This window comes from Daucus carota, chromosome 8 (assembly GCF_001625215.2).
Source record: "Daucus carota subsp. sativus chromosome 8, DH1 v3.0, whole genome shotgun sequence".
Classification (NCBI taxonomy): Eukaryota; Viridiplantae; Streptophyta; class Magnoliopsida; order Apiales; family Apiaceae; genus Daucus; species Daucus carota.
Window position 1 is genome coordinate 18,835,999 of NC_030388.2, and position 71,063 is coordinate 18,907,061.

Genomic DNA, 71,063 nt, shown 5'->3' on the forward strand with positions numbered 1-71,063 from the left:
GTGTAATTTATTTTAAAAATTTTCTTTTTCTGAATTAAAGTTTGGATGTTATATTTTTATTCAGAAAAAGAAAACCTCAAAAATAAGTTACGGAACTATATTTTATAAGAGCATTGAAATGCGTGTCGAGGAGTTAAAAATAAACGTATACAATTAAATGGGACAGAGGGAGTATTATTTTTCGGATATATTTAATCAATATAGAGAGTACCATCGAAGTAAAATGTCTTACAAGAAAACTTTACGCAAAGGCTCAATAAGCTTTATATAATGTGTCACGAATTTAATTTAGTAACCATTATAACTAAACTCATTAAAATGCTCAATGATTAGGATAAATTCATATGAATTTCAGTTTGGAGAGTTTAAAGTTTTCTATCTTTTGATACTTTGTAAAAGTTCACGGGCAACTTATAAGTAATTTTACATCATAAATTAGTTTCCTTTCGAATGAATTTTTATTAACTATAAACATCTTGAGTTTTATATATTGATATAGGTGCAAAAATTAATTAAATCTTAAATATAAATAGTGTGATTCAATTTAAATTTCAGGTTGAACAAAGTTTGACGTACAACTCAATTTTTATAATAATATTAAGATATGATAATAACAAATATTGTTATCGCCATCACTTAAAATTAAATTATTATAGCACACAACTGGGATGTGGTGTAGACAGCTACTGAAAGGATTGCTTAAATTTATTTATAAGATAAGAAACGTATTTGACGACGATTGCATTTTTTATTAGGGGGCAATGATTGTGGGATAATCAGGGCTTAAATTTTATTGTAAAAAAAATAATATGACGAAGATAAACTAAAAATACGTGGCATTTACCTAATGAGTATGATTGGTCACTAATGATTGACATACAGGAATTTGCCAGGTCGATTATTGATTAATATCTAAATGGTCATTAAGAAAATCTCCAAAGAAAAGCGCACTAGAACAATTTAATGCTGGGAAATTCATTGGAAAATTTTATGAAAAATTATGGTCAAATTAGTGCCCCTGTCCCCATTTTATATGTTATGTTTATAAACATTACATATTTTAAAAATAATTTTGTTGAGTTAATTATTTATTTCTCCCTGACAAATGCATTCAATTAAATCAAATTATTATTTTCTAATATTTGTACTGAAAACGGACAATTATAAGTATTTAAAAATAACTGTTTTTAGGAAGCTGTTAAGAGGATAATGAAGAGAGCAAGTCCAATAGGTGTGCTAAATCAAGTCTTAAATTCAAAAATAGGGAATATGGGATAAAATTGCACTCCAACACTATGCTAGTGATGTGCTAAATCACTAGCACAAGCTTCCCCTTCCCTATTTTTAGAATATGCTAGCCACTCCTAAACTATTTTTATCATTAAAATATTCATTTCTCTCTCTTCTCCACATCATTTCCCTCTCTCCTCCACACCAAAGTTGTTTAAATTTAATATTATTATAATAATAGGGAATGAATATAGGGAGTACTATTGGAGCTCATGTGCTAAATCACTAAGACATATTATTTTATAATATTTTTAGGGAACCCTTTAGCATAGTGTTGGACTTGCTCTTAAGAGGTACTCCCTCCGTCCCTAAATACTTTTCCTGTTTGCCTTGGACACGTTTGCCAACACACATTTTTGATTAATAATATCTTTAATTCCGTATTAGTATTAAATATAAAAACTTCACCGTATTAAAGTACCCGCAAATACGAATCCAACAAAATCACTCATGACTATATTTACTTTTATACATTAGACGTAAATAAGTAATTTGTCTCGTGTCATGAACAGTGCCGACATATGAAATGAGCAAAGTATAAAGACCAAGAGGGAGTATATTACATTGCAAGTTAGTTTATAGAGCGGGGACACGTTTGATATAATTAGTTATTCCTGAGATAAAGAGGATGTAAAGTCACCTTCAGGCCACCTATTTATTTTTGATGGAGCTGTTGTATGTTGGGACGATAAGAAATAAAGGTACTCTCACCGTCCCATTTTAACTGCTTTTGACTTTTTTACACGTATTTTAAGGTGTTAAAAAAATCACATCTAAACATAATTATTTTTTGTAAAATTTATATCAAATAAAAGTTTGGAATCTAAACTTTTATTTGAGATAAGAATTGAAATTTTTTATTGAGTGTAGATGTTATTTTTTTACACCTCAATATACGTGTTAAAAAGTCAAACATCAGTTAAAATGGGACAGATGGAGTATGTGAGAAGATACACACAAGAAACCGAGTACATAGATTGTAGTATGGCTGCTAATTATGTTGGCTGGATAAGACATTTTTTGTTAGATTTAAATCTCAATTCCATGAATAAGTCTATCGAGATTTATTATGATAATACATTAACAATCGATCTGATTTACAGTGATACAAACAGTTCAAATAGACAACACAGAGAAATATAATATGATTATATTCATGCTATAGCACTGGAAAAGGAAGAGGTAATAGTGGAAAAGGAAGAAGTAATAGTTAAAAATTTAAGAGCTCATCATCTCTTTTCTCTTTTAAAGAGCATCTAGTAGCTATTAATTTTTTATTTATGAATGTAATATTAGTTTCCCTCCAATATTTTTATCATTTTACTTTTTACTCTCATTTATATGAATAAAATATGAACAGTGAGCAAGTATAAAGAAGAGTATTGGAGTTGTGATATTTTTCAATGTCTCAACTCATTAGAGCCACGTACTACTCCTTCCGTCCCATTTTAGTTGTCACATTTAGTCTTGTGCCGGTCAAATTGACTAAAGTTTGACTGGAATTTATTAATTTTTTATCAATTGACAAAATAAAAAAAATATATCAACAGAAATAACTTTTAATTTAAGATATAATTTTCAGTTTTTTAAAATAATGAATGAGTGACTTATAATTTTTGATCAAAACTTAGTCAATTTGACCAACAAAAATGGAAATGTGACAACTAAAATGGGATGGAGGGAGTATATTTTATTTTATAATATGATTTAAGAGTCTCATTGAAGATGCTCTAAACTTTTAAAGAGTCACTAGGAATCTCTTGTGCTCAATTTTTTATGATCCTCTTTATATCTTGAATTAGAACCTATTTAACTATCTCCTAGTTATGTTTTAATTTATGTATGATTCTTTATTTCTTTCATTTAAAAATTTGAATAGAAAGTCACTCGAAGATGCTCTAACAACGGCCTAATGTCCGGTCACGATCACGACAACCCATTTCTAGAAAGTAGTTTGGTAAAATTTGAAATGAGAAGAACCCATTTGTGTCGGAAAGCCACTCAACAAAGATTTGAGCATGTGAGTCTGCTAAAGTGCCTTTGTCTTCATATACTGTAACTCACCTGTCATAGATTCATAGTATTGGTTATGTTCTCATCATTCTTCTCGTTTATGTCCTTTTTATTGTACTGCCTTTTTCTTTTTTAATTTCAAAGGACCAGGTAAAGGCTGGTTCATGTTTTTTAACTGTGGAGTACAAAAGTGATGACATTTCCATTCTTGGCAATGATTTGAATAAACTGGGCTCAGTTGTCTGAGTACGAGATCTGAGTTAAGATAAGGTGAATTCGGTTTATAGAGATCTGCAGAAGAATTTGAGTTCGTTGTTGAATAAATTTTGGAGAAATTATCAAATATACATGTTTTTAACAAATTAATTGCAAAATTACTGTCTTCTGGTTTTTGTTGCAAGTTTACGTTCTTTGAGGAAAAAAAATTAAAAAGTTTGCAAATATACGATTAACAAGCCCAGCCCATGACATCTCATCTCATTCTCTCTTCGACAAGAGCAACTCACTCTATCCCTCTGCTTCTCTTCGGCCCTGATCTATCTCCCTCTCTCCTTGCTCTCTCGCTTCCCCATCTCATTATTTCTCTCCCTTAGCTTTGCTCTCTCATTGTCTCTCTCCTCATTCTCTCCCCCTTTCTCTCATCAAAATTTCAGTTGAGAAATCAATTACTCCCTCCGTCCCTTTTTATCTATCCATTTTGGAAAAAAAAACACATACCAAGAAATAATTGATTGTATAAATTTTTTCATTAAATACCTCTAATTAATATCTTGAAAATGGTGGAATACCCCTCCTGTATGTCTTGAAAACAAGAATTCAACCAAGTTTTAAATAAGTCAAGCCTTGAAAATTGAAATTATGGAGATATATTTGAAAAACTATCATTAAATTAGTTTTGAAAGTATAAATGGACAGATAAATAGGGACAAATTTTTACTTCCAAATTGGACAGATAAATAGGGACGGAGGGAGTATTAATTAGGGTTGAAAATTCTGGAAAGATCAGAAATTGAATTAGGCTCGATTAAAGCTATTGTATAGGCGTATGCATATAATTGTGTGTATATGACTATATATGCGATTGCGTTGTTGGTTGATTAGGAATAGATTTTAGTTGATTTTGTGGTTTCTAATTTGTTGTTTTAGTTGCTTTTTAGGTTGCAATGTTTGGTCCCGCAGGAGCACTCATTTTTCGACTTTTACAACCACGTGCAACTTATTATACAACAAAATGTAATTTTCAACCGGTTTCTTATAGTTGCATTTCTGATTGCATATATGGTTGCTAGCAGTTGCATATGCAACCATCGTATTTTTGCAAATTTTTTTTGAAAGATAATATTTTTGCAATTTATTTTAAAAAATGATAGTATTTTTGCAAAAATTCTTTTAGACTTAGGTATTTATGAGAAAAGCCCTAAATTTTGATTCATAAACATCCCCACGATTATATAATTATATTCTAAAAAAATGTCAAAATAATATTATTTCAATTAGTTTCGTATCACAAAATAATATTTATTCTACAAATAACATAAAATAAACTGATTATAAGTTATAAGACAACTTCAACTGATCAAACAGACACTATGGGCATGTTTGGGATGAAGAAGCAGAAGCTTCTTCTGGATTCTGCTTTTTTTACCTGTCTGTGTAAAAAAATAAAAATATTTTCATGAAGCTGAGAATGCTAGATTATGTCTCACAGCTTCTGCTTCTTTTCCAAACACTTTATTAACTTATTTACTTCTCACTTGTACTCCACTTCTTTAATTTAAGTAAGAAATCACTTCTTTTAACCTAACCCAAACGGCCCCTATATATTGAAAAAGACACCATATATTTTTTAATTGGAAACACATATAACCAGTTTGATATTGGATATAAATCACACTTTTGCTAATTTTGACCTTTCGTGATCTCACTTTGACCTTTCGTGATCTCGTCTTTTGCTAATTTTAATTTAGAAAGTTGAAAAATATTCAAGCACAATTTAAAATCTTGATGATATGTTACTAAATTTTGTGAAAATATTGAATTTGAATAGAATTTACCCCGCCCCGTAGACCCAATGAAATTGAACTTGAGATGTATTATCCTGAATATCACACGTTTTATCCTATTTAACCATAGAAATAGAAAATAGGATGAATCTGCATAAATCCACATAAAAATTCATCATTAAAAAAATTCGGTAAAGGTTAAAGTCCATTAACCCGTTTATTTTTGACTTCCAACAAATTTGTTATAATTCAATTCAACAAAAGAGGCTTTGAACTTTGTTGGACCAGATAGACTGTGGGCCTGTGGTGTCGGAGCCTCGTCTTTGAATAATTTTTAGAGCCCAAATCCAGTTTTACCATTGAATACCACAAAATCTTTTGATGTCGCAAGAAGTAAAGGAGGGTCTTGGTCAATGCACCCCTGCAAATCTTTGACCCATCTGCAAGCAAATCAACTAAATACACGCTTCCTTTAAGAATAATTAAAGTTATTTATTATGTTTAATATTCTCTTTCTAACACATTATTCTGAGACTTTTCTCTCATAAAAAACTCCCACAATTGACATTTGTCAACCTCTTCAATACAAATATATTTAAAAAGACTGATATTTTCTTTATAATTGGCATCACTAAAAGAATTGACATGCTATGCGCCATAACATTAAGCTACTCAAGGTTATTTATCAACTTAACATAGTAAGTTAGAAAAACTTTAGAAATGGGAGCTGCTTTAATAAAAGATGACATGTATAAGATTACTTTCTTATGTCACAAACATAGATACATGAAACCAACAATTTTTATACAAAGCATCCAAGTGAAATTTGATTCAGAACTGCCCATTTGTAATCTAGAACTGACAGTTTTGCACCAAATGTTACCAAGGATTTTTACATAATACCGGAATAGATCTGCCTGGTGAAAACATCAAAATAGTAGGCAACCCAACCCATTCTTGTAGCACTAATCCCTTGAACAAAAAAGTCGATTAACTAGATCAGATGCAGATTTTACTGCAAGAACAAGAAGTTGAATCCAAGACAGGGTAGCACTTCTAGTTCTGATTGACAGATAAAGGACGGCCACGGCCCATGGTAAATCCTTTAGTCCCATCAGGCATTCTAGGGCCAGGGGGCGGTTTCGAAGTTTCACCAACATGGTTCAGGTGGACACTGCCGTGGCCTACAAGTGTACAAAGCGAATGAATGAATCAGGCATGACAAATAAGTGAGAGCTAGAGGGAATATACATCCACACACATACCTAGTCCATTTGTGCTACGATATTTCTGATTCCTAGTCCGTCCTCTGTTTCGTGCTCTGTTCCCATTCTTTTCTTTAGTCTGATGCTCTCCATCCTGCCATCAGAAATCAAGCAACAAAGAATACACAACACATTAGTATGTTTCCTATACATTTGGAGTATATTAATAGGGTTTGTCTAGTGTGTGCCCATGGGCACATGCTAAGCACTAAAATACATAAATTTGGAGAGTTTTGATTGGTGTGGTTGTTATAAATGCAGGGGGGTCCACCATTATTAGAAAGGGTAAGCCAATCGAAATCCTCCAATTTCATGGATTTTAGTGCCTAGTGTGTGCCCATGGGCACACACTAGAAAAACCGATATTAATATTATCTTTCCATCTGTATATCAAGAACATGTATCATCTTCATTTGGCCTACCAACATTGCACTAAATAGTATAAACTTCACAAGGAAACGAATAATTGAATGCAATATATAAAATCCCACTAATTATGCAATGGTGATGCTAACATTTCTTCAATTACTGATTCCCATACAAAGAGATTAACACGCAAGTGAATACTTTTAGATTCCAATAAATGTCAGAAATTTATGGTTAATATTTCTAGCCTCTACCAAGGTTTGTATGTCATTAGGCTTACTGACGTGCAGATAGACTATAAACTCTAAATGAAAATTTGAATACAAAACAAGGAATCCCCCAAATTACACGAATAATACCCAACATTACTTCCATATAGTATTTAATAGTGAAGAATTTCTCTCTTTAAAGCTTACAGGACAAATGTGTATGTGAAACTCGAACAGAATTCACTTAAATAGAGTTTTCAACTAAGTTAAGGTGCAAGTGTGCAACCACTAAAACTGTGGAGAGGCACATATACTCTCCGAAAAGGATCTATAAGATCAGAATAATCTTAACAATTATTTAGTACTTGGATTTCTAAAAGTGGGGCTCTATTTTATTCTAGATTTCATTATTTCAAAATTGCTATCATAAAAGTACTACCTGCTGCATGAGCCTCTCATTGTTTACACACTTCAAGCGCATAAAAGAGGTGCCTAAGCATGATATATTACAGTATTTGTTTGTTTAATAAGAACTTAAATTATAAAGTTCTACACAAAATAAAATATACAGGATAGGAACAAATATATTTTCTTAGACACCTTTAAGCAAGTACATAAACCGGGTAAGGTATTTACTAATACAGGCATGGTTAGAATAAGTGTAACTTCAAACGGAACATGTACAACGATATTGTTATATCTGCTAGTCGTAAGAACAAAAAAAGAGATGAATAAACAATAGGTGTGATGTACTAAGTCGTAAGACCAAACAGAGAGATGAGTAGACAATAGGTGTGATCGGTTTTGTTAGTCCTTTTTCTAAATGTTCATTCCAAACAAATAGGAGTGATGGACAACAAGTTTTCACTTTTCCACATATGCACAAAGAACGTAAAAAATTACCTCTTCATCGTCGGGTGTATCATTGTGTTGCTCACTTGAGACATGGTTCTCCTTCTCTCCAGCTGAATCAGTTGTGTGGGCACTACTATGCTTCTCAGACCCTGCTTCCCTCCAACCTGGTTTTTTTTGTCCTTGTTTGACCTGAGCAGAGAAACAAAGTAGCATAAGCAACTGTATAGACAAGAGTGCTGCAGAAGGATATCAACTTGATTACCTGTTTCTTCAGGAGTTTCACTCGCATACCATATCTCCAGTCTCGTTCATCATTCAAAGTATTCACCTGAAAACCAAGTACTTTTAAAGGAATGTCCAAACCCGCCACATCATTTAAATACTAATATGTTATAAAAATAAGGACGGATAACTTTGCACTTACAGCTTTCTCAGCCGACTCAACAGTTTCATACTCCACCAGAGCATGCAACTAGTAGAAAATTAAAAAGCTCATTAGATACTATAAAATTGTAATATGGAAGCCAAACCAGTATCCGCATACATTAATTGAAAAGGTAGGAAACAACTAGAAAATTATAGAACAGATGAAAAAGAGACCAGCTGGAAATAAATCTGACATGCATTGATAACTTCAGCATCATTTATATTTGAGTTAATTGCAATTGGCACCCCTTTGGTTTCACCTTATTGCACATTGCACCTAATAGTTTTGGAAAATACACTTTGCAGCCCCAGACTTTTAACCGCGCTACATTTAACACCCTTTCCGTTAATTTCTGCCGTTACCGTTAACTTTTGCAGGGGCACTTTGGGAAATTTTATTATATTTAATTAAAATCAGACCTTTATTTAAATTTTCTGACCATCTAAACGATATTTTTCGGAAAAACTTAACGAACAAAAGTTGTAGAGAATAAAAAGATCTTTTTAGAACAATAAGGTTCAAAATTTAAATAATTATTTAAAAACGATTGTTCATTTTTACAAGATTGCTAATTTTTGAATTTTTTTAAAATAATTATAAAAAGAATTACGAAAATTTTGAACCTTATAATTCTAAGAAGATCTTTTTATTCTCTACAACTTCCGTTCTTTAAGTTTTTCTGAAAAATATCGTTTAGATGGTCAGAAAATTTAAATAAAGGTCTGATTTTAATTAAATATAATAAAATTTCCCAAAATGCCCCTGCGAAAGTTAACGGTAACGGTAGAAATTAACAGAAAGGGTGTTAAATGTAGCGCGGTTAAAAGTCTGGGGCTGCAAAATGTATTTTCCAAAACTATTAGGTGCAATGTGCAATAAGCTGAAACCAAAAGGGTGCCAATTGCAATTAACTCTTTATATTTTATAGAACTCCCAACTCTTTATTACCAATTATAGCTAATTGTCTCTGAGTCTCTGACCTCATAATCTTATAGTGTCCAGATGCAGCCTCCCTTAGCTAGGAACAAATACTGTATAATGTATGTGAAAGGCTACAAAAAGCTAACCAACAAGAATTGTACACCTTTTAAGTAAATTGTGGATCATATCCTGTAATCGGGATTCATTAGGGTTCAAAATATAACAATGCTGCAATATATACTTCTACCATTGCACCCTTTTGAAAGCAGAATTCAATATTAATAAGAATGTCAGATCACATAATCAAAACTAGCATGTTACATTCGAGGTTATGACTAATAAGTTGATAAATCTTGATTATGCAATTAATGCTAAAGATTACATGCATTTTCACTATAATTATTATAGAAACATTGTACTGACATAAATATATAGGTATTTACAAATTGAAAACAATACTACAAAGAATAACATGTTCTCTTTATTTTACCAACATAGTTGCTAAGACCCTGTGTTTTCCCATACTTGGCTGACTCAGTGTTTACTGTTTAGCTGCATGTCATTTTCCACTAATCAAGTAGTTAGAACTGTACTCTCAAAATATATTTAGTTATATATATGAAACAAAATATTGAACATATCTGGCCATGTTACCTGGAATAGAGGGAGTAATAGTTTCACTCAAGAGAATATTATAAATCAGAAATTATGCTTTCACATTGAAGCTTAATAACATTTGTTCGAATAAATGTTCAAAGGATGCAGTTTGATACGATACCATCTACCTGCCTGTGTGCAACATAGACGATACATGGTACAAAATCAGATTTCCAGATCATTACTTTAAGTGACCCCGTCACAACAGAATGTGTGGGTACGCTGTAACGTATGGGAACGATCACTTTTTTATTTTATTTATTGTTATAATACACACACACACACATTTATTCAATTATTTCATAATTAATAGTATACATTTCTTTTGATGTTATGATAATCTATGCCTACATTATAATCTATTTTTTTGTGACTTATAAGTTGTTCAAACCTGAAGCTAATATAATTATATGTGCTGCATGTTAGAGCGTACACAAAAAAAATATATTTCCTAGGCCCATGATACACAATAATATATTACCTCTAATATTTATGGCAATTGAACCTATGTAGTCCATAAAGCATCAAAACACAATCAATCTCTTTTATTGTTAAGACAGTAAAGTGCCATTCGTACCTTGCCACACAGTAGCTTTTCTGCAACAGAGCAGCTTTTAGTCTCTCTTGAAACATTTGGGTCTCGGATGGAAATATTCTTGATACTGGAATTTAATATAAATCCATCATTTCAATACAGAAATACGGAGTATATCATGATTGTACAAAGGAGATGAGTAACATACTTTCCAGCTTCGCAGAATATCTTACGAATGTTTTCTGGTGAATGATCTTCAGGCAGATTCTCCACTAAAACAGTACATAACTAAATTCCAGAAGTTAAGACTCCATAAAACAACATAGTACACAGGCACTAAAACCTAACTACAAAAAGATACCTGCGGATCCTTGACTTCGTTAAAAGGGAGAGGATTAAGTCGCCTAACATTCTTTTTTGATGAACTCAGCACCTGCAGGTTTCATGTCAACGGCGACTTTGTAACATGGAGCGATATATAAGAGCTAAACTACTGAATAAAAGGTAAAATAAGAAATTACTACTTGTATAGCCCACAATAACCTTTTAGTAGGATTAGGGACCACTTACAAGTTGGGAAGAATCCTTTAGCGCAGCAACGATTAAGGATCTGTCTGGTGCAAGCTTCTTCAGTTTTCTAAAAGAAGCGATTACAGAAATAGGAACTGCAGGGAACAGACAGCCCAAATTAATTGATTTAAAACATATATGGAAAAGCTTTAAGAATCAGAGAAAAAACACTTCAAGACACCAGCCCTGTATCACAAATATAAAATTCACAACTACAATTAAGCATCTACATAGTTTTAGGTATCTTTTACAAACCACATAAACCTCAAATCAGCCTCTTCTAAGAAGAGGACTAGTGCTCTATGCACCCGGGTCAATCAACAGCAACAAGGTTCACTTTTGACTTTGGATGTCAAACAACTTAAAGAGTTCAGGCATAGTAGCTTGCGGACATTTTTACTGATCAATTATATTTCTAGAAGTGAGAGTGCTTTACTTTATATTTAAACCTTCTTGTAGAAAATTTTCAATTGACATACAACAGTCACCTCAGTTTTTCCATTGCTAGACCAGCTTTCCAACCTTTTTGTAGATTTTTTGATTAACATACAAAAATCAATCACACCTCAGTTTTTTCAATATTATGCTAGACCAGGCTTCAGTCCGGAACTGTAGACATGAAGAGTCATTGGCCTCAGCATGATAAGCATAACTTCTCTATTAAGCAATTTTGTGAGACGGCCAACACTTTGGCAACAGAAAAACCAAGAGGAAAGGTTGCACGAAGCCTAGTGACCAATAAACACTTAAAACTAAAACAGCACAAAACATAGCTCATCAGGTAAAGCATTTACCGTATCCATCCTTGTCCTTGGTCACATAATTCATCAAATAATTATCCGTCTTGAGATTTTCATCGCTGAAGTAATACTCCACCTGGATTATTATCAAGAAGATTTCAGATAATTGGAATTTGGGTGGTAAATAAAGTTGATCATTAAGTGACCTCATACTGAAACATGATTCAGATTCATCATCAGCATAATATTGAACACCTAGAGGGTTATGCAACTAAACTGTATAAGCACAAGAGGTCACGGGCAACATCATAAGAGCAGTTTGCTGCTAAACACTGCCCATAACTATTAAGCCTTAATCTCGTAACAACTTTTGCACGGAGTATTCCAAATTTGCAAACACAATAAATGGTTATCATTTTTTCTATAAACAAGTGCTATTACATCTTCGCAGAATTGCTAATACCAAAAACTTCAGCCTTTCTGAAAAACACATGTGACTGTACATATGAAATCTAATAAGTACGTTTTCAAAAAAGATGTACCCGTATATCCTTTAATAGAGAGAATACATAATGAGGAATCTGGCCTCTTACTGAGACCGCTGCCATGCATATTTTTTATAAACACTACCGACAAAGAAAGATAATTATATATCTATAACTTTGGACTAGCATGTAAGAGTGGGATGCGTATCCTGCATTGCCGGATATGTCCACCAAATTTGCTACGTGGCTAAGAATTAAGGATAAATAAGAAGAATAGTACAAAACATGCATATACTAATATCCCTGTAGGCGCATATTTGACTGGAGGATATTCCCATGAATCTTGCACAAAGCGCCGTTTTTTAATTATATGTCAGCCACAGGGTAAGAAGAACAAAATGCTGAAAATTATAATTATCTCCTTACACATGAACAGAACTTAACTAGGTAAGTGCTACATCTACCATTGAAATTCCTCTATTTTCTAACTACAACACTGCTGCAATGGCCCGAAATTCTCACATTTACCGTTGAGGCATAACATTACACGAGAGTTAAATCATTATAATCAGCTAATGCAACCAAAATTACGCAATCCAAAACCGAAATGTAATCTGCCTAGCATAACTGCATAAGAAGCATACATACATGCTTAAAATTAACCGTATATGATAAACTTAAACCCTTCCTACCTAAACATCCTTTATATAAAAAGTCAAAGCCAGGTCAACAGTAATTACATAATCCAGGTGTGCAATTAAAAAATTCTTTAAAAACACGAAAACCGCGAGAATAATTATTCTGCACTCTTTTAATTAATTACGATAAAAACTGTTCTCCACTGAGCGCGAACCCGATTACCTGTTTGATAATCTTGTGACGGAGATCATCGGTAAGCGCGACACTTTTAGACGCCGAGTGAGGCTTCTTGTCGACTCCAGGCTTGGGGACTTCATCGAAGTTGGTGTCGGCGGGAGATCCGACCGGCGGCGAATCTGGACCGGCGACGACCACGACTTCTTCGCCTTCACCTTCTTCCATGAGGGAGGAGACGGAGATGAAGACCGGAGTTTCGGTCCCGGTTCTTTATGTTTTGATCTCGCACCGGTCTTTTTTCTCCGCCGACCTGTGAATATTTATATGACTCTTGCGTTGAAGATGGGTCAAATGGGCTTAATTTTGTGATTTTACTTGTTTGCCCCGGTCTGCTTTATCCAGTTTTCGGTAATGGGCCTGCTTAATACGTCGTTAGTTTGAAATTTGTGTGCGAGCAAGATGGCCTTATCATTTTTATTTTTTTTGCTAACTAAATTGGAATTAAAAAACGAAAAGGATTACAGATCAGGATACCCCGAGAGTCAGAGAGGTAAGAATCTCATCAAGAGCAAGCCCATCAATATCCTAAACTAAGTGAGAAGCCGCGCGTTGCGGAGGCTTATGAAAATAATATTAATGATTTAATATTAATATTTGTAGAATGTAATAGTTTTGTGGCTGTCTATAAAAAATATATTAATAATTAAAAATTAATATTCGTAGGATAAAATAAATTTTATATAATAAATATCATGATGTAATACCAGTACTACTCATTATAAAAATCATGATGTAATACCAGTACTAATATATAAAATTGCAAAATTGGATTAAAATTCATGTCGTTAAAAATAAATTTCTACACGTAATTAATAATTTGAAGCACGACGAATCTTAATTTTATTTGTTTTTTTTTTTTGAAAAGTAATCATGTTGTTACATTGTCACCTTCTTCCAATTTTTTTGGATTGCTTGCGCACAAAAACATCTAACTTAAATCCGTGAGATAGCGATCTATAACTACCTTTCCTTGTAACAATCTTTAGTTTTAAATACTCTATGAACAGTCTTCACTTAAAAGTTGCTTCAACGGAGCAAACAGATAATGCATGAATAATTTTTTTCTGTGTACAAAGTAAATCATATAAAAATTAACTGATGAACAAAACAAATATTATAAAAGAATAACCACCAAACATACATCACTAATAGTTAATTTATTGATATCATCCATCAATATATTCTTCTCCCGTGTTTAGATTTGTCGACTCCTGTTTATAACTATCTTTGCTTGCAATAACCTTTATTTTTTTTTAATACCGTATAAACAGCCTTCACTTATCGTTGCATAAGAACGGCACCATCAGTTAGAAATCGAGCAAGATAACTATCACCGGAGAGAGGTAGGGTAATGGTATTGAGAGAGAGTTTGTGTTTAGATGATTCAAAACCCTACAACCTATATGGGTATTTATAGGTGGAGAGAGACTTGTGTGCTACTCTTTCCCATAATTAAATAATCTGAAACAAAATCAGATTAAAACTTTCAAGCTGCCATATTCCATAAATAATCTGAAACAAAATTAGATTCTGAAACTTGCTTCTAATATATCCGAAACTAAAAAAGGTAATTCTAGTTTTGGATATTTTTTCATCCGAAAATTTCTGAAAATTAGAAAAATAAAACAGAGCGATGTGAGAGGCGTCACCTACACGCCCCTCACTTCTCCTTTATGTAAGTATATTGATGATTGATGTTCTCAGTTAAAATTTAAGGTATTTAGATTAAATTGTGCTTCAACAACGTTCTAGTAATGGCAACATGTGACTATTTTTTAGGCACTACTAAGGACCTGAGAGCCACTCTTTTCTTTTCTCTTTTTTTTTTTTTTTTTTTTACAATTTTGACTTATACACCTTACAAGTGGTATTTTGTGATCATTCTATCAAATAATAATCAAAATAATTTTTTTAAAAATCACACGAGACATGCAATTTAAAATTATTTAATACAAATTAAAATTAATTAATACTAAATCATGTGAGGAAGAAGTTAGAAAATATATACAATATTAATGTCCTTATATATGTTTTACAAAAGCACGATTCTTAAAACCAAGAAATTACATACTTTTTCTGTCATAAGAAATGACATTTCTTTCATATGTAAAAATATAAATTAATAAATTTAGGCTTGACTAATAAATCATTTTGAAAGTAAGTTCGCTAATTGAAAAAATAAATAATCAATAATCCCCGATAATGCTCAATTGTCCCTAACTTATTAAATGAAAATTTCACTTAGCCTTCATCAGTTTCATTATACAGAGTCATTGCACTAATTTCATCACACAATCCCTGACATTAGGTGGCATCGTCAATTTCTTTTGATTTGTCATGATGGGATGAATACAATCTAAAAAAACTATAAATTGCATAAAAAATTTAAAGATAAAAGTTTTCAGAATTGTAATATCTAATCAATAGCTCTCTGTCAACAGTTGTTGGCAATATCAGAGAGGATGACTTCATGATTCCAACTTACAAATTTGAATTTATTATTCTTGCTGATTTATTTGGTATTGCAAATTCTTATTCGAATCATGAATTTCCTGATTTTTCAATAGATATATTAATCTTTCAAAACTCTCTGTAATATATATATTAGGGGTGATTATCAAACCGCATAAATCGCAGAAACCGCCCGCACCGCACCAAACAGCATCGCGATACGTGGTTTATAATGTTTGTGGTGCGGTTTGAAATTTTGTCAAACCGCAAGGTGCGGTGCGGGTTGCGGTTTTAATTTTACAAAACGCGGTTAAAACCGCACCGCACCGCATTTAATATATTATATAAAAAATATATTTTATATATATGTCTATTATATTATTATAACTTTATTATGTATCAATCTGGACAATTTTTTTTTTTTATCAAGCCTATCAAATCTAGGCCGCTTTATAAAACATAAGAGCAACATCTCATATATATGCAGGAAGGAGTCTAGTCTGTTCTTGTAATCTATGTTTTTGCAAATTTGCTAAAATGTTGCACAGTTCAATGTATGTCACATAGGCTCACATATAATCGTGATTTAAGTTTAACTTTTATCATATTATATTCCTTCAAAAAATAATTGATTATGGACAAATTTTATAATTTTATTTTAAAAATTATTTAAATATATGTATAAACCACACAAACTGCACCGCAACCGCACCGCCTTTTCGTGGTGCGGTTTATGTGGTTTTAACACTTCGTGGTGCGGTTGCGCTTTGAGAATTTGGCAAAACCACATATGCGGTTTGATTTGCTGTTTTAGCCAAAAACCGCACCGCCCGCACCGCGATCACCCCTAATATCTATATCTTGTAATAATCGTGAATTTATTATAATCGTGCTTCAATATCTTTATCAGATATTCATGATTTCATAATCATACTTCAATATCTTTATCAGGTTATAGCCTCTATTTCCATTTTACATCTAACTTACAAACCGCGTCTTCTTAACTTTATTTATTGTAAATATTGCAAAAATAATAGGAGTGATCAAAGAGTTTAAAGGTGTTTTTGATATTAACACAATTTATGGAGACATTAATATTGCGTCGTTCTGTCTCACATATGGAAGGTATGTTATGACATAATTATGTTCACATATTCTTAAATTTTGTGTTATATCTAAACATCAGTGCCTTGCCTGTACAAGATCAACATGCATGGTAGTAATCGCATCATATTCTTTTGATTCTAACTAGAAAAATTTACAGGATTCGCTTATTGTTAGTGTCGGTATCAACATGCATTCACTTTTAATGCGAAATTCAAAAGATTAAGGAAACACCGGTGATTGCAATTCTTGCAAGTACAAAGATCAAGACAGTTAGTCTTAATATTAGTATTCAATTCTGGATTAATGTTAGATTTAGTTATATTGAATGGAGCTAACAAATTTTCTACATTAGAGTCTGCACAATTAATTATATTCCTCCAACGAGGATTTATCTTAATTTGGATTATGATGATGTCTATGCAAGAAGACAAAGGTAAACAATGTATTCAACTGCTTTTATTAGGCCTGTCAAACGGATAATCCGGATATGGATTTGCCTATATCCGAATCCGTATCCGGGAATGTCAAATCATATCTGAATCCGTATCCGTATCCGCACTTTTAGAGAAATGATATCCGTATCCGAGATCCGCCGGATAATATCCGTATACGGATATTATCCGGATCTGTTTTCTAAACAAAAAAAAATCTAGACCAAGTAGAAACAAATGAAATGAAAGCCGGATGGTTGTTGTTCACCTGTACCTAAATCAAAACCTCAAAACTTATCAGGCTAAGCAAAGCCTACAAATGAAGCAATTACAGAACAGAGTTTGGCATCGTAGTTTCAAAACAAACATCAACATCATTCACTATTACCCCATAAACTAATCAGAGTCAGATCTGCAACCCAAACCAAATTCGTGTTAGATTGAGCGGCAAGAACGAAACATCTTTGTGTGAATGATTTAGTCACGTACCTTGCAGGAACTAATTGGATGTAAAAAGTTAAGAATCAGCTTGTTAGATTTGAGTTTTAGGTTAAAATAAAGTATAGCCGAGGGTAGATGTGAAGAGGGAAGACGGTAGTCTTAGTCTGTAGATTTGAAAAGCCATTTAAGAATTAGGTCAACAGGCGATTAAATTAACAGGGTAAATCGTATACTAATGATTAACAATAAAAAAATAAATATATTATAATCTATCTGGTTAATAATTTATTTAAAATAATTATATAACATAAATATATATAAATATACATAATATAATAATTAATTGCGGATCCGGATATTTTCGGATACAGATATGCCTATATCCATATTCGTATCCGCATAGGCCGGATTCGAATACGGATAATATCCGCTTTCTTTCAGATACGGATATTATCCGCTTTCTTCCGAATACGGTTGCGGATATTTTGGACGGATATCGGATTTTTCAGATATTTTTGACAGCCCTAGCTTTTATGCCCGTGTAAACTTTTATTCTTTTTGTCATGTAATCCAATTAACTTGTTTTTGTTATGTAGATTCGAGGAAAAAAGTGACATATATTTCGAGAAAATTGTAGAATTCCCAGCTAAAATCATTTCTGTTTCTTCGAATTATTTTGTTGAGTTCGTTGGGAAATTAACACTGAAACACTTTAGCGGAAAGACGAGCACTGAATTTTTGAAAGTGTGTAACATTCTTTATGATTGTTATCTAATTTTTCCCATGGTTTTTATTAATGTCAGTTAATATCTTTTGTCAAACCATCTTACTAGATATTCGCTTCCGTTTATTATTATTTTTCTTTTCATTTATAATGCATGTATGAAATCATTAAAAAACAGAAATACTATATTAAATATTAAAGAAATTAATAAGTTGTAATAAATCTGGAAAATTAATAGTATATATATATTACAAAAATTAATAAAATTTAAAATAAAAAATATATTAATTTTTAAAAATATATATAAATTATTTTATTTATAAACATAATATATTTTTAAAAGGGCTTTTTTCATAAATACCCAAGTCAAAAAGATTTTTTGCAAAAATACTGTCATTTTTTAAAACAAATTGCAAAAATACTGTCATTCAATTTTTTTTTTTTGCAAAAATACGATTTTGCATACGCAACCAAATCTGCAACTACGAGCAACCATACTTGCAACTACATATGCAACTTTTTAAAAAAATTGCTAAAATTATATTAAGTTGCATAATAAGTCGCATCTAGTTGCAAATGCAGGAAAATAAGTGCCCCCTGCGGGGTCAATACTAATATCACGAAACAACCATAAAATCAACTAAAAGCAACCATTAAATCAACTTAAAGCAACCATTACGATGAAGAAGATGGATAGATGAAGATGTTGATGAATGCCGTAGTGTTGTGAAGATGCGGAAACAATATGTACGCACTGTGAACAACAATCTCTCCTTGCTCGAGTGTTTGTAACTCAGTCCCAACTGGAATCTTCTCGAGATCGAGAATCAGAAGAAACCGATTTGGAACTATATGAAACCTGATGCTACTGATGTACGAACGTGAACCGAAGAAAGTTGATTGATCGTCAATTGCAAAAAGGGTCGTACTATTGAGATGAAGTAGTGTGTGGCTGAAGGAAGGCAGTGGTGTGTGGTGATAGGTTTTGCTGCACGCCCCAGGTTAATAAAGTGGCTAAATGGGGGTGGGTGGTTAAAGTAGTATTTTTGCAATTTAATTGATTGTATGTTATAAAAGATAGTATATTTGCAAGATTTTAGAGAAGGTAGTATATTTGTAAATAAATAACTAAAAGTTAGTATATTTGGTAAATTCCGTTTTTAAAATGATATAATATCATAACAATCAAATATAAAATTTGTCGTCTAATATTTCAAATGTATCAAAACTTTCCTTTTGAAATCCACCCCGTTTCAAGCCAAACGGACCCTTATTTTTACCCTAAATACTTGCAGAAAAAGAATCAGCCCCACCGGCTAATTCATCTTAAACCACCGGTCGACTAATTCTTCCTCTGTAACCACGAAAAACCGCGGACTGATCTTTGCTGCTTGCTCTACTTTCTGAATCGAATTTGCTCACCATAGAGGTACTGTTCTAACTCCTCTGTTCTTAGCCTGTATACATAGGTGTGTCTGTGTATATTGAAAGGGTTTCTACTGTGATTAATTTAATTGTGATTAATTGTTCTGATTAGCTTGTCTTCAACTGTTTGGTTTTTTGGTCTAGGGTTTTGATTTAGGTGATTAATTTGATTTGTAATTAATAGTTTTTAGGTGTATATTCAGGGGGTTTCTATGGGTTTAATTTATGTGTATTTATATAGGTCTGTTATGTTTGGTTGGTATATAGATACCCAGACTTCAGTAGTTAGCCCAGAGGAGAGGGATACGATATGTATAATGTTAGAATGCTAGAAAGATTAGACCTGCAAAGTTAGGAACATGTCAGTAATATCAAGATGGTGCTAGTAGTCAACTCTGATTGATTAATTACATCTCCGTAAAACCAAGGGAAAACTAACATAACCGAAATGCTCCTGAACATGTGGGCGGAAGTGTTAATAAATCATAGTGGCTTGCAAGGCAAACTTTTACCTTCAGAATTCAGGAATTATGAGTTATTCTTGCAGATAATAATAGCGCTAATAATTTTCCGTTTCTTTTGTTTACTACTCTTCACCTTGTCCTCAGTCGATTTAGTGGTTGTTAAGTCTGAGTTCAGTCTTATTCTCTGCTCTGTGAAAAGAACTGTTCCATCTTTCTGTTGTCTTCCTTTTGTCAAGTGAACCAGATCCGTGACATCATGATGGTTATATCTGGTTTTGATTTCATGTACTGCAACTCATTTAAGTGATGAATCTGTATTCAGTTAAATCTATTCTCTCACTGTTTAGTTAGTCGTACAAAGAGTTTCCCCTGAAGTGATTTGGCTCTAAAGTGCAATGGTACCAACTAGCAAGCAGTTCTATATGTATATTCACTTTTCTGTGCAGCTCACTTGTTTAGTGAGATCTTGCTGCAATTATACATCATCAGATTTGTGTCAGTCTTTTCGTGCTGTCGGGGTTATCCTGGGAAGTCTAAGTACTTCGGCCATTGATTCCATGTATTATGCCCCTATCGTATCAGTAATATTCACCTAGTGAATAATGGACTTAAGCTCTATATTTTCGCTTTGTATCTGCATTAAAACTAGATCTGATTTTTATAGATATTTGATTAGACAACCTTTTATAGGAGCAAGTACTGTTTTTCGCTTTCGGACAAAATACATCACAAATTCAATGTTTAACCCTGCCCCCACTAAGATTATAAACATATTTTGCCAAAACTAATCAAAATGAATATATAAAGAATCAATAAAATACATAAACATGAACCAGGCTAATATATTTCAAAATCCAAGTACATTTGATAAGCATTTCTGTCCGAAGAGTAGTACCCTTCCACAAGACTATTAACTTGGAAACCAAACTTCTTGTAAAGATTCAAGGCCGCAGTTCTTGACGGGTCCACATGAGGTGATATTTGGTGGACCTTTCTAGCTCTGCATTTCTCTATTGCTGCACTTAGCAGTGCCTCTACATGGCCTTGTCTCCTGTACTAAAATACTTAACTATTTATAAAGTAAACATAACTACATAAGCTATAATAAATCATCTAATGTACTTACAGGAATATATGAAGATAGTATATTACATAAAATAATTTGTAACCTAGACTTTTACACTTGAAATCATATTTCATGAGTATCTTATAGTATTTGGTTATTCGAAACTATGATATTTGGTCCGCTGTGCCAGACCCATAGGTTAGGAGTTGGGTGGGAGAGAGTGTCATATTGTTATTTTTATGTTATATATGGTTGAATGTAGATCTTGATCAAATTAGTTATTTGTGCTGAACTCAGAGTTATGCTTTTGGCTTTTGATTCTATTGTGTTATTCAGTTGTAGGACACAATGTTTTAAAAAAAAAAAATTAGTATTACTTTTTAGTGTTCTTTATTACTCCCTCCGTCCCAGTCATTTGTATACAAATGGCTGGGACAGAGACCAATAAATTGTGTAAGAAATAAGTAAAGTTAGATGAAAAGTGGGTAGAGTGGTGGGACCCATTAATATTTAATAATAGATTTGAGATAGGGGAGGAAAGTAGTGGGTGTAATAGTGTTTATATTATTATTGAATAGAGATAGTGGAGGAAAGTAGTTGGTGTAATGTTATTTTATATTATAAAAGTTTACTACTTTTGGAATGTATACAATTGATGGGACGTCCCAAAAAGAAAACTGTATACAATTCACTGGGACGGAGGGAGTAAGTAATTAGTTTTTAAAATTTCAGTTGTAGATAAATATTTTCATCGGTAATTAAGTAATTTAATATTGTTGGAATAAGGATCAAGTATGTTTTTAAACATCCAATAGCCTTTGCAGTCTACTTTTGAATCAACTCTCTACGCTTAGTACCGGTTAGGGCTACTACTGCTGCTTCTGCTTCCTTTCTTCTATGGTAACTCATAAATTAGGGCTTTTCGTATTAATTTTCGATTATTTTCTCTTTAATTATTATTCATCGATAGTTATTAGTCAGGGCTTGTTTTATCACCCTTAATTTTGATATGTATATCATGTTTTGTTATAATTTGATTTCACGGTTTCTTGTATATGTGTAAATGCTAATTTACTTTTGCGGTAGCTTGCAAAGATTTAGTTGTGAATTTTTGTCTATATGCTTGGTCTGACTAATTTTTATGAATGATGACGTTTAGTATAGTCTGCATCTGTGCGAGTTAGGAAAGAGCACATGGTCACGTTCTGGTTAATCGGAAAAAGATGATATGTATTATGTTAGGAAAACATATGTAGTCAGGATTTATGTCATCAAATCTTGACAGACAATAGTAAGGTAATGTCCCGGTCCCCGTTAGAAGGAAGATATTTCACACTTCAATTATATTAAATATTAAATTACATGACCCTAATGTGCACCAGAAGATGTCTAGTTTATCACTCAACACAACATAATTTACTTTGACACTTCCAATACCCGGGCTAAAATGTTATCTGAATTCACATATTGCGTGATCGAATATCAAAGCACGTCTGCAGTATCCACTCATTCTGTGATGTACCAACTACCAACTACCAAATATTTAGAGTAAAGTATGATGATTCAAATTTCTTTGCTGAAGATATATACTAATAATTTTACTTAGTAGGTGATAATAAGTTTGGCCAAACCGCTACTACAAATATTCATGGTACTAGATTATGAACAATTTTGCTAGCAGAAGCATTGAGTGCTAGTACCTTAGGTTATTAGAGTAAAGATGATAATAAACATTTTCAGTAGAACAAGTAGAAGCTTCAGTATATAATACTGGCTTTGTTTATCTTCTATTTTGAAGTGATATATATTATGTTATTCCCTCCGTCCCATTTTAGTTGTCACATTTGGTTTTGTGCCGGTCAAATTGACTAAAGTTTGACTGAAATTTATTAATATTTTATTAATTGATAAAATTAAAAAAATATATATCATTGGAAATAATTTTTAATCTACTTGAAGATGTAATTTTCAGTTTTTTAAAATAATGAAAGAGTGATTCATAATCTTTGGTCAAAATTTAGTCAATTTGACCAACAAAAATAGAAATGTGACAACTAAAATGGGACGGAGGGAGTATTATGTTTAAATAAATATAGCATTTTTAGTTTCAGGCAACATGGATTGCAATTTTCCCTTATGCTTTCAAAGGGAAGTACTAAATCAATAACTTGGATTGTTAAAGAAAATAAAAAGTTTGCAAAATATGCATTAACGAAGCTCATCCAAAATCAAGGGGGTTTGACTTGAAAACTGAAAAGTAGATTAAACCATTTGTTCACAGGTTTAGGTAAAAGTAACCATGGCGTCAAGTGCATTAAAAGAGCAACAGCGAGATCTAGAGAACAAAGCCAATGATTTAAGCAAGCTACAAAAAGGCAAGTCGTTTTTCATTCACTGCTCCAGTTTAAGTTCAACCAGCCCGTCTTCGCTTCTTCCGCGGATTTTTCCAAAGTTCTGAACTCTAACTCAATTAAACAATGTATTTCGAGTTAAATAATTTTAAATCATTCATCTCCTGCTGTTCAGATATAGCAAAGAATCATCAAGTCAGAAAGAAGTATACCATCCAGCTCGGCGAAAATGAGCTCGTCTTGAAGGTCTTTCACTACTACCTCTATATATGTAACGTGTTATGCTACATACTGTTGATATAAATATAGTTAACCGATGCTGTCTATTGTCTTGAAGGAGTTGGATTTGCTGCAAGAGGATGCAAATGTGTACAAACTGATAGGACCAGTTCTAGTGAAGCAGGATTTGGCTGAAGCAAATGCCAATGTTCGCAAGCGTATAGAATATATATCTGCTGAATTGTATGTTTTTCTCCTTATATACCCTTTTAGCTACATTGCATATTTTCATTTTATATGTTTAGCTAATAAATGAAGTTAAATGCGATAGCTTTCATCAGCTGTTGGTATATAAAACATATCTGTGATAGTTACTTCAGTTTAGTGTTATAGATTCTATTAGTCATTCAGTTTATACTAGTCATTTTGTTTTTTGGGACATACATTTATGGAACAACTTTGACTGTCATGGAGTAAGATTCGCTGGACACGTAATATTTTCAAGCTTAGTAGTTCTACAACTATTGTTGATGCATGTTTTTCTTTTCTAAATTCATATATATATGTGTGTGTGTGTGTGTGTGTGTGTGTGTGTATTTACATCATCAGTTTTCTATCTGTAACTGAAGCTGCACTTGTCCTTGAATTTTGCCAATCTGCATTTTTTGACGGAGAAGGGTCATGCGGGCTTAAGTTTGAATGGATAATATTACAAAGATGAGTTTGATGTGTAGGTTTGGAAAGGCCATGTTGTAATAATTTTTCTCAGAGGGAGGCTGGTGATAGCATTAGATGAGAGAAAACAAAGAGAATGGAGAGAGAACGTCGCAATTTTTTGTGCTCAGCACTCTCATATTCACTTCTGATTGTAGAGAGATTTTTGAATTACAGAATAAAGCTCATATGTCATCTACTAATTTTGCAAATACAGTTTTATTATTGATTATTTAAGTAGATAAAATGTCTTTTTGAGTTTTTACAGTAATAACCAGTGTTGTATTACTAATGATGTAATGCATTCCGTGCATTTTTATCTCAGAAAGAACCTGTCATATGATGAACATTACTTTTTTGATTACCAATCCTATTATTTTGAGGAAGTTATGCTTCATGACCTCCAGTTATCAAATCAGAATTAGCTATTAGTTTTATGCGATTGCATCTCTTTATAGTTACGCAATTGATGAGCCATAAGTAGTATTTGGTACTAATTTTTGATAAATGACTGTGTTCTGGGGCTACTACATGATGTGATCTGAACCAAATGCCACCTAATGTGTTGTTATGGCTCAGCAACTGCATAGCATGCCAAATATATGGATCAGTTTGTTGTATGAGCTGCTAAATTGATTTGACAGCAACCAGTTACCACTTGATCTATTCACAAGTAAACAAATGCATAATATGCCATATTTAATGCAGTAGCCTGGTATGACAAAGTTGTCAGGTGCGATGTTACCATTCTATTATATTTTCTGTGGAGTACATTGTATTATTATTTATATAATAGAATGGTTTATCACCCAAAATTAAAAACCACTGTATATCTAATTCACATGTTCCTATTGCACCCTGTGAAAACTAAAACAGTAATTTTGTCGAACTGTATCTAGGGCTGATGAGGTTTGAACACATCTTTGAGAAGCGAAACTCAATGAACTGTAGTTTATCTCTTAATTTGATTCAGCTTTATGACCTTAGAAGTTTTATGTTATAATATGACGATCTCAACATGGGGTTCCAATTTAATTGGAATGGAGGCTACTCGCCAAAATGTTTTAGAAGTACCGAAAGAGGAAAAACTGCACTTAGTGTAATACCAGATTCTAATTACTATTTCTGTTCTTGTAAATATTTCGCTAATGCTATAATCTCATCCATTTCAGAAAACCCATTTTTCTGGTTGATAAAAGTAGTTTAACCATTATTTAGCCGAAAAAAAAACTAGTTTAACAATTGGGATGCATATGCCACATCAGTTCATTGTATATTTGTTGTGCCATATATTAAAGGTTTGACTAATGTTAGAGAGTATAATCATGGTCATGCTATAATGTTGAGATAGTATGTCTTAGTTAAATGTACTCGGTGCTCATTGTGCTGCTGTTGAAGTGTGGAATTTTGGGTTCGTGTCTTACTTTCTCTTGATTTACCAAATTTCATGCCCTGCAGGAAACGTCTGGATGCAGCTCTTCAGGATCTGGAGGAAAAGCAAACTAGCAAGAAAGATGCGGTCAGTGCCATTTTTCTGCATACAAGCTCAGGATGCATATGCCTCTATTTATTATTGCTAGCACATGGGTATCTTATATATGTACACACACACACACACACACATAGTTGAATCCTTAACATGACACTGAAATATGTAATTTGTTTGAATATTTATTTAGTATACCAACCAAACAAGCCGGTATGTGAATGTCTTGCTCTGAATGCAAGTTAGGGGTAAAATTCTAATTAGTATAAAATAATTAAATCATGAGAAATAATGTTTGTTAATGAGTATGATATATATATAGGCAAGTGATCAAATAGAAACTAGAAATTATTTTAAAAACTTACATTTTGTTCCCTCAATTCTTAAAAACTTACATCATCAGGGCGCCCGACTGTCAAGTGGCGCCATGCCAACTAGGCCCATTGCCACGTGGTGCCATTCCAGCAATAATATTAGTTTCTAGTTTCTGGGCTAGGTAGGTTTCTAGTGGAGTAGGACCGTGTAAACACATATATGGCCTGTTTCATGCAACACATCTCTAGTCATACACATCTAAGAGCGGAGAAGTCAAATTTTAAGAAACATTTAGCTTAGCTTGTCTGTTGCAGCCTTTTGTTTTTTTTGTTAAATTTAAGTACAGGATCACTGGACATAACTGCTATGGCTTTATAGTCAAATCCCAAGAATCACCTAGGGAAGTTTGTTGCAGAATGCAGCATCTTGAAGATGAGAGGACAAATGGTGAATTTCGATATAGGGAATCTTTATTGTTTTCATTGATTGCATTATAATATATTTATTTTTTCACTATTTCTTGCTTATAGAATTCAGCAACACCTTGTGTAATTAAGGAGAGGTGAAATACTATTGAATGTGGAGAGTGGGTTGAAGGAAAAATATCATTTTGTGCATAATTGTGTGATATGTGTTTACATCTTTATTTTATTCATTTCAGATATGGCATGACAGGGATTATACAGTAGAAACATTTGTACTGCGGTAACTAATATTATTAAAAGATTGATCATGTTTGTAATGATTGTTTTTTCCTTCTTATGTTGCAGATTTACAAGTTACAACAAAGAATCCAATCTCTACAGGCTGGGAAAGCCAAGGCCTAATGTTGTAGGTTTGTACTGAGTACTTCCGTTCGATGTAATGAACTTGCTACTAATTCCAGTTGAACCTCAGCAGGTTCTGATTGTTTTGGAGGAAAAATCATATATAATTTGTTTTTCGGGCTGAATCCATCATTGGTTGTTTACCAAGAAGTTAGTGGCTCTTTTTGTCTGGCACCAACTTTTGCAGGAGATTTGAGCATAATTTTGAATGAAATGTGTGGATTATGTTTTATGTGATAGCTGTTTTGAACTACTGCTGCGAGTGTGAACTGTACCACTAGATGTGTGTCGCAGTGCCAAAATTAAAAATGTATTGAATCTGCACTCTGGTTATGCTTAGTCAAGAACAATGATGTCTTGCAGGAAGTTCCAACCCTCACGACGTTCTATCTACTACGTCCATTTTATTAGGTAATTTTAGTATCATGGAAACTAATTCTCAGAAATTGTAAAAGTTTAATCACTTGGGTTGTGCTCACCTGGATGGAATGGAATTCGGTGAGAATTGAAAGAAAAATTATGTAGAAGTTTCCTGGAGAAAGAAGAAAATATGATATAATAGTGATTAAATATGGATGACAGAATGAGTATAAATTTTTTGTGATAAAGATTGCAAGGAAGTTTGATTTAAAAATGGAATGAGCATTCCTTCTTAAGTATGAGAGTTATAATGATAGGTAAAATAGTAGCAATTGAATGATTGAAGAAATGAAAATTATAGATATTTTCACTATCCAACATCATATTAGTGTATAAAATTCATTTCACTCTTCCTCCATTCCATTCACGTGAACATAATCTTACTCTTTTCCTTTATTGGTTATTGGTTGCACTTGTGAATTTCATCTTCAACATTTTTGTTGATAAGAATTTGGAAATTGGGATGATATAAAAAAGAAATTTTAATTTAGTGTTATTTAGTAAAAATGTTTCACGTTTAACACAGATTTAATGAAAAATAAAATCAAAATCAGGAATTTTAATTAACAAAATAAAAATACATCGCTGGTTTAATTACTCCCTCTGCTCTATGCTAAATATAATAATATTTGTAATATATTGGAGTATATAATAAAGTCATAGCACAGATCAATTTGTGGGTTCTAAAAGGCCCAACAGAAAACTCAGTCAGCAAATAAAAATAAAAAAAGTCGGTTGAAAATGAACTGAGACCTGAGATCAGGGGCGAAGGTTGATCAGCTACAATCCCTTGGTCCCCATTGAAAATTTAGTTTTGTAAACAAAATACTTCAATCAATATTCAATAGTGGTCTCCATCAAAGAATTGATACGTGTAAGTGTAACATATATACTTGATACAAATTACAAGGACGGGAGGTGAAAAGCATAAATATTAAAAATGCGTTGTAAAATTACTCGAACCTCGTATTTCCGTAATATAGACTATTTTATAAAGTCAACCGGAGAATTCAGCCCACCTTTTGTATCATAATTTCGAAAGAATATTTCAAAAAATAAATCTCAAATATCACATCCTAAAAAAATCCCAAATATCACATTAACATTCAAGATATAATAACGGATAGCGTTTTTAAAAAAAAAAATGAAAACACTGCTTTGAGTTGTGTCTCGGTACAAAACGCTTTCGGCTAACAACATAATTGCTTATATTTCTAGTTCAAAACATTATACTATCATGAAATTAAAAAACACGACATAAACTTACTGTATTACAATGATATTTGGACCACTTCTTTCACAAACATGCATTTTTAAACTTAAAGTTGGATACATTTTGAGGGCCCAGGGGCGAAAGAAGAAAACGGGCCCAATTTTTTTTTACTTCACTAAATTTTATGACTTATAACTATATAAACTCAAATTTTAGTCAACTTCAGTAAGAAAATAACTATAAAACAGTTAAGTTCTAACAATAAAGTGTATTGGATGTAAAAAGAAAAAAAGAAGATTAAACAAGTGTTTGATGACATTTATCTGTTATTGCATGACTGATAGTACCATTAGTTTAGGTATGGACGTAGTCATTTAGGGTAGAATAGTTACTGGACAGATATATACTAATAACAATCCATAAATTATACGAATTTTGGGCCCCTTAAATTTTTTGAGCCCTGGACGGTCGCTCTGGTTGCCCTCCCTCTGGGCCGGACCTGACAGCCAAGAGAGACTTAAGTTAGAGACTTAAAAGTTGGATACAGTTTTAAGTTTCGACATAAAGCCCGGACAAAAAAGCTCTAAAACTCATTTTGCGCATTACTTTGTATTTCATTTTATTATATGAATGTTTACTTGTGACTAGCAGAAATCTTAAAGCAGCCACTGCCCGATATGAAATGTGAATGCGAAACCCACATATAATGATAAGTATCGGTATATTCTGCGATATATTCACGTTTATATTGATTGCGCATCACTCGAGGCCCATACATTATCATATTGTCTTTTCATGAATGTCTAATGATTTATATCCTCTTCATCTGTTCTGCACAATCACGAAATTATATGCTAGTATTCATGAGTTTAAATCATTTTAATTTCACTCTTTCGTCAGAATCATCATTTTCACGCGTAAAGATGTCGTTACGCAACTGATTTAAATTGAGATAACTAGATAAACATTATAAATATACGATGAAACTTTATAAACCATTTAACAACTTAATAGCAACAAACCTTATAAATTGAAAACCTTAGTGATGACAATTGTACACTTATAAATTCAACATTATAATGTACAAAAAACTTTCAGGAGTTCGATCCTCGTGAGCGGCATACATTTCTTGAGGACCAACTGCAGCATACATTTCTTGAGGACCAACTACCACTACCAGTGCATAAACACTCGATTTACCTGGTGTTGGGACTAGCAGGTGGCCCGCACCCGGAATTTACTTTTAAAGGTTTCTCGTAGAAAAACAAAAAAAAAACACAGATACGCCAATGAAATACAGTATTTCAAATGAAGCTATAAAAGGGTGGCCTTGTTTGACAAATACATTGAGAAAGACAACTCAACCTTCTTCCATCATTAGCTTGATACTTTGATGCTTATGTGACATGAGTTCCTTGTCTGTCCCGAGTCAAACTCACTAAACTATGCGAGTTCAGCTGAATCATCCAGGCCTCAAGGGCCACCAAACATTTGTCTGGACCAATATTCCAGTTGTGTGATTTTAAGTTGTCTTGTTTTTATGCTAAGCATGAATACCTTTTTAGTTAGAAAATTTCCCAGGCCATCCAAACATAATCTCAGTGCACATGGTAGATGCATGTTATTGAAATTCTATGCGCACAGATAAAGACTAGAAGTTACCAAAGGCTGCATGCTCTCCCAGTAACGCACTATACCTCTAACGAGGGGTTAAGAGTTCAAGTTTTAGTTGTGCGGGATCAGGGTCATGGACCCTCTTCAAAAACCTTGTTACTGAGAAAAAAATAAGACGCAATTATCAGATTAAGGATTAAGGAAAAAATGACCTCTTACACTAATTTTTTGAACTTAATATTGACATTATCCAGGGGGAATGCATTTTGAACTAAGCTCTAGGTACTAATTAGTGGCCATGTTCTTTTCATATACTGTTATTTTGTAAGGTGTAAATTTAAACGAACAAATTCCATCTTTTCGCTATGAAGAACCTCAAATACAAAGATGTGCTCATTTCTTAGGCTGACAATCCCAGTTTGTATTTGACAAATATGAGATGGTTACCAATAAGAAAAAATTGCAAGTCACTGGGATAATTCTCAAAGGATAAGTGGCTTGAGTTGCCCACCACTAAAAAGATGTGGACCATAAAAAGTGGCTCATCACATGGCATATATAACTCATGTGTGTATATGGAACCAGGCAACCGGCCATAGCCATGAAAATATTAAGCATTTCCATCACACATTAGGCAAAGGACAATGTTTTGATTGTTTTCATGTCAGGTCCATCATGTTTGAATTCTGTGTTAAGTGCTTAAAGGTTAATCAGTATGTCTCATTCTTTCAAACAAGATCCGGAATGAACATGAAAATGTTTTTGCAATCTAAATTATTAAGTCCGAGACCCGTAATTATGGCCATTGACATGGGCTCTATGGTAGGCACTACTGCATATAAGAAGAATATTTCATTACCAGCATTTCAAAATTTGTGTGTACACACTTGATAGGCGATAATACAGTGCCTCTTTCTTTAGGAGTATTTGTTTTCGCGTTTTGAAAGAAAATAAGCACTTATTTTCGAAGAGAAGTACCAATTGTGGTAATTGTTCTTCCAAAAACGCCAAACCAAATCAAACCAAACACCCTCGTAAAATATCTCGATTTTACAAGATCTGGCCCACATTTAGTACAAAACTCATATATTATGCCAGAGTAGTACATGAATGTGACTGGGGGCCTGGGGCATATGGTCCATGAACTGTGACCTTCCTCTAACCACATTTGCTACAACTTGATTGCACCTAATCTATATCATTGTTCTGATAATCATGATCGAACTAATACTGATTCCTAATATCACAAAACCAGAATACAACAATGTAAAACCAGTGCCCTCAATAAAGATACGGGTCAGAACAGCAAAAGACTCCTGTGCACTAAATACAACAAGTTGTTGCAACTAAACACTATATAATTAAGTCAATGTTTTCGTTTTATTTAATATTTTTTAATTGAACTCATTAAGTGCTTCAGGGTTTTACTCAGAAGCATATTCTTAAGATTGGTAAGTTGCTATTATGTAATGACAACTTATAAGAATTATAGGTTAATTTTGCTAAAGCAACTCTTGATCAGAAATTAATCAGACACCTCATCCCTCCTCCCATATTCTTTTTTTCACTTTTACCTTTAACATCACAAAACCTTAATGTTTTGGAGTAATACAGATGTGGTAACCATTGCTTTCAGAGTATAGAGCCAAAGTGTTAATCACTTTCGTACTTCATATTCAGAACCTTGTTTAAGATAAGAATTAACTACAGTTCATCTCGGTGGAGTTCTGATGATTCCTAACTTGCAAGCATATAAATATTTTACTTTAATTTTCAGAGTGGGAAAATTTCTATCAACTTTCTTAATTATTCGCTAAGATAGTCACAGAAAGAAAATGAAGATATGTGCTTTTTTAACTTTTATCTTTACATATACCAATTTTCCTGTGATTCCATCAACAGTAGACTACATTAAATTGTATGAAGTTCATTCAATCTTCTCCAAAAGCATGGGATTCTCATGAGTATCATCAGTAGCCAGTAGGACCAACTAGATTAAGCTCCAAAACATATTAAGACTAAAGAAGATTATTTGACCCCTAAAAGATCATATTCACATGCATCTGCTCATGCCAAATTTCAACTTTATCTCCAGAAGAAGTTCTCTACAATCAGGTAGCGGATTTTAAACAAAATTATATTTACTTCATTAAGTCCGTGATGTTGACATTTTTAATGAGACACAGAGACATGCATAGCTTTCTGGTATCCTGTATGACCACTCATATTAATAATGGGGTAATGAGTTCAACCTCAATGATTGAGAAATTAGCATGCGATTTATGTGATTTTATGCATGATCAAGGCCTATGATATGGAATAAATTAAAAAAGATTCCACCTCACAAAAAATATACATATAAATATATAATTTTAAAGATATGTGCATGTCAAAATAATTGATAGATCTCCAAATATCTGCCCATACCATGTTTTTTTGACTTACATAGTTCCATCTCCAGATTTATCAAATATGTGTTGGGTCCCTTCCCGGCTCTCGCTTTATCTCCACTCTCCACAGAGTGTGTATATCAGTAGTTCTCGTATGTTATTCACCTGTTCCAATAAATGTAGCAAATATTCAGAACTTTGTGAAAGACAAAAAAAAGTTCCATAACTTATTGAAGTATGATATAAGCTTATAAGAGCAAGCCAGAAATCATACTGCCTCTTACATTTTGAAATAGAAATTTTAAAAATTTATTTGACAGGATAATCAAACACATCCAGGCCGTTGAATGGTCTGCATATATCACCTGCTTATCATAAATTTGGCAATGTAAACCCCGATAGAGAGAGAAAAGGGGAGGGACCGTTGTTTATATGGCGGGAATCTATTTGACTCGTATGGTTGCAATTGCGTAGCATCAACAAACAGCCTTCTTACTCGGAGAGAGTTTTAAAATTGAGTTGTTCATAGAATCCTCAATGTAATTAAAACAAGTTCCTATTGGTCAACGTGGCATCAATTAAACGAAACCTTCCCTAACATCCTTCTATGGATGTCTGGTCCATTTCTAGAGCTTGAAATGAAAACACCATTATATGTACACTCATATTTGTCCTAAAAGGGTTTCTTGTCAGTACATTATTCACATCTCCGCAACTTCTGATGATGAAGCTCCCACCATTATCACCACCAAGCACATCTAGACCATTTTTCATTGTTTCAGTCTTCCAGGGTTTATCTCTGCAAGTATTCAACAGAGAGCTCCTTGTCCACAACCTTAAGTATATGTCACTTTTTCCGCTGCAATTTTTCTCCCATCTATTGCTACCCTTCTTGTGCAGAACTTCACTTTTTAGAATCTTCCCTCTTCTCTGTTCTCACCTTGTTGACATGCTAGCTGTATAGCCTTTCCCAATATGCTTGAAGCATATTAAATGAAGCATAAAAGAGGACAAGTACAAGTAAAAGTCTCTACCCGTGCCACTAACTCTACCTTTTCGGCCTGTATATAATCTCTCCCGTGAGACAACCTCTACAAGATTACCTGACTCTACTGTAGCGGGCAGCGAGAAGGTCAGAGTCTCGCAATGTCATTTACCAGCACCAAAAACTTCTTGCAACGGTTTTGTGTTGATGACTTCCAGACGCGTACAGGAGCCCAAAGTAGCTTCTTCTCTAATGGCCTCCTCCCATCTCTTGGAGCCAACATAAACCAAGGAACAAAACTTCGAAAGAATATAATTTCTCCATTTAATCCTCGTTACAGGTAACCAATCTCCTTCTGCTCGTTAAATTACCACTTCACATAAGTCTCTTCTCATTTTCTTGTCATCATTTCAGGGCTTGGGAGATGTTTCTTGTCATCCTTGTCATTTATTCGGCTTGGGTTTGTCCATTTCAGTTTGCGTTTCTGACTTACAAGCAGGATGCACTTTTCATATTTGACAATATTGTCAATGGTTTCTTTGCCATTGACATCGTCCTCACCTTCTTTGTGGCATATGTTGATAGCCAATCTTATCTTCTTGTAGATAGCCGCAAGAAGATAGCAGTAAGGTCAATATGAGGCAATCACATTCTGTAATTCTAGCAAGTTACTTCAACTCAAAATTCATACTTGACATTATACTGACCCTAACTTGTAAACAGGTACATATCAACCTGGTTTATTTTTGATGTCTGCTCAACCGCACCATTACAGCCTATAAGTCTCTTGCTTACAGAACACAGCAGCGGAGTTGGTTTTAAAGTCCTAAACATGCTCAGACTCTGGCGTCTTAGAAGAGTCAGTTCCCTGTTTGCAAGGTCCATTGCAAAAATCTAAATGTCTTTGGATTCTTCATGTTGTGATAAATTACAAATACCAAATCAATATTTCACTAATCAGTTTCCTTTCCTTCAGACTTGAGAAGGACATACGGTTCAATTACTTTTGGATTAGGTGCACAAAACTCATCACTGTAAGCACTACGTCCTTTAAAAGTTTAACTACTCTGCATGAGTTTTTGATGAGACGCATTCGCCATTAGCTCATTACTGTTTAAATGTACAGGTGACTCTATTCGCGGTACATTGTGCCGGATGCTTTTACTATTTAATTGCAGATAGACATCCTAATCCTGAAAGAACCTGGATTGGCGCAGTGTACCCAAAATTTAAGGAAGAAAGCTTATGGAACAGATACGTCACTTCAATGTATTGGTCCATTGTTACACTAACTACAACTGGGTATGGCGACTTGCATGCGGAAAACACAGGGGAAATGCTCTTTGATATCTTCTACATGCTATTTAACTTGGGATTGACATCATACCTCATAGGGAACATGACAAACCTTGTTGTCCACTGGACCAGCCGCACCAGAGACTTTGTATGTCCTCCTTCGACATTCTTTCACTGGTTTTTTACAGTTTCCTGATCTGTCTAAGAAATAAAATGATGTTTTTACTTTCAATATATTGTCTGAGATGGATTAGGCTATATATCCGAAAAGCAAAATAGATATTGGTGCAGTCGAACAAAAAAAATAAAAATAATTAGTAGGTAATATTATATGCATACAGATATCAAATGAGGGAACTTCAAATGTCTGAACCATTTGAATTCTAAAAATACAGTTATAATATATCATATGAAAAAAGAACAAACTTAAAGAGCCAATATACTTTTTGGAGAACAATAAAGAATTTTAAAATTTATTGTTGATCGAAAGAATACATGCATTACAATAGTTAATATATTATCTACTACTAAGATGTGCAGGCAAGGAAAATCTCCAATTCTCCTCGGTTGCTTAGATACTCTTCCTCACTTGTGTCTCTGTAATATGTAATTTGAAATCACATTGTTTACAATAATCAAGAGAATGAAATGTGCCAGAGATATGTTATGGGAAAAACAATAATCCACTTGTGTTGTTATTTTTTTTTTTTGGGTTGATAACTTTCTTGAGATTAATAATTTTGAGCCATAACTGACTACCTGTATTCGTATTCTGCAGAGAGACACCGTTGGAGCTGCTTCTGAATTTGCCAAGCGGAACCGATTGCCACCTTCCATTCAGAACCAACTTTTGTCACACATCTGTCTCAAGTTCAGAACAGATGGTCTGAAACAGCAAGATACCTTGAGTAGCCTGCCAAAAGCCATCCGATCAAGTATTTCAAATCATCTCTTCTTTCCGATCATTCGGAATGCCAGACTATTCCAAGGGCTCTCACACGATAACCTATTTCAGTTGGTAGTCCTTTTTCTTTCTTATATGTCCTACCATAAACAGGAACACATCTATGCTAATGAAAACAGTCTATGAGCTAGTCAAATCTATGACTAGTATTTGGTAGTAATAACAGATACATGCTAGTCAAGTAAATAACACACCCACACACTAATATGTATAATAACTAAAAAAACTAATAGGAAGATATTACACCTTATTGAAGGTTACTGAACTGGAGGCCGAGTACTTTCCACCAAAAGAAGATGTGATCCTACAAAATGAAGCTCCAATGGATATGTATATACTGGTTTCAGGAGCAGTGGTAAGTTTTTAACTCATCCATTCATCTTCTTCCCTATCAATATGTACGTAGGAGTTCTAGATCCTTACATCTCTTGTTTGGCCATAATTATGATGGCAGGATCTGATAGTGAATATTGATGGACATGATCAAGTAAGTTGGTTTTGACTACATACTTCAACTTTATTATACACTGACCATAACTCCATGGTTTTAATTCCTGTCCAACAAAATTACAGGTCATAGGCAAGGTTACAGAAGGGGAATTGTTCGGAGAAGTAGGACTTCTCTGCCACCGGCCACAGCCATACACAGCCCGAACCACTGAGATCTCTCAAATATTGAGGCTGAATAGGAACGCACTCATGAATATAATTCATGAAAATTCTGACGATGGACGTATTATCATGAATAACTTTTACAAGGTAGAATAAAGATTAATTAGCTTTTGCTCTTTAAGTACTTATGAGGGTTTACAAATCTTGTGAAGTTGATTGTTTTCAATTCATAGGATCTTGAAAACTCTGGCCTTCAGAGTCATAAACGTCCTGGGTCAATCTATTCAGAACAGCTTGATGTACGAGCAGAAGGGGAAAACTATTATCATGCAAATCAGATATATGATCTTAGTGGTGAACCTTTGATACAAGGGAACTCAGTCGCTGCAGAGAACGACAGGACCAAAAGTGGATATGGTATGGAAGTAAAGTCAATAGCTGAGGATGACCAAACAGCCCTGCATGTTGCTGTGCGCACAGGTCATCCTGAAAATGTAAGGATATTGCTGGAAGGTGGAGCAAATGTAAACAAGCTCGATGCCAAAGGGCGTACACCAATAAGTTTGGCAGAAAATCAAGGAAACAAATGCATATATGATCTTTTACTGAGTTATCAAAATACAAGGTCAACAAATGAGCAGAAAATAGAGCTTCTTGAAGAGTCAAGTTATGAGACAAGGAACAAGCAATTCAAAGAAACACATACTGGGGTCACCACTTGTTCTAGTTCTTACCAAAAAGATTCCTTATGCTCCAGCTCAGAAGCTTTGAACCATTCTGCTGAGGCTGAAGTTAGAAAAATAAATACAATAAGAGTTACTATTCACATGAACAATGCATCACAGAAGCAGCTTGCAAAGTTAATCAACTTACCTGGTTCGATTGACGAGCTATTCAGGATCGCAGGTAAATTTGAAATCAAACCTGAAACTGAAGTAGCAAGTTTACTTGCTCAGAATAAACCTTTATCAAGTACATTTATTGTCATTAGTGTTTTCCTACATTGATGCTCATTACTCTAGTCATCTGTACCTTGGTAAAATGCAGGTCAAAAATATGGAGGCTACAATTTCACGAAGATGGTAAACTCAGAGAATGCAGAGATAGATGACTTGAGTGTAATCAGGGATGGTGACCATTTGTTTCTTATTCCAGAGCAAAGCGAAACAATGAGTGACATGAGGCCCTGATGAATATCAAGAGAGCTCTTAGTTAGCTTTATTAGTTGTATACCTGATTATTGTAATAAAAATAGGTTACGATAATCAAATCATACTCTCCTTTGGAGGGATCACCGCCTTGAAATCGAGAATCGGTTAAAAGCACTACACTGGCCTCCCGTGGAGGGATGCAAATAAAACTGTATAGGATACTTTCAGGTTTATTAAATATATAATTATCAATTTCAGCCCTTCTAGAATCTATCAATTCAGCAACGATGCTTGCTTCTGCTATAAAAACCAGCAATGGACTATGTCATCCACATAATTACGTTTTAAATAACCGCAGAGTATAAGTTACCGTAGTTCAATGCAAAGCTTAACTAAGCAGCTCCTCCTTGAGTGTTCATCCAATAGCATAGTCTCAATTATGTCTCGTTCTTATTCGCAATTTTTGCAGAATCAGGTAAACACCAAAAGCAATTCAGGCCATCAAAGACATGAACACAAAGACAAAAAAGTAATTTCCATAAATTAAGACTCAGTACTGCATGTCAGGAAGTTAGCTAGGAATTAGGAGATACTAGTTCTTTCTCTGATGTTCATTCCTAACAAGGAATAAGAATTATGTTCTAAATCATTAGAACACTGCATCATATCATAATTCTAAGCACTAAAATTGAAAAATATTGTTAGATTCGCATTTCAACCAGAAAAGGAGCTAGAATTGTAACAAAAGTAATTAAAAATTCAGGTCACACCTTGTGGAGTGATCGCCAACGAAGTTTAACTACGATCTCACTGGTTGAAACGTGAACGGGGCTTCATCTTGTTTTTCTAATTTTTTAGCTCGAACATAATAGTATAACAGGGTGCGGGGGTCCGGTTTGGTTTGGATCGGAGGTAGAATCGGAACTAAACCATACATTAACGGTTTTTTAAAATCTCAAATCAACCCGTGATCCGCAAACCAATGAACCCGGACCGATGCGATTTTTGATGGTTCGGTTAACCAGATTGATCGGTTTATGACTAAAGTTTATAATCACATACGAGGATCATAACTAATACTAAAAAATAAAGTATCATTTTGTCTCCATCTACACAATTTCACAAAGTTAAATTAAAATACAAATTTTAGTCTAATATAATGCATAAACTTGAATCGAAGTCGTGGATTACTGAATTGATATGACTTGTAGTTGGTATTGATAAGGTAAGTAACTAAACAACAACCCCGCAACTATAAAATAAAAAATTAATATATTTATATAAAATTAATATTTTGTATATATATAATATTAAATATTTATATATAAATAAATATGTGGTTCGGTTTTATAACGGGTTGGTTTAATATAAAACCGAAACCAACCCAAAAACTACGATTTTTTAAATTAGTCAAACCGAAACCATAAACCTCATTTCGGTTTCGGTTTGGATCGGATTAATATTGGATTGGTTTATGCGGATTTTGCGGTTTAAATCAGACCGTGATCACCCCTAACGTATAAGTCAGTTTTTAACTTATACATGAAAGGAAATGAAAAGTTAAAAATCCTATTTTCATAGTGATTTAATTGATTTAATTTTATTTTTGTATTTTGATTTTAGAAAAATGTAAGAACTATATTAAAAAATAATATATAATAATTTGTTATTGAATTATTTCTCGCTTATAAATAAACTCTACTTTGCCAAAGGACCACAATATATGTTTATATAAACGACTTTCTTTTGATACTAATTTATTTTGAAATATATACTCCATTTGACAAAGAGAAAAACAATAAGTACTTTTTCTGGTATTTTATATATTAAATATTTAATATATGTCTAACGTATCTTATTTGTAGATATATGTCGTTTATTTTCAAAATATATATATATAAATACATATTGTTTCAGTCTAAATAAGATATATTCATTGAAGTGCTCATTTCTTTATATCTTATTTATCTTTTTATTCATGAAAATTGGCATTTTTATTTTTTACTTGGGACTTGAACCAAACGATCTCGGCGACGCCGATCCTCATTGAGGTGCTTTGAATCGCGCTCCAACAGCTCTTTGATTATCATTGGTGTGCGATCACAAGGTGGTTCATCAACCCATTTGTGAAAGCCACACTCTTCGTCATGACACTCTCGGAACCTCCACCCTGCGTTCGGCCCGTACCATCTAATCCTCACAACACTCATAAGGTTGCTGTCACACGCGAGATCGAGGATTGCATCACATTCTTCAATAGTGTGGCTCATTTTTTAGGTTGAGTGAACTGCTTGAGAGATGGAAAGATTAGAGTTTATGACCAAGCTGCACACTTATTTGGGGGTTAAATACTCAAGATTCCTAAAAGAGCCGTTGCTCTGAACAAATTATTTAATTACCCCCATGGAAGTTAACGCGGTCAGGGATTTTTGACCGGCGGGACACATGGTGTATCGGGTAAGGAATTAGGGTATTGCGCGTGGTAGTTTTAGAAAATCGGTATCTTTAGTGGTCTGACACATAAACTACAAGTACACAACGTGAACTTTGCTCAATAAAAATCTAGATTAAACACAGTCGTATAATAAAATATTATTGTCATGCTACCAAATAATGAAACACAATAAATTAATAATATAGAATAACTAAAAGATAAAATAAAAAGACATGTCTAAGAATTAAAAATATTATTGCTTAAATATAAATCATAACTGTTGTGCCATAAAATCTCCCTGGGCTTATTTTATAGCCCATCATATTATTTGGGCTTCACTTGGGCTTATTGGAATCATTTGGTTAAGAATAATGGGCTTCGCCATGGCTGGGTGGATCATTGAAGGTGTACAAGAAGGTGTATGGACTTGCATTGGAGGCGTAATGAAGGCTGCCATCAGAACGGGGTTGCACCTGAAGGCGCTTTAGGGGTTACCACTGCTAGGGGTTACCGCTAAGTGCATCCTGGCTTGCAGTTACGGGGCTGTAGTTAGGGGATGCCGCTGGCAGGGCTTCCGCCGCCTGGGCAGAATGGCAGGCAGACTCCAAACAGGACTCTTCTTCCTTGTTTCTAGGAGGGCGAATTGGAGACATATCGGGAGTGTGTTAGCTATTATTTATCTACGAATTAAGGGATAAATACATACATTATGAAGATAATTATGATCGGGGGAAGATAATTCAGGAATAATCGGATAATTATGCAAGATGAAGGCTTCAAGTGACCTACTTGGAGTGGGATACCGCTGGATAACTACTGAAAGAAGGCTGTTTTATCCTAAACTAGAGGGGATAAGAGCTTATCTCTTCAGAGTCCTAAATCGAGAACTACATGGGCTTGATCCCTATAAATATAGGGTATGTAGGCACCTTGCAAAGGGACGAGAATCATATTCACGAGTTCTACACTCTAAAGAGAGGCACGTGTAACCTTTGTGACAGATATTTCCGGGCAATTGCAGGACGGAATTCCATAATTCCGGCCTCGTTGTTTGGTTCTTTGCAAGCTCAGCCCTTAAACACACTTGTTTCTCATTTGTTTCGTTAGTTTATGTTAACGGTAGCCCCTAAGAGCTAGCCGTGACTTTCGTAGTTATAACAAATATCCCTATAATTGTGCTATACGGTTCTGGGGGTGTTGTATCAATTCCTCTCACAACACTTTTTGGCGCTAGAAGGAGGGGATTACTGATCTTAGAGAGGAGAGATGTCAGAAATTCCCGAAAATACTGAGAACCCCAAGACGCCGGAAGGCGCTACGCAGGATGAAAGTGATCTTCCAAGCGGAGAACTGACCCGCGAGGAGATGAAGGCAAAAATGAAGAGAATGAGTAGGAGGATTGCCTCCTTGAAAAGAAAGTCAGCAAGGTCGAAAAAGGCTAGCAAGGTGACTCCCACCAAGCTAGATTTCGGTGCAGAACACGGCAGGAAAGAAGGTGGCAACCCTGAGAAGGAAGCTAACCCCGAAATGGATGATAGAGAGCACTCGCAGGCTGCTAGTGTGTTCGACCGCCTTGGGAGGAAACTGACCGAGCAAGACTTGCGGCACAGGCTTGGCAACAAGGCCCCTAACGGGGATGGACCTGAAGGCTCGCAACATAGGGCTCCTCCCAGTCAACGACCGGAGAAGCCCGTGTCTGAAGCTCGGTCAAAGGATAAAAACCAAAGGCCGTCAAAGGTTATCTCCATTCATGACGATGAGGAAAGCTCAGGGTCGCACAATGATAATGAAGTGAGCAAGAAGAAAGACCAACCCCTGGATGATGACTATGAGGTTGCGCTTGATGGTGGGGATGATAAATGCAAGATGGAAGAACTGCTGGAAGCCCTAAAGAAGGTGAAAGCCGATAAGAAGTCAAAAGCCGAGCTTACCGTGAAGTCACCCTTTACTAAGAAGGTTAGGGAGTCGCCCCTGCCTCGTATCTACAGGGGGGTTGGCGACCTGCGATTTAACGGAACCACGGACCCCGTGGAGTATCTTAGCCGGTTTGACACTGAGATGGAGGTCTACCAAATTCCAGATCTCACAAAATGTCGCTTGTTGGCTGCAACCCTCAGGGATGACGCTCATCACTGGTTCAAGAGGCTTCCCGCTGATTCCATCAGCTCCTGGAGGAAAATGTGCGAACAGTTTGTGGGACAGTTCAGGGCTTCCGTCACTTACGCCCCGCCTGCCAACACTCTGGCCAATATCAAGCAAAAGGAGCATGAGACATTGAGAGAGTATTTCAAGCGCTTCAACGCAGAGGTACCCCGGGTTAGGCCAACCTCAAAAGAAACCCTGAAGAACTTCTTGATAGCAGGGGTAAGGCCCGGGACAGACTTTTGGAAGGAGTTGCAAGGGCGGGAGCCTGAAACCCTAGCTGACTTCTTTGCTAGGGCTGAACCCCATAAAGTGATCGAGGAATCCCTGGCTAAGTTGAAGAAGGAGTCAAAGTCTGAAAGCCGTAGCAGCTGGAAAAATAAGAGGGATAGGTCTTACAGCCCAGATAGGAGGAACACCTACAAGAGGAATCCCTACGTAAGGCCTGCTGGAGAAAAATCCTCGAGCCGGGATGGCAAGACCTCGCCCATTACCGTGAACACAACCAGCACGCAGGGCTTTGATAAGTCAAGGTTGACAATGAGGAAGGCAAGAGAAGCAAGGTACCTCGAATACACGCCGCTGACGGCTTCTATAGATCACATTTTTGAGGTCGGAGATAAGGCGAGACTCTTCCGGAAGCCCTTTCGAAGTGGACCCCCTGGAAAGAAAGACCAGGGAAAATATTGCGCTTTCCACGATTTGAATGGGCACGACACAGCGGAATGTATTCATCTTAAAGACCACATAGAGGATCTTATCAGAACAGGATACCTGACGGAGTTCGTAGCCCAAGAGGCTAAGAAATATAAGGAAAAGAAAGCTGAAAGGACAAATAACCAGGAAGCCAACCGTAACACCCGTGCTGGTAGTGTACGAATGATCATCGGAGGGCCCTTCGTGGGAGGCCAGGGACGCAGTGCTATGAAGAGATACGTACGGGAAGCCCGAGGGCCGCCCTTAACCAATGTGTGCCATCTGTCTGAAAGGCCTCCCAAAATGTTCAAAGGGGAGACTATGGACATTACCTTCACTGAGGGGGATGCGCGCGCGGTACACCATCCTCATAGCGACGCCCTGGTGGTAACAGCCGTGATCGGAAATGTCAATGTACACAGGCTCCTCGTCGATAACGGAAGCTCTGTCAATATCTTGGCCTACAATGCGTATCAAAGAATGAAAATGGCGGATAAGGATATGATGGCTTGCTATAATGAGTTGTATGGTTTCACGGGGAATGCTGTCCAGATTGTTGGAAGGGTAAGACTCCCAATCACCCTTGGAGTGGAACCCCGAGCTGTCACTCAGGTTGCAGAGTTCATGGTAGTAAACGAAGACATCTCCTATAACGGGATCCTGGGCAGACCCATTTTAAGGGACATGCGAATTGTAACCTCAATATACCACCTATCCATGAAGTTCCCAACCCCCAATGGGGTAGGGTGTGTACGAGGATGTCAGGCTGACTCCCGGGAATGTTATAGCAAGGCTTTGAGGTCCGCAGTAAAAGCCTGTAAAGAAGCCCAACAAATGGATGAAGATATCCCGGAGAGCTGTTACAAGCAGGTGGATATTGAAGAGAAACCTGAAACCAAGGCTCAGGGAAGAGTTTTAATAAAGTTTGTGAAAGCAACCTGCAACATGGTGATCATCGTACAACATCCGGGGGAAGATCCTTATCTAGAAGCCTCGCATGCCGTGCATGAAGGGCTTGCACCCACGGATGAACTCCCAGCAAAGAAAATTGATACAGCTGAAACCCTGGTTGAAGGGATTGTGGAAGATGTTACTGACAGTGACTTCGAAGGAGATGGTCAAAAACAGCCCCAGAATAAAAAGCAAGAAAATGAGTGCGAGGCACCTTGTGACTTCAATAGTGCTATGGTAACCTATCAACTCGGAAACCGAACACGGCTTCCCGTTCATGAAATCCTGGGTACGCAACCCCAAGAGGGTGGCAACAAAGAGGTTACCGTTGAGATCGACCTCGACCCAAGGATGCCGGAAACCCAAGTGAAGACTGGAGCAGCTGGGGATACCCTGTCCATCTTGGTGGATGAGTCCGACCCCACTAAAGAACTAAAAATTGGGGAACAGTTGGGACCGGACCTAAGGGAAACCCTGACCGCATTCTTAAAGAATAATCTGGACGTCTTCGCTTGGAACCATTCGGATATGATCGGGATTCACCCGGAAGTCATGTGCCACCACCTCAATATTGACCCAGACAGGAAGGGAGTCAGACAGAAAAGAAGACCAATTAGCGGGGAAAGGGCCACCGCTCTTCAAGAAGAGGTAGACCGACTATTGAAGGCAGGCCTAGTGAAAGAAGCTTTTTACCCCACTTGGCTAGCAAACCCAGTGTTGGTGAAAAAACCTAACGGAAAGTGGAGGACTTGCATAGACTTTACTGATCTGAACAAGGCTTGCCCTAAGGATAGCTTCCCGCTCCCTCGAATTGACCAATTGGTGGATTCCACTGCGGGGCATGCACTGTTAAGCTTCATGGACGCCTACTCGGGCTACAATCAGATCCCCATGTTCGAGCCAGATCAGGAACACACCTCCTTCATCACCGACAGGGGGCTTTATTGCTATATAGGCATGCCGTTTGGGCTATTAAACGCTGGGGCTACATATCAGAGGCTGGTCAATAAGATGTTTAAAGATCAGATTGGAAGAACTATGGAAGTGTATGTAGATGACATGTTAGTAAAATCAAAGGAGGCTTACGATCATGTTACACACTTATCAGAGATGTTCGACATACTGAGGGATTATAGGATGAAGTTGAATCCCCAAAAAATGCGTGTTCGGGGTTGAATCCGGCAAGTTCTTGGGCTTCATTGTCAATCACAGGGGAATCGAAGCTAACCCTGCGAAGATCAAGGCCTTAATTGAAATGAGGTCGCCTAGGAACGTAAAGGAGGTGCAATGCCTTACAGGCCGGGTCGCCGCCCTAAACCGGTTTATCTCAAAATCCTCAGACAAATGTAGAGAATTTTTCGCAGCCATAAAAAAGGGGCAAAAATTTGAATGGACGACAGAATGTGAGGCTGCTTTCCTGAAGCTGAAAGGGCAACTTGGAAGCCCGCCCCTGCTGGCCAAGCCAACGGAGGGTGAAGCCTTGATCCTTTACCTAGGGGTTTCTGAGTTCTCAATTAGCGCCGTCCTGATCAAGGAGGAAGAGCAAGCCCAACAGCCAGTATACTATGTGAGCAAGAGATTACTTGATGCTGAAACCCGCTACTCAAACATGGAGAAGTTAGCCTATGCACTAATCTTGGCTTCCCGCAAATTAAGGCCTTACTTTCAGGCTCACAAGATTGAAGTACGAACATCCTTCCCTCTCAGACAGGTCTTGCACAAGCCGGAAGCCTCGGGAAGAATCATGAAATGGGCGGTCGAGCTGGGCCAGTTTGACATAGAGTACAAGCCTAGAACCGCAATAAAGGGGCAAGCGCTAGCTGACTTCATCTTAGAATTTCCACCTACTTTTGAGGTCGAAGGGATGGAATGCACACCTGAACCCCAGTCTTCAGTAGCCATACCTGAGAATTGTTCCCCTTGGTGGAACCTGTACGTCGATGGGGCTGTAAATGGAAATGGGGCCGGGGCTGGCATTGTCTTAGTCAGTCCGGAAGGCCATAAGCTGCAAAGCTCCATTCATTTCGACTTCAATGCCACTAACAACGACGCAGAGTATGAAGCCCTAATAGCTGGCCTGAAGCTGGCCTTGGAAATGAGAGTGGAAAACATGAATGTTTACAGTGATTCTATGCTGGTAGTCTGGCACATCCGAGGAGGCTTCCAAGCTAGGGGTCCCCGCACTGATCTCTATATGCGGTATGCCCAGGAATTAATTGGGAAATTCAGAGAAATCAAGCTAGAGCAAATACCAAGGTCTGAGAATGCAGATGCTGATGCTTTAGCCAAATTAGGCTCTCAGAGGGATGCACACATGCTCGGGGTGATCCCCCTCGAAATCCAGTATCAGCCTAGCATCCCCAAAATTGAAGTCATGGATGTTGAAGCTGATGAGACTAACCTCTGGACAATCCCAATCCACGAATACATAGCCAATGGAACCCTGCCTACAGACAAAGATGAGGCCAGAAAATTGAGGTACAAGGCTGCCCAGTATGTAATTTATGATGGAATCCTTTACAAAAGGGGATTCAATCGGCCCCTCCTCAGGTGTGTCGTTGGGGTAAGGTGTGAATACATTATGCGCGAGGTGCATGAGGGGATCTGTGGGAATCACTCGGGGGGTGCCTCCCTCGCTCACAAAATCCTTCGTCAAGGCTACTACTGGCCTACCCTCCACAAGGATGCTCATGCCTTCGCCAGGGCCTGTGACAGCTGCCAGAGGTTCTCTAATACAAACAAGAGTCCCGCGGTACCCCTGAAGACCCTGACAAGCCCCTGGCCGTTTGCTGTTTGGGGGATAGATCTGATTGGTGAATTGCCAAAAGGGAAAGGAGGGGTGAAATATGCAGTCGTGGCTGTAGATTACTTTACTAAATGGGCTGAAGCTGAACCCCTAGCTTCCATCACTGCAAGGAAGTTGGTAGACTTCGTTTGTCGCGCAATCGTCTGTCGTTACGGGGTTCCCTACAAGCTCATATCAGACAATGGGAAACAGTTTGACAGCAATGAAATGATGAATTTCTGTGAAAACCTTGGCATAAAGAAAGGCTTCTCCGCGGTGTGCCACCCTCAGAGCAACGGTCAGACGGAGGCCGTAAACAAAATTATTAAGCACACCTTGAAAGCCAAACTAGAAGAGAAAAAGGGATGCTGGCCGGAGGAACTTCCCATGGTGTTGTGGTCTTACAACACCACTCCAAGGTCTACCACCGGCGAAACCCCGTTTACCCTAACATACGGGTGTGAAGCCATGGTTCCCGTAGAAGTTGGAGCAGGATCTTTTCGAAGGGATAACTACGACCCTGAGAATAATGAAGTCAACCACAGGCTCTACTTAGATCTGATTGAAGAAGTACGAGATACGGCTCAATTGAAACTTGCTGCATATCAACAAAGGACCCGTAAATATTTTGATAAGAAAGTAAGGGCTCGACCCCTCAAAACGGGAGACCTAGTTCTCAGAAAAATGATGCCTAACATGAGGGTTCCCGCTCATGGGGCCTTTGGTGCAAAGTGGGAAGGACCATATATCATCAAAACAGTGCTTTGGGAAGGTACCTATCACCTCACAGACATGGATGGAAGACTCATACCACGGGCATGGAATGCCCAACACTTAAAGAGGTATTACCAGTAGCTTCACCCGGGTAGTATTTCTGTAGGCTTCGGCTTAAGGGTCAGGAAATAAAGGCGATTTATTAGTTGTAATCGCTATGCTTTTAGGAGAATTATCAGGCTACTATTTGCTTTACTTGCTAGGACGCTCGGGGGGTAGTGTCGTTGCACCCCCCAATATTATGCTATGTCAATTTCTACCATGTGGTTCAATAAAATTTTGCAGCTTTCCGTTATGAAAATGTTGTGTATGCTTACTTGCTTACCGTGATTGTTAATTGAATACTTCATGTATGCTTTAAAAAATTATTTAAGGCTTCAATTGCATCTAGTTCTCCACCATAATTAAAATTATGCTAAAGAACTCGGGGGGTAGTAGGCGTATCATTAACATTACTCATTTGGCTTAAAATTCAAATAAATTTGGAAATCGAAAATGCTAAATACACTAAAACTCGTAAACACAACTTGATAACTTGGCTACACCGGTGGGAAGGAAAGCTTTCAAGGTTCAAGCCTATCAAGGCTTTCAAGGCTAAAGCTTTTCAAGCTTTCAAGGTTTCAAGCCTATCAAGGCTTTCAAGGCTAAAGCTTTTCAAGCTTTCAAGGTTTCAAGCCTATCAAGGCTTTCAAGGCTAAAGCTTTTCAAGCTTTCAAGGTTTCAAGCCTATCAAGGCTTTCAAGGCTAAAGCTTTTCAAGCTTTCAAGGTTTCAAGCCTATCAAGGCTTTCAAGGCTAAAGCTTTTCAAGCTTTCAAGGTTTCAAGCCTATCAAGGCTTTCAAGGCTAAAGCTTTTCAAGCTTTCAAGGTTTCAAGCCTATCAAGGCTTTCAAGGCTAAAGCTTTTCAAGCTTTCAAGGTTTCAAGCCTATCAAGGCTTTCAAGGCTAAAGCTTTTCAAGCTTTCAAGGTTTCAAGCCTATCAAGGCTTTCAAGGCTAAAGCTTTTCAAGCTTTCAAGGTTTCAAGCCTATCAAGGCTTTCAAGGCTAAAGCTTTTCAAGCTTTCAAGGTTTCAAGCCTATCAAGGCTTTCAAGGCTAAAGCTTTTCAAGCTTTCAAGGTTTCAAGCCTATCAAGGCTTTCAAGGCTAAAGCTTTTCAAGCTTTCAAGGTTTCAAGCCTATCAAGGCTTTCAAGGCTAAAGCTTTTCAAGCTTTCAAGGTTTCAAGCCTATCAAGGCTTTCAAGGCTAAAGCTTTTCAAGCTTTCAAGGTTTCAAGCCTATCAAGGCTTTCAAGGCTAAAGCTTTTCAAGCTTTCAAGGTTTCAAGCCTATCAAGGCTTTCAAGGCTAAAGCTTTTCAAGCTTTCAAGGTTTCAAGCCTATCAAGGCTTTCAAGGCTAAAGCTTTTCAAGCTTTCAAGGTTTCAAGCCTATCAAGGCTTTCAAGGCTAAAGCTTTTCAAGCTTTCAAGGTTTCAAGCCTATCAAGGCTTTCAAGGCTAAAGCTTTTCAAGCTTTCAAGGTTTCAAGCCTATCAAGGCTTTCAAGGCTAAAGCTTTTCAAGCTTTCAAGGTTTCAAGCCTATCAAGGCTTTCAAGGCTAAAGCTTTTCAAGCTTTCAAGGTTTCAAGCCTATCAAGGCTTTCAAGGCTAAAGCTTTTCAAGCTTTCAAGGTTTCAAGCCTATCAAGGCTTTCAAGGCTAAAGCTTTTCAAGCTTTCAAGGTTCCAAGCCTATCAAGGCTTTCAAGGCAAAAGCTTTTCAAGCTTTCATGGTGTTGGGCTTGCGGTAGCCCTTCAAGGTTTAAAGCCCATCGAGGCTTTCAAGGCTGAAGGCTTACCGCAGCTTTCGAGTTTAAAGCCTATCCAGGCTCATAAGGCTTACTTGGTGAAGTTATTACAAGGCCAACTTTGTGGGATCACTAAAAAGCTCACTTCGTGGGATTACTTCGGAACTTATTTGGAGGAATTATTACAAGGCCTACGTTGTCAAATTATCTCAAAACTTATACCGGGAGACTACTTTAAAGGCTTACACCTAGGGGTCATTTTGGAGCTTAAGCCCAATGGTGTTCCTAGATTTTCACACATGCGAGATCGGATTCAACTATGCTTGAACGGAGTATTACAAGGAAAGATCAAGTGCTTTTATATACGCTATTCGTGAGTTAACACATACATTAGCATACATTCGCAAAGAAGGAAGCAACCTTGAAGAACAAGGCCCCAAGGGTCGCAACCCCCAGAAGGTGGACAATGTGTACACTTTCAGTACAAGGGTTATCCCCTATATTCATCCCTTCTACCTGCATGGAAAAGTTAGGCAACCAGCACAAAAATATCCAAGGGAATGCAGAAAAATCATACAAGACAAGTAATGGAGGAAAAGTGCAGCTATTATAAAGATAATAAAATTCAAGGGAAAATTCCTCCCCACACCAACAGGGGGAGGTCCCTTGAAGCAGTAAATGTCTTGCGGAGCATTCGGAGGTGCCCGCACCCTCATCCAAAAAATAACAATTCATGACGACAAGCGCCAAGCAAAAATATTCGTAATTAATAAAGGTTTAATTAAACACGGGGAAGGGAGGATTAAGAAGCAGCTGGAGAGGAGGAGGCCGTGGGGTCTTCATCGATTGCCAGGGCGTCCGAGGAGATTGCGTTCGAGGAGGGAGCCACAACTAAGGCCTCCACCTGGGCCACCACATCAAGTTCCGGAAGGGATGCCTTCTCAGCCTCCTGTCGGTCCTTAGCCGCAGTTTCTCCCTCAGAAGTACCCCCAAGAACTTCCTTGGCACTGGCTTCGGCTTTCCCAGAGCTGGTGGCTTCTTCAACTTTTGCCTCCTCAAGGGCTACCGCCGCATCGGGCCCCAACTTGGCCCAGTCGTTGTCAGGGAAGAAGCGGTAGGCCGATTTCACGCAGTCCTTGACCCCTGCGGCAACTCCGGCCTCGAAAACGGCGGCCTCCCGCTCCTTCCTCGTCGCCTTCGCAGCGGCGGCAGCCTCCTGCAACTCCTTCACCTGGCCCTCCAGCCTCTTCACCATCTTCCCCAGGCCATCCGTCTCCTCCTCCAAGGAACGCCTCACGGCATCCTCCTTCCTCCTCTCCTCACGGACCTTGGCTTCAGCCTCCTTCAGCTCCTGGTTGGCCTTCCGCACAAGATCTCTGTCTTTGACGGCGGAAGCCAGGTCCGCCTTAGCCTGCTTCAAGTCCGCCCTCATCTTCTCATTGACCCGGGCGGTGTCAGCAACATGCTCCCCCATCTTCAGATCGAGGAACAAGCTCTTAGCGTTGGCCACCACCTTGTCACGGGTGGCCTCGGCTATTGAAAGCCTGTCCCACTCCCGGACAGTAGCCTCGGGGACCTGGTCGGAGAGCATCCGCTGAAATAGCTGAGTTTTTTGAGAAGAGGAGGAAGCGGGAGAGCTGCGGGCCAGGGTTAACCTGGGCTTCTTGCTTGTGCGGCCTTCAGCTGAAGACCCCGCCTCAGCAGTCTTGGAGGGGTCCCGCTTGCGACCCCCGGAGGAGGCCTTCTTTTGCTCCAGAGAGGGAGAAGGAAGCTGAGAGAGTGGCTTGACCGGAAGGGGAGCCTGAGGATCAGAGGCCTCCCCGAACAGGTCCTCGTACTTGGTGGAGCGCTTGACGAATTTGGGAACGTTGGAAGCCATATCTGCAGACAGAAACAAAGAGAAACAATTAGATAATATTCAAACATATACGGGAACATGGAGAGGTGCAAGCATAGCAGATGGCATAAATATCACAAATCATGCAGGAAGGAAATTTATAAAGCGAATATCAGGAAAGTAAGTTCAAAGGTGCAAGCTAAGAGGAAACCTGGGTTTCCCGTCGCCTCCACATCTGCACCCCCCTCGTCAACGGGGGATGCATCCACCATCGTGGTGGAAAAACCGAGCCTCTCCAGATTTTCCGGAGTAAGCAGGCTGGAGCCATCACCTAGCCCGGTGGATAGCCCCAACACATGCTTGGCCCTCTCAAGGGACTCTCCCGCCAGAGGAGTCTGCACTGGCATGTCTACAACAAATACAAGCGTAAGGAAACTAAACGGGAACCCTAAAAGGCAAAACTGGACAATGGATTAAGGAAAAGCTGGCTTACTGGGGGAGAGATTGAAGTCCTTCCTGTAGACTGGGCAGTCATAGCAGTAAAGGAAGAGCTTCTGCCAGTCCGACATCGACTGGCGGTTGCCCTTGATGCCCTTCTTATGATGGGTGTTCCAGGCAGTGAGGTAGAAGAAACCGGGGGTCCTGCCGGTAAGTTTCAGCTGGAAGAACCAGCCCAACTCCAAGGCAGACATCCTCACCCCATGGTGGATGTCATAGAGGATGTAGAGGCAGACCGCCATGCGGTAGGAGTTGGGGGTGAGCTGCATGGGGGAGACCTCATAGAAGTCCAAGACCTCCAGGATGAAAGGATGGAGGGGGAGAGACAAACCCAGCCTGAAGAACTGGGCGGAAAGCACGGCTTTGGGGTAGCCAGTGCCTGGCTTGAGGGTGTCAAAGCGGTGACACCTCTCTCCTGGCTTCGGGATCCCCAAGGTGCAGCCGGGGTTGCAGGACTCCAATAGGGACTGCAGCCGAACAGGAGTCATGATGGAGTCCATATGCTCGCAGGCCAGGACTACAGCTGGAGGCTCGATCACCTCCACGGAAGCCTCAGCCTCCCGCTCAGCCTCCTCGGGGCTCCCCTCGAGGGCTTCAGCAGCAGGGTCCAGCGGGAAGCCCGAGGTCCCATCCGCCTTACTGGACTCAGAGGTTGTCCAGTTGAGCTCCTTCACCACCAAATTGCGCCTGGAGCGGGTCCTGGAGCTAACCCCTAAGCTGGGCCGGGCAGGTTGAAGGTCCTGGCTAAAGGAGGATCCCGTGTCAACCGCAACAACGGGAGCCTTGCTGGTGGCAGACTGAGAAGAGTGTGAGGACATGGATCCTTGAGACATCTACAATAGGAAAGGATGGGTTAACGAAAGGACACAGCGAGATGAGGAGCGGTCGAGAGAAAGAAAAACAAAAAGGAAGAAGGAGAAAGGGTTTGCGGAAGACTGGGCTGCAAGGGTGGAGCCCTACGGGCGTGAGGAAGGAATGAAAAGGCTTCAGTTGGAGCCCTGAGGTGTAAGAGGACTACATCCCTCACAGGAGGTGGCACAGGCCACGGAGGGCGGTTCATCTTCTTCGGGAAGCCCAACAAGGGACCCGGAGCGGGAAGCCTAATCCTAACCCCAGTCTCAACCACAACAGTCAACATCCAATAATTACCCTAGGCTACAATCTAAGCAAGTACAACGCAGCAAATCACACAATAAAACATCCAAGGCAGATAAAGACACACAAAGGGGTTTCGATCGCAAAAGAGGGGTTTCCTCTGAAGGCTGATTGGGAACCTAGGGCTTATGGCCTAAAATCGTAATTGGGGCTGTGAATCGACAAGGTGTCACAGCAACGCCGAGAGTGGCAGTCAGGTCACGAGATACACATAACATAATCTGGGCCAAATCAAAGCATGTGGTGTGTGTGCATTCAGAGAACGAGTGTACATATTTAACTATACTGGCATGCAGGGCATATTGGCGGTTTAATCTACTGAAGTAACCTCAGATGGACAAATGTGGATGTGCGCACGCATACCGAGGTGAGCAATTGAAAAGTAGAGAAGAGACAAACAGGCATGGATCATACAAGCATTTAGCCACAAACATGGATGAATGTAATGAAAAGGAAAGCCGGAGGTCAAGAAACATACCTTTTGGTCGGAAGTAGAAGAAAAGCCGAAGAGAACGCCGGAAAAACGAAGTAGCTCTGCGCCTGGGATGCTTCGAGTGTGAGAAGTGGGAGAGTGAAGAGTTGGGGAGATATAAAAAAAAAAAGTAAGGCAAGGCTTCGGGCTGATGTATATATAGTGGGAAAAAGTGGGGGACAGCCCTGCCAGGTGGCGCGCTGCGATTGGATAGGCATGCGGAAGCCTTGATGGTGTGAAGCTTCCCGAGGAGGGGATTAGACAGCTGAAGGGGTAGAGTTTAATTGGGACTCCACAGCTGCACCACCAATCTAGGCGATTTGGTTGGGTTTGGAATGATTTCAAATTTTAATTATGGGATAAGCCTTATATTCAAATATTTGGATAAGCTTTGGAAGTTAAAAGAGCTGGAATTGGATTTGTGCGAGCCCGGACAAATTGGAAAATAATTTTAATTATCTTTGGGAATAAATATTCAAGGCTTGCGGTGGTTGTATTGAATTAATATAATTGGTTTTATAATTATGTGTGGGAATTACGTCTGAATTATTTCTTGTTTCTTACATCGGGCTACGCCCACGTAAGCTTAGAAATAATATACGACTAATTTCTGACATAATTCAAGGGCTTGCAGCTGGATGATTGAGGGTTACCGTTCTTAGGTTCCTCTCGTATTTAATACTTCAAGGAACCGGGGGGTAGTTGTTGTGCCATAAAATCTCCCTGGGCTTATTTTATAGCCCATCATATTATTTGGGCTTCACTTGGGCTTATTGGAATCATTTGGTTAAGAATAATGGGCTTCGCCATGGCTGGGTGGATCATTGAAGGTGTACAAGAAGGTGTATGGACTTGCATTGGAGGCGTAATGAAGGCTGCCATCAGAACGGGGTTGCACCTGAAGGCGCTTTAGGGGTTACCACTGCTAGGGGTTACCGCTAAGTGCATCCTGGCTTGCAGTTACGGGGCTGTAGTTAGGGGATGCCGCTGGCAGGGCTTCCGCCGCCTGGGCAGAATGGCAGGCAGACTCCAAACAGGACTCTTCTTCCTTGTTTCTAGGAGGGCGAATTGGAGACATATCGGGAGTGTGTTAGCTATTATTTATCTACGAATTAAGGGATAAATACATACATTATGAAGATAATTATGATCGGGGGAAGATAATTCAGGAATAATCGGATAATTATGCAAGATGAAGGCTTCAAGTGACCTACTTGGAGTGGGATACCGCTGGATAACTACTGAAAGAAGGCTGTTTTATCCTAAACTAGAGGGGATAAGAGCTTATCTCTTCAGAGTCCTAAATCGAGAACTACATGGGCTTGATCCCTATAAATATAGGGTATGTAGGCACCTTGCAAAGGGACGAGAATCATATTCACGAGTTCTACACTCTAAAGAGAGGCACGTGTAACCTTTGTGACAGATATTTCCGGGCAATTGCAGGACGGAATTCCATAATTCCGGCCTCGTTGTTTGGTTCTTTGCAAGCTCAGCCCTTAAACACACTTGTTTCTCATTTGTTTCGTTAGTTTATGTTAACGGTAGCCCCTAAGAGCTAGCCGTGACTTTCGTAGTTATAACAAATATCCCTATAATTGTGCTATACGGTTCTGGGGGTGTTGTATCAATTCCTCTCACAACAATAACTATCACATAAATAATTACAATTATAAATTAGAAGAAATATATTTTAGTTTTATGGTGTATATAATTTTTTTAACAGAAAGCAGAGAATTTATCAAATAACTGAAACTCAGCCGAGGTAAACCCAATTAAACACTTTTATTTTCACTAAACTTTATTTAGCAACATATATTCACTTCTTTGAGAGTCGATTTTCCTGATCATAAAGTTTTACTTTGATAAAAGCACCCTGAGTGGTTTTTCACTTTTTCTAGTCACCGACCCTGTTCTTCCGGGCTCCAGCGGTATGCGCGCCTGCCAAACCGGCCAGTAATTAATCACTAAACAATCTTTTCTTTGCCTTCATTTTCTTCTCATCTAGAATAAGTGAGACATTTGGTGTTGTAAAACCGGAAAATTTTAGTCTAGGAACCGGACAAAAGATAAAGTTATCATAGAACTCTTTTAATATCTGAAAGAAGAAAAATGTTGCTCTGGATATTAAAAAGTTGATCAGGATATAACATTTTTCTTGAAAAAAATATTATTACATAGTTATTTCTAAGTAGAGAAATTTTATAGTTTATGTGTGAGTTATAATAATAATTATAATATGATAATAAGATATCAAAAAACTAGTTTTTAAAATGATTCTACATATTTTTGTAAAATTAAATTTTAAAATAAAAATAGATGAGAAGATTTCTTAAATGCAGCTCTCTTTTCATGTTGCAGTCGCACTTAACTTGGAATGATCCGCGGAAGGTTACCTGCGTGACTATTAATTTTGAAACTCGTATAGTTCCAATATTCCATAACAATTTTTATAATTTTTTTTGGAATAAACATCAAACTTTTAATTAGGAAAAAAATATTAAAAAAAATATTATGAAACTATTATAAAGAGTTTCTAAATACGTGACAAAATATAACGTAAGTCCGGAACAGAGGAAAAGCTGACGAAGGAAGAAACACGAGCTATAAACATCTATCACAAAAAACAGTACAAATTATCCATGAAAGTTGGTAAACAACAAATTACAATGAACAATTTTTGTGTATTTAATAACTACAGATATATTTTTCGGTAAAAATATATTTATTTTCTTATTGAATACTTACTATTTTCTACTTGTAAATTATTACAGTGAATTAGGCAGGCTTTTGTATGCCAAGAGATACTCACAAAATGCCACAAACTCTTACAAACATGCACAATGAAATCTGTAACTAATCAAAAACGAACAACATATACTACTTCACACGCAACAAAACTAACAAACACAGATTCAAACAAACTTGTGGAATAACATCAAAGTAATCTTTTTCTCCCGACCACTATTGCTAGTCGCAGTAAATTATTGTTAAGTTATTATAATGCAAGTATGTCACACCTCCCCTGTTTGTAGTAAAAATGTAAATACCATCAAATGCCAACAGTAACTCCAAAGTTTTATATAAACTGGCCATTTCCTCAAGCTTCAACATCATTCAAAACCAGCAAAAAAAACTCTCTCTCAAGCAAAATGACATCAGAACTCATAGCCAGCCACCGCGAGAACGCGATCATAGTCACCAGTGAAGAAGATATTAAGCAAAAAGCAGCTGAGCTGACGAAGAATTTTCAGCTTCCAGGAGGGCTGATCCCACTGGGAGAAGTTGCGGAGATTGGGCACAACCCTGCAACTGGATTCTTCTGGACCATTCGAAGGAACAAGCTCGAGCATTTGAACAAAAAGATTGGCAAGAAGACGACATTTGAGAAGGAGGTGACAGCTTTTTTGGAGGAAAGGAGGATGAAGAAGGTGACTGGTGTCAAGTCCAAGGAGCTTATGCTTTGGGTTTCCATTACTGATATCCGCATTGATGATCCTGCTTCGGGGAAGATTATCTTCACTGCGACTGCTGGAATCACTAAGACCTTTCCAATCTCTGCTTTTGAGGACTAATAAGAGTACTGAAGATGGCTCTGTTATGTTGCTCCATGTTTTATAAATTTCCAGGAGAGAGTTGATGAAGACTTAATAAAAATCATCTCATTATTTTTATCTGTTTCTACACTAAACTTGGTATTTTATATCATGCACACCAGACTTCAACTCTGGCGAAACATAGAAATAATATTTACCTTGTCCCGATTTTTTTTCCAAATAACGAGACAAACAAATGACTGATTTGGTGCATAGACTGCATTATTAGCCCATGTTTCTTTCATCTGCGAAAAGTAATTTAAACGGCCTAGGTCCTTCAGAGTAGACTGTTTTTGCAACATTTGTATCAAATACTGAACGAAGCAATCTTTGCTACTGATAAGCAACAAATCTTCAACATAAATGATGGAAAACGCCTTAGCACCACACCAAGAATATTAGCAGGCAGAATTTTAACACTTACAGAAATATAAAGGGTAAAGAGATTAATCTGCGTGACACTACAGAAATATCTGTATTATCTTGTCAGCACTAATACTACGTAGTACATCGTTGTAAAGTAACAAAACACTAATGACTTGCTTAAAGTTTTTACCTGGTTTAGTTCTCCATTGATCTTCTTCAAAAGATCCATTTGCGTCACTATTTTGTGTTGGACAACTCCTGATATTAATGGTTCAGAAATGAGATTCAGATTTAACAAATGACTCCTTAATATTCATACCAGCAACCATGAGGTTTATGGTGTCTTTCGTACCTGGCTACTAAGAATGCTACTTGACATTCTCATGCTTTGTTTCTCCAAAAACTTATCACAAACGGTTGTTTAAGGAAATGTGTAAAAGTTCAAAAGAAAATAGAACTAAAATGAGAAAGTACTCTGACCAACAATCGATCATACTTGTTTCATTTATTATTGTTGATGAAACTGGACGATCTTAATAACCAAAAGAGTCCTTCCAGTTTGGTTAAGTTGTTTTCAAAAGGCGCCCAAGTATAAATGATTTACAGCCTCATGCAACTATTCATGACCCTTCAACTAGCACAAAGTATACGGGATGTCCAAAACCTGCTAGTAGAGAAAAACTGATTTGGAATTGCCCTCTGAAACTAAAACGATGAGAAATTGTTGATTATGTGATACAAATGGAAATTATAACATTGGATGCTACATACAAAAGGTAACTAATTAACAAGTACGCAGAGTTTAATTTGCTATGTTCGACTATTAGTAACGGTATCCACATTCTTACTGGTTTCATTTTATATGGTTTCGTGAAGAATGAAGGTGTATCCCGAAGACCAAAGTACAAATGATGTCTTGAATTAGTATCATGATATCATTTGCCTGGTGAAATTTTTGCAAGTCAGAGTATGCAGATGTTTTTCTTTTGAATTTCTAATTGATTATATATCTTCTAGAGACCAACTAAGATAATGCAATGATATGTTCAGACATGCTTGCTGTGGCTACGAAGGACTGCTATTGAAGAATGTCGATGCGTTGTACGCGGCTCGGATGGAATTTCGCAAATATCTGGATTTTGATTCTGCTACTAGAATTTCAATAATGATCCGAGCAAACAGAATGTAGATTACTTTTGCTTCCCATCAAAGATATCAATTGTGTTAAAACTGGTATTGTATTGTCTAAATTTAAGAAAATCATGTAACTATCAATCTTCCAAGGAGAGAACTTTTAAAAATCTTGAATTTTAATTTTCACAAAATTGGGTACTAATCTGGAATTAGTCCTGTTTAAGAAAGCGATAATAAAGTCTAAAATGGTGTGCTGCTGCAGCCTGCGCATGCATAAATCTCCTTCCTGCAGCAATCTCGTGGGTTGTTGTTTTTGGTGAACATAAGGTACAATCTAGTACTTTGTATGACCAGTATATTGCAATAAACATATATTCCCTTCTCTGTCAGATTACATTTTCGATTGATCATCAACTTATACTATATTAATAAGCACACTGAGTGCTTTTTCTAGGCACCGACCTTGTTCTTCTAGTGGTCCGCGCGTCTGCCTAAACAGATTTCTATTTAAAGTTTCGGTTTTTCTATACATGCTAAACGCAGAATTTTTTGTGTTTGATCATTTTGATTGGCTCCTACTTCTTAATAATGGTGGACTCCCTACAAATACACCAACCACACCAATCAAAATGATCCAAATGCAAAAATTTCCGCACTTAGCATATGTCTATCGGCACACACTAGACAAACGCTTAAAGTTTATATATCAAATTCTTCAGATTGTGAGAATGTGAAGAAGAGTCTAATATGATGTGCTATGCACTGCTGCACATGCATTACATCTGCTACCAAGTACTCTAACAGAGCTGTGAAGCTCATAAATCTCGTGTGTTTCCTTTTTCTGAACATTTGATAGCATGTATTAAGCTTGTATTTCAATTAACAGACCTTGTACAGTTCTCTCTCAGATTCTTCTCGTCTTTAAGGTTTTTCTTTTATAGAAGGCTAACATGTTTTCACAATATTTCTACTAGTGAGCGCCCGCCACTAGCTTATCTTTTTCTTTTCTTTATTTTATTTTAGATAATGTTTTGCGATTAAAATATGGATAGTGATAAACATCTTAAACAGATACTACTGGCACGCAAAAAGTTTTCAACTAATTCACATAAGAAAAGATAGAACTGCTTCATATAATAACTTTTGTATTATTTAGATTTTGATTAATGCTTATCATTATAAATCTTTCTTGTGTATATATCATTGTCATATAACCTTGTTCGTTTTTAAGAATTTGTATATAAATTTTAATAATTAATATTTATCAAAAACGTTTTTGATGAAATAAAACATGTGAGTTGCACTACTAGAATTCTCGAATTCTCGAGTATTGCAATTGCAACGAAATTTAGCAATGGAAACAAATCCATCGTTGATTACTCACGGAATAGCAACGGTTTGAGGGAGGAGTCTTGACAACGATGTTTTGCTAACGGTTTACCAACAGAAATTTGCCAACGGAATCCAGCAAATGTTGGCGCGAAAACTCTCGCGCAACTGTTCCAACGAAATTGTGACGGAATTGGTGATAAATTTCGCGACGGAACACAATATTTATAAATTGAATTTTATTGAACAACATGTTTATACTCTGTATTATGCTCCATATATTTCAATTTATTTATATATCTTATTTGAATTTTTGGTAAAAAAACATAAATTTAGACTTCCACAAGAATAGAAATAATAAGTTATGAATCAAAACTAAATTTATTAACAATCAAAACTGTATATTATTGACCATAATCAAAACAAACTCATGAATTAATAATTTATAGATCATTATAATGATTTATAAATTATTAATTCATGAGTTTGTTTTGATTATGGTCAATAATATACAGTTGTGATTCTATTTTATCTAAATGAAGGTCACTAAAGTCAATGGAGATTGGAACCACTGTCAAGATGAACTTTTAAAAACGGCATTCATTTAGATAAAATAGAATGAAAGAAAAACGAAATGAATTTCGTACCGTCGAGGGTATTCAATGTAACTATTTATAATTTTCATTTCAAATATTTGAACTAGAAATTTAACTCAAATGTTTGGACGGAATGCTTGTTTTATTTCTACATTATTTTTTCTTAAAATATTCATCATAAATTTTTTTATTCACTTTGTATTAAGTCATTATTTCTTCATATTTTCTTCTCTCTAGTATCATTTTTATATATTTTTTGATTCCACATGCAACACATGAAAAAGAGACGAGAATATTAACAAGGGGAGCAGGTGTACTAGTCTCCACTTTCCGGTCATGGTCATGGGGGTTAAATAAGTAAAACACCACTTTCAAACATTCTATATATAGTGGCCCCATTCTCAGTCCTCATTCACAAACCAACTTCACAACTCACAAGCAGCAAAAACACACTCTATTCCCCCAAAATGTCATCAGAACTCATCGCCAGTCACCGTGAGGGCGCCATCGTAGTCACCGGAGAAGAGGCGATCAAGCAAAAAGCCGCCGAGCTCACGAAGAATGCCTTCCTCCCATCAGGCCTAATTCCACTAGGCGAAATCGTGGAGATCGGGCACAACCCTACTACCGGCTTCTTCTGGACTCTTCGCAAGAAGAAGTTGGAACATTTCAACAAAAAGATTAACAAGAAGTCGACGTTCGACACGGAGGTCACGGCGTTTATAGAGGAGAGGAGGATGAGGAAGGTGACAGGTGTCAAGTCCAAGGAGCTCATGCTTTGGGTTTCCATTACTGATATTCGCATTGATGATCCGGCTTCTGGGAAGATCATCTTCACTGCCACTGCTGGTATTACCAAGACCTTCTTGGTCTCGGCTTTCGAGGACGAGGAGGAGGAGAAGAAGGTGGAGGTAGAGGTGGAGGCGGAGACGGTGGAGGCGGTTAAGGAGGTGTCTGAGCCTGAAAAAGAGGAGGCAGAGGTGAAAAAAGTGGAAGAGGTTGAAAAGGTAGTGGAGGTCAAGAACTAATTATATTGCATGACTTGCATGCATGCAATGCAATTACTTTATTTACTATCCTTCTGTTTGTTTTTACTTTTGTTCCTTTGTGAAACTACATGTTCTGAGGCAAAAATTAGCTGAGACTAATTTGCTGGACGGAATAAGCAAGACAAGTTTACATGTAGTGGTCAATTTATGAATCATAACGGTACGTTGGTTGTGGTCAGCTACATCTTCACCTTTCGTTTAGTTTTTAAGATTAATTGGGAAGATCGAGGTAATTAGAATCTGATAACAAGAAAAACTAACTATATAGCTAAGGTGTATAGATCGAGGTTGAGGTTGATAGTGACCAATAATTTATTTGACATAGCATCTTTTATAAGTTATAACATGACTCTGTTACAGATTGAGTGAAAAGGCCTCCCTACTCTCTCGTTATCACTATAATTCTAGTACATGAATTCAAAAAGAGTAGACCGGGTACAGGATGGTATGACTATTAATAACCGGACCGGATATCCGGATACCGTGATATATGTATTATACAATCCATTGGCGATGGAACCAATTGTGGAGTTTTACATTTTTGGGTTCCAAACCTTTTGTCTTCAAGATATCCTATGATGTAGTAGATTAAACTCTTGAGGGTTTCAATCCCTTATCTAATCAAAAGAAGCCAAGAGTTGTTAGCTGCGGTGCAATATGGATTACTCTGCAGCCATGACTTGAGATTGGCCTGGAAAGTTTCTGTCCAATCCTATTCATGTTTCTGCAACCATGCCAATTTATACTTAAATTCATTTTGGGAAAGCCTTTCTTCTTCGGGAATTCCATGGAAGCAGATGTTCCATTTGGTTTGATGGTTCTCTTCAACAATGGATTTCTTGGAGGAATATAGATGGCTTTCTCTATGTCTTCGAGCAGAGCTGTTTTCGAGTCAAATAGATTGCTGGAGTTGAAGAACATCTCGAATACTTTTAAGCATGACAAGTGTAGATTTTTGCATTCTTTCGACATCTCACTGTTGTCATTTCCCAGAACCCGCTCAAGGAATTCCATTCTGTTTTCATTTAGTATTTCCTTGACATACTTGATTGAGTCTTGAATATCCGCATTTAGATTTTCTTTGAGATGGAGCAAGACAAGATTGTTTTTCCCCTCTTCTTGTTCCTTCTGTTGTAATTCCAGACAATAAAAAGATTCTCAGAAAAAGTACTCCCAAAGAAATCCTAAACAGTCATGACAAGAATTGGCAAGGAGTTTTTTTTTTTTTTTGGATTAATGTGGCTTATAGCCTTACAAATGAGTATCTGTTCTAAGGCAAGGGGTTGTTAATATGGTTGTGGAGTAATCATAACTATATAACATACCTCATAACTTTGAATGTCATTCAACAATCGCGCATTAAGCATAAGCAAATTTGTAATAGTCTCATTATCATAGTTGACGATCTCATGAGCAGGCATTCGTTGATTTAATAAACATGAAGAGGCTGGAAGAGCTATGGTGTGTGCAGCTATGGAAGTCATGCCAACATCAAGGTATTCATCAGCAGATGGTGTATATCCGGTTCTTCCCCACGTAGTTTCCATCATCCATGACACGAAAGTTTCTTTCCACTTTATTTTGTATCACATATCAAAAGTATTAGTACAGCAACTTAAACCTTAGAAGACAAAATTTACACATATCTACCAATGTATAATATACTCACCAAGGTTTGTATTCTATTATTCATCTCATTTCTTTCATGATCAAGAAACTCTGCTGCCATGTCTCTTACAAAATGATCAAGGGCATCGAAAATAATCTTGCTTGGGCCAGTTAGACCTTCACCATCCCATCTAGCACAAGTATATATACATCAGTTATCCGAGTTCGAAACTGTATAAGGAATCCAGAGGGAGAAGGAGATAATTGATCTTAGCTGCCTTATAGTACTCTGTCTCTTACCTTTGCACTGCCTCTGTCAAGAATTGCAGTTCAGTAAGAGACCCTTCCATGTCATAAAAATCATCAGCCACAGTAATCAAAATTGCACTTTTTGTTACTAGCTTTCTGATAATTGAATGATGGGGAGAATACATGGTACCACACACAGCAAAGTAGCAGTAGGTGGTTTTTTCCCGTCCGAATCCCATGTCAGCAAGGCCCAGCTGCTTAGACCAGCTAAAGATACATATGCATGCAGAATCCACTAGATGTTAGTGACTAAAATTACAAATCCGACAAGTCGAAAAACTTGTATATATGTACCTTTTCAGTTCCTCTAATTCCCTCCTGAATATTGATTGCCGGAAATTGTAATTTTGCACAGAAAGTTGAATTAGGATATCGTCATCAAGACATGATAACCTGTGATGGGAATCGACATGTATGATCAGCACATATTTGATGTTGTATCTGCATCATCCGAGTTGCGTTTTAAATGAACACTATATGGTCAGTGAGGATTACCTTGAAAATGAAGGCTTTTCCAAGCAAAGAAGAGGGGCATTTATATTTTCAATCCACATCCTATGATCAAGATGATCAACACGAGCTATCCACGGATTAGTTAACTCCTTCTTAATCTGCATAGAACCTCATATATTAATGGCTCAGCTGTAGAATATCAGGAATGTTATAAATTTTATGGTTTATATTTAATAAGAACAGTGGTATTATATTATTGAAGAAAAAAGCTACATGCTTGGTTGAGTTACCATTTGTTTGAAACTTTGGGAAATATTATCACCATATCTATCATATTCCACGGACACAATTCTCTCTAGTAATCTCCTGGAAAATGATTTAGCATCATCGAGTTCGGTCTCTCCTGGAAATGTAAGATCTGAAGCTCGATAAATGTTGTACAGTGTACTTGCAAAGTAGTCACTGTTCTCTTCCAGATGGTCCATGATATTTTTATGATCAAAAAACCAACAGAATATCCCTGCAAATACAAATTTGTCAATAGGCTTCTACCAAAATCACAGACAAGATAGTTATGTGGAAGCAATATTTGAAAATCAGTCCTTTTAAGGCCATACCTGGAGTCACATCAAATCCATGGAAGCGCAAAAGACGAAATGCCAAGGCTCCTTTGTATATATTCACTAGTGCCAAGTGAATGTCTTCTTGTTCTCTGGCTCTATTTTTGTTGTAACTCCTAAGCATGCACAGATTAGAAGACTAATGAGAAAGTATACAAGTCTCAAAGATGATGTTAAATTTGCATAAATGAGATTGTTCAAGCCATTCACATGCATTAAAATCTCAAAGATGATGCTAATTTTCTAAAATGTATTGAACAGAATGTACCTGTAGATTTGGGCTAATGTTTCTTCTATTTCTACAGCAAAATACTCAGCCAATCCCAGGTTTATTAATTTATCAAGCGTGCAGAGCTTTATGAGGTCTTCATCCACAGGATACACTGATGGTACTACACATGACATAATCCAAAGACATGAAACAAAAATAAGTATATAATTTGGAAATCGCTAGGAGTGAAAATACATGGTCTCTCTAAGTTTAGGCTGAAGGAAAGTCTTGACAAACCTCCACATGGGAATTTCTGAACAACAGACTCCAGATACTTGAGCAACGCAGGATGGCCCGTGGCCATATACCCAGCCGCTGAGGCAAAGGGTGATTTGAATATATAGCCATCTTCAGTAAAATTCTTCACCAAGTGTAGCTTATCAATATTACAGGCAGAGAAATGAGCCTCGGGGCAACTTAACGTTATCAGTGAAGTATGCTCATTCTCATCATCAATCTTCTCCCTGAAAGTTGTAAATCATTCATAAGTTAAGTTGCTTTGCATTTTAAAATTGTGCGGAAATTTTTTAATGCTAAAGATGTAGAACATGTAAAAAACAAATGTTCAAGTGAATGTCAAAATACAGTTAAAATGTTTATTAGTTTACATAAAATCAAGGGGCGTTGTTTTCTGAGAATAAACTTGGTCAATTTATGTACAATTAAGGAGTAAAATGTAAACGTTTGTACATGTCCTTTCATAGAAAACAAGATATGTATGTGAATGTTTGTATTTGGTTAAATGTCACCTGTTAAGGTATTATAACTACCTGCCAACATTAAAGCTGGAGACCAAGGCTTTCAGCTCACGAGGTAGATTTAGATGCAGATCTACTCTTTCTGCCTGCTCCAGCATTGCTGGAAAAACGATGGTAAACCAGCGGGGAAGCTTCCTGTCATTCCCGTCAAGCAGCTTCTTCGCATTTGTAACAACATATGACTTTCCTGTTACATTTATGTAGTTAGCAAAAGAAGATACATTCTCGATAAGTTTGTGTGTTTTTTCATAAGGGTCTTTATACGGCACACACTAAGGCCTTTTTTTTTATTAGGGGAAAGATTTTGATGGCGGAGATTTTGTGCATGCATGGACCATCATTATTAGTGAGATTGGAGCTAATAGAAATTTGTCACCCACGAAAAAATGGTTGTTAGTGTGTGCACCTGAGCACACATCAGAAACCGTATTTATAAATAGCAGGGGTGTAATTCGGGCCGAGCGAGCCGAGTTTCAAGCCAGGCGTAATTCGAGCCGAGTCGAATCGGCTCATATAACTAATCGAGCTTAAATCCCTGCCCGAACTCGACTCGTTTAATTTCACGAGTTGAGTCGAGCCGGCTCGTTTGGCTAAACGAGCCGGTTTTAGCGAATCGGGCGAGCCAACTCGTTTGATTTTACACTTAATCGAGCCTAATCTACCCAAACTCGGCTCGTTTAATTTCACAAGTTGAGTCGAGCCGACTCATTTAATTAAACTAGCCGGAACCTTTGCCCGAGTTCGGCTCGTTTAACTAAACGAGTCGAGTCGAGCCTAGTTAAACGAGTTCGAGCCAGACGAGCTCACGAGCAGCCAGACTCGAATTACAGCTCTAATAAATAGTATGAAAATATTTAACAGTGGTGAACATTGTTCACCTAGTTGGATATTTTTGGGACCAACATTCCAGGTAGCGAGTGCAAGAATGCATGCAAGAGTGGACGAAAGTGTGTGAATAAGATAATCTTCATCTCCCCAGAAACCTCCTTCTTTTTGATTGTTCAACACCCACTGCACACAGGATTTGAACATGGGATTTTTGGTGTTATTTGAGTCTGGAATCATGGCTAGCCACGCAGTATCATAAGCTGATGGAGACTCTGATGAATTTTGTAGCTGTGGAGAGAACAGTTTCTGCTTCATCTCTTTCACAAGAACTTGAATCGACACTGCAGCTTCTGAAGTATAAGATTCCATGGATATTTTCTTTGTACGTAGAAATGATTTATTATACACAAGGTGTTATAACCAGTAGCCACACAAGTAACAAGTATTTATAGAGAGAGTTCATGAGAAGGTTGGTTTAGTAATTTAACTCATGATAGGAGAAAGCGGGGCTGCAGGGCCTACTGCCTCGTGTTGTTGGTCCCCGCAGAATGTACTGTGCTACTATAATTTTTTTTTTCGGCGGACCCCAAAGGCGGGCAAGGCCCCCAACTCCTTTCTTGTCGAAGTACAATTAAACTGGGACCAAACCAAAAATATTACTCCCTCACTCCCATCCATTTCTTTACACTTTCTTTTTTGAAATGTTCCATCCAATTTTTTACATTTAAAAACTTACCAAAAATAGTTAATGGGTCCCACCACTTCTCTACTTTTTTTTCCTTTTCATACTACTTTTACTCCACTATCCTCTTTTTATACATTAAAAATCAATGGATCCCACCACTATCCCCACTTTTCTTCCTCTTTTCCACTACTTTATACATATTTCCTAACCTCCGTGCCCAACCCATTCGATAAGAAATGGGGGGACGGATGGAGTAATTTATCAAATTTATTATTTTATCGAGAATAAAAATACTAAATACATTATGTTAGGATCAGAAAAATAATATTACTTTAATGAAAATATTATTTTATTGATTATTACCCATAGAGAGGTTCAACTGTACTGTGTTAGGCTTTAGTAGGCACACCGCAATGTTATCTAATAAGAAAATTTATCAAAAATTATAATAGTAAAAATAAAATATAATTATTATTCAGTCCTAGAATAATGCTGTAGGATTTAGCATACAATTAAATTTTGGTTTCCAAAACTAATTCTCTCAGTGGAATGATTTTGAATAGTTATTATTCTGTTTTATAATGATGCGGTGATATGCCATGGTTAACAATAAAAATAAGAGATCATTGCATTTTGTAACCTCAGATTTTGACTTATTAGCAAATTAGACCTCACACTTTAAAATGTGGTAGTTTGTTACCCTAAATTTTAATTAGCTTTCAGTTTGTAATCCTGACCCACACATCCGTTAAAAACAGCCGTTAACTTTAACTGTTTGCAACAGTGTGTGTATTAGTTTCTAACAACTACTTTACCCCCGTGACCCTTCAAAATTTATGTATTATATTTTTAAATTATTTCTGAACACACACAACGATGTAAAAAAATTTAAAATAATTTTAAAAATATGTATTTATTTTAAAATTTTAAAATATGTTAGATCATAAATGTAAAAAAAAAATAGTTAAAATTCTGATTCTAAATCTAAATACATACTTTAATTTTTTTTTCACATCATTGTGTGTGTTTAGAAATAATTTTAAAATATAATACATAAATTTTGAAGGGTCACAAGGGTAAAGTAGCTGTTAGAAACTAATTTACGGTAACACTGTGACCTCTCAATCAATTAACGTTCACGGCTGTTTTTAACGGATGTGTGGGCCAAAGTTACAAACTCAAATCTAATTGAAACTTAAAGTTACAAACTATCACGTTTTAAAGTATGAGATCTGATTAGCTAATGAGCCAAAGTCTAGGGGTACAAAAAGTACAATAATCTCTATAAATAATCAGTTAATAAAATTTAAATGAACTTTAATACATTATTGTAGGAGTTCTAAAAAATATTAACTAAATATCTACAAAAATATAATCAATTACTGATAAATGATATCATAGGATTTCTCGTGGGAAGAAAATGTCAGCATCCGACAATATTAAATTACTGATAAATGATATAAAATATCAGATAATATATAATAATTTTTGAATTATATATATACTCACTTGTGCTTTGCACGGATTTAAAGGATAAGAGATTAAAAGTTTTGGTGTACATTTGGCCTGATGAGCCGGTACTTAGACATATTGAGGGTCTCTTTAATTTATATAATATTTAATAAATTATTTTATTCTAACTAAAATAGATTAGCATATAACTATCATGCCTATTATTTACAAATCTTTTGACATATTTAATATTAGAAATTTATTTAAAATTCTAAAAAGATTACTTAATTAATATAACTAATAAAACATATTGACTTAGAAAACTTTATTAATTATGCAAAAGGTTATTTTAACTAAAATTATTAAAATTATATGTGATATAGAAATAAAATACTAATATATATATATATATATATATATATATATATATATATATATATATATATATATAGAGAGAGAGAGAGAGAGAAGCTACTGATCAAATACAACCCATCTTTTAAATACAAACTAAAAACCATCTAATTTAGTGATATTCTCTTTAAAATTATCAATTTAATAATATTCTTTTTAGAATTTAGTGATTTGTGTTACAGAAATTGGTTAAAACTTCTGGAAACGGGTGAAAATCTCCAGATATTTTCATGTTGTCGATTCAGGTGGTGATGGAGGTGGTGGATATGGAATTGGTTTTTGGATAATGTTCGGCAATTTTTAATATATATACAGAATTGAGCAATTGAGCAGTGCCTTTAAAATTGGAAATAAAGCAAGGGAGATGGTTGAGGTGAGGTCAGAGGTGGAGGTGGAGGTAGAGACGGAGGTAGAGGAGGAGGTGGAAGGGGCTGTGGAGGTGGGGGTAAATTTGGTGGTGATATAAATAATTGAGGAGGACATGGAGGTGGTGGTTATGGAAGGACGAGCGGTATGAACGTACTGAGGTGGTGATGAAGGAGATGAAGTCGGAGGCGGAGCTAAAGGAGGTGGACGCAGTGACAGTATTAGGATTGGTGAAGATGGAGGGGGAGATGGGGTTGTTATAGAATTAGTAGTTTTTATTTTAGAATTTAATGATATTTCAGCTGGTTTTTATTTTATAGAATAGGTAATTTTGTACTCTCTCTCTCTGAGTTAAGTTCTATGGAGACCACTTTTTTCGAATACCGTGGAGACCACTTATGTTCTATAAGTAAAATATTGCATAAAAACATTGCAAAACGTATAGTTTTGCAAATCATATTGTACAAAATCATTATTTCATTTAAAATCTTGACTATCATATAACTTTTACATGTAGAACATTACAAAATGTTTTATTTTACGAAATATGTTTAGTTTGCAAAACATTTGTTCAACTTGCAGCACATACATTATCTAATTATTAAACACATATGATCTTCAACAATTAATAAATACATGATATTTGTAGAATATACTTCACAAAATAATGTATTTTATAGTATTTTGATTACAGAACATACATGGTCTCCGATGAAATAGTGATCTCTATAGAACTTTTTTCTCTCTCCCTATATATATATATATATATATATATATATATATATATATATATATATATATAGATGTGTGAGAGGGAAAGAAAAGATAATATTATATATAAGCTAGCGAACCGCGCGTGAACCAATATATAAACCGTGAGCTGGTATATATATTAGGGTTGTTTGGGCAAGCATAGAAAAAGTGATTTTTTGCTTAAAATAAAGAAGTGGACTAGAAGTGAGAAATAAAAAAGTGTAAAAAACCATTCCCTCTAAAACCTTAAGGTGTTAAAGGAGGCCCTTTTATGGATCTAATACTTATATTTCAACACTCTCTCTCACTCGAAATCCCATTATTTGGGTTGAAGAGTGGATCACGTTATATTTCAACACTCTCTCTCACTCGAAATCCCATTATTTGGGTTGAAGAGTGGATCACGGACGCCCATCTTTGGGGTATAAATTGCCTTCGTGTCCATTTTAAATTGTGAGAATATTGGAGGATGGCAGGGGCTCGAACCTGAGACCTCCCGCAAATCTGAGCTCTGATACCATGTAAAGAACCATTCTCTCTAAAACCTTAAGGTGTTAGAGGAGGCTCATTTATGATCTTATACTTATATTTCAACAAAAAGTTAACAAAACGTTGGAAAGGAAGTAGAATTAGCATTCTCAACTTATTAAATATATTTCTACTTATTCAAATAAATGGATGAAGAAAAGCAGGATACCAAAAACAGCCGCCGCTTCTCGTAAATAAACGGGGGCATTATTAGCCATCTTAAGCTAGGCATAAAAATTGGGCACAACTAAAGAAGTTAATTTAGACCAGAGGAACTTAAGTTATCACCGATTAAGAATGTGCGAGTGTGACTGCCACAAACTGACGAACATGTAACTGCAGAGCAGAAGTTTAGAAATAGTTATATAAAGTTGTCCAATGAAAAAGAAAGGATTTTTTAGTAATTACTGTGCAGAGCAAAAATAATAGAGGAGTATATTTGGAAATCATGAGAAAATATTAGATAAAATGAATAGATTTATTAGAATTTTTCAAATATAACCTTTTAATTTGGAATGCAACAGAGCTGAGATTTATGATTCAGTTC

At 36.6% G+C, this 71,063-nt stretch overlaps 7 protein-coding genes and 1 long non-coding RNA gene across 13 annotated transcripts; 4 read left to right on the forward strand and 4 right to left on the reverse strand.

Moving 5' to 3' along the window:
• Nucleotides 1-6,037: 6,037 nt before the first annotated feature.
• Nucleotides 6,038-13,480, reverse strand: LOC108198275 (la-related protein 6A). 2 transcript variants are annotated; one of them, XM_064082960.1, is made up of 11 exons: nt 13,198-13,480; nt 11,906-11,987; nt 11,112-11,206; nt 10,903-10,974; nt 10,750-10,829; nt 10,584-10,668; nt 8,426-8,473; nt 8,264-8,329; nt 8,050-8,190; nt 6,572-6,665; nt 6,038-6,490 (listed from the first exon to the last, which is right to left on the reverse strand). In XM_064082960.1, the coding sequence occupies exons 1-11, from the start codon at nt 13,375-13,377 to the stop codon at nt 6,363-6,365; spliced, it is 1,071 nt and encodes a 356-aa protein (XP_063939030.1). In that variant the 5' UTR covers nt 13,378-13,480; the 3' UTR covers nt 6,038-6,362. The 2 variants fall into 2 exon arrangements, with proteins under 2 accessions (XP_063939030.1, XP_063939031.1); XM_064082961.1 differs by lacking the exon at nt 8,426-8,473 and having other exon boundaries at nt 13,198-13,477.
• Nucleotides 13,481-19,621: 6,141 nt separating this feature from the next.
• LOC108197312 (prefoldin subunit 6) lies at nt 19,622-27,465 on the forward strand. 3 transcript variants are annotated; one of them, XM_064083433.1, is made up of 7 exons: nt 19,664-19,795; nt 22,146-22,221; nt 23,603-23,696; nt 23,848-23,918; nt 24,010-24,134; nt 26,064-26,124; nt 27,177-27,465. In XM_064083433.1, exons 3-7 carry the CDS (start codon nt 23,621-23,623, stop codon nt 27,231-27,233), a joined length of 390 nt encoding a protein of 129 aa, XP_063939503.1. In that variant the 5' UTR covers nt 19,664-19,795; nt 22,146-22,221; nt 23,603-23,620; the 3' UTR covers nt 27,234-27,465. The 3 variants fall into 3 exon arrangements, with proteins under 3 accessions (XP_017220384.1, XP_063939503.1, XP_063939502.1); XM_064083432.1 differs by having other exon boundaries at nt 19,707-19,795; nt 22,137-22,221; XM_017364895.2 differs by lacking the exon at nt 22,146-22,221 and having other exon boundaries at nt 19,622-19,795.
• Nucleotides 27,466-29,909: 2,444 nt separating this feature from the next.
• LOC108199483 (uncharacterized) lies at nt 29,910-38,874 on the reverse strand. 3 transcript variants are annotated; one of them, XR_010286488.1, is made up of 9 exons: nt 38,249-38,874; nt 38,004-38,087; nt 37,760-37,913; nt 37,601-37,657; nt 36,362-37,513; nt 35,911-36,195; nt 35,243-35,352; nt 32,926-33,035; nt 29,910-30,639 (listed from the first exon to the last, which is right to left on the reverse strand). It is a non-coding gene; the product is annotated as an uncharacterized LOC108199483 (long non-coding RNA). The 3 variants fall into 3 exon arrangements; XR_010286487.1 differs by having other exon boundaries at nt 37,760-38,327; nt 38,649-38,873; XR_010286486.1 differs by having other exon boundaries at nt 37,760-38,087; nt 38,249-38,873.
• LOC108199482 (potassium channel KAT1) lies at nt 34,017-38,130 on the forward strand. Its single transcript, XM_017367306.2, has 11 exons — nt 34,017-34,195; nt 34,270-34,485; nt 34,579-34,734; nt 34,832-34,889; nt 34,982-35,299; nt 35,930-36,169; nt 36,372-36,470; nt 36,570-36,602; nt 36,689-36,874; nt 36,961-37,633; nt 37,775-38,130. The coding sequence occupies exons 1-11, from the start codon at nt 34,017-34,019 to the stop codon at nt 37,915-37,917; spliced, it is 2,301 nt and encodes a 766-aa protein (XP_017222795.1). The 3' UTR covers nt 37,918-38,130.
• Nucleotides 38,875-50,244: 11,370 nt separating the features above from the next.
• LOC135148498 (uncharacterized) lies at nt 50,245-51,551 on the reverse strand. The gene is made up of 2 exons (XM_064083747.1): nt 51,491-51,551; nt 50,245-51,323 (listed from the first exon to the last, which is right to left on the reverse strand). The coding sequence occupies exons 1-2, from the start codon at nt 51,549-51,551 to the stop codon at nt 50,245-50,247; spliced, it is 1,140 nt and encodes a 379-aa protein (XP_063939817.1).
• A 5,005-nt stretch (nt 51,552-56,556) lies between these two features.
• On the forward strand, nt 56,557-56,979 carry LOC108198277 (uncharacterized). Its single transcript, XM_017366038.1, has one exon. It carries the CDS (start codon nt 56,557-56,559, stop codon nt 56,977-56,979), a length of 423 nt encoding a protein of 140 aa, XP_017221527.1.
• A 3,913-nt stretch (nt 56,980-60,892) lies between these two features.
• On the forward strand, nt 60,893-61,453 carry LOC108198278 (uncharacterized). The gene has a single exon (XM_017366039.1). It carries the CDS (start codon nt 60,893-60,895, stop codon nt 61,451-61,453), a length of 561 nt encoding a protein of 186 aa, XP_017221528.1.
• Nucleotides 61,454-61,830: 377 nt separating this feature from the next.
• LOC108197518 (S-linalool synthase) lies at nt 61,831-66,719 on the reverse strand. The gene is made up of 12 exons (XM_017365164.2): nt 66,372-66,719; nt 65,506-65,680; nt 64,973-65,199; nt 64,733-64,856; nt 64,462-64,580; nt 64,135-64,364; nt 63,887-64,002; nt 63,686-63,784; nt 63,383-63,598; nt 63,144-63,273; nt 62,800-63,048; nt 61,831-62,602 (listed from the first exon to the last, which is right to left on the reverse strand). The coding sequence occupies exons 1-12, from the start codon at nt 66,688-66,690 to the stop codon at nt 62,096-62,098; spliced, it is 2,511 nt and encodes an 836-aa protein (XP_017220653.1). The 5' UTR covers nt 66,691-66,719; the 3' UTR covers nt 61,831-62,095.
• Nucleotides 66,720-71,063: the final 4,344 nt, after the last annotated feature.

Bases quoted from the DNA above. Each gene is read 5' to 3' on its own strand.
- LOC108199482 (XM_017367306.2), top strand. From the start codon at position 34,017: ATGTCATTTACCAGCACCAAAAACTTCTTGCAACGGTTTTGTGTTGAT. The intron at 34,890-34,981 runs GTAAGCACTACG...TTAAATGTACAG, and splicing joins GGTGCACAAAACTCATCACT to GTGACTCTATTCGCGGTACA. The intron at 36,170-36,371 runs GTAGTCCTTTTT...ACCTTATTGAAG, and splicing joins ACGATAACCTATTTCAGTTG to GTTACTGAACTGGAGGCCGA.
- LOC108198277 (XM_017366038.1), top strand. From the start codon at position 56,557: ATGACATCAGAACTCATAGCCAGCCACCGCGAGAACGCGATCATAGTC.
- LOC108198275 (XM_064082960.1), bottom strand. From the start codon at position 13,377: ATGGAAGAAGGTGAAGGCGAAGAAGTCGTGGTCGTCGCCGGTCCAGAT. The intron at 11,988-13,197 runs GTAATCGGGTTC...ATAATAATCCAG, and splicing joins GTCACAAGATTATCAAACAG to GTGGAGTATTACTTCAGCGA. The intron at 6,666-8,049 runs GTAATTTTTTAC...TTCTGATGGCAG, and splicing joins ATACACCCGACGATGAAGAG to GATGGAGAGCATCAGACTAA.
- LOC108198278 (XM_017366039.1), top strand. From the start codon at position 60,893: ATGTCATCAGAACTCATCGCCAGTCACCGTGAGGGCGCCATCGTAGTC.
- LOC135148498 (XM_064083747.1), bottom strand. From the start codon at position 51,551: ATGGTGGATGCATCCCCCGTTGACGAGGGGGGTGCAGATGTGGAGGCG. The intron at 51,324-51,490 runs GTTTCCTCTTAG...TTCTGTCTGCAG, and splicing joins GGAGGCGACGGGAAACCCAG to ATATGGCTTCCAACGTTCCC.
- LOC108197312 (XM_017364895.2), top strand. From the start codon at position 23,621: ATGGCGTCAAGTGCATTAAAAGAGCAACAGCGAGATCTAGAGAACAAA. The intron at 24,135-26,063 runs GTATGTTTTTCT...CATGCCCTGCAG, and splicing joins GAATATATATCTGCTGAATT to GAAACGTCTGGATGCAGCTC. The intron at 26,125-27,176 runs GTCAGTGCCATT...CTTATGTTGCAG, and splicing joins AAACTAGCAAGAAAGATGCG to ATTTACAAGTTACAACAAAG.
- LOC108197518 (XM_017365164.2), bottom strand. From the start codon at position 66,690: ATGGAATCTTATACTTCAGAAGCTGCAGTGTCGATTCAAGTTCTTGTG. The intron at 65,681-66,371 runs GTGAACAATGTT...TAAATGTAACAG, and splicing joins TCCCAAAAATATCCAACTAG to GAAAGTCATATGTTGTTACA. The intron at 64,581-64,732 runs GTACATTCTGTT...GTGCATGCTTAG, and splicing joins ACATTAGCCCAAATCTACAG to GAGTTACAACAAAAATAGAG.